General features: G+C 47.7%; 2 protein-coding genes and 2 long non-coding RNA genes across 5 annotated transcripts; 3 read left to right on the forward strand and 1 right to left on the reverse strand.

Annotated features, from left to right (window-relative positions):
- Positions 1-34,900: 34,900 nt before the first annotated feature.
- LOC119293239 (receptor-like serine/threonine-protein kinase SD1-8) lies at positions 34,901-38,783 on the reverse strand. Its single transcript, XM_037571776.1, has 7 exons — positions 37,525-38,783; positions 36,788-36,907; positions 36,558-36,685; positions 36,208-36,421; positions 35,885-36,122; positions 35,617-35,749; positions 34,901-35,422 (listed from the first exon to the last, which is right to left on the reverse strand). Exons 1-4 carry the CDS (start codon positions 38,780-38,782, stop codon positions 36,263-36,265), a joined length of 1,665 nt encoding a protein of 554 aa, XP_037427673.1. The 5' UTR covers position 38,783; the 3' UTR covers positions 34,901-35,422; positions 35,617-35,749; positions 35,885-36,122; positions 36,208-36,262.
- Positions 38,784-44,159: 5,376 nt separating this feature from the next.
- On the forward strand, positions 44,160-49,345 carry LOC119293240 (receptor-like serine/threonine-protein kinase SD1-8). Its single transcript, XM_037571777.1, has 8 exons — positions 44,160-44,589; positions 45,519-46,401; positions 47,366-47,485; positions 47,590-47,717; positions 47,850-48,063; positions 48,149-48,386; positions 48,524-48,656; positions 48,827-49,345. Exons 1-8 carry the CDS (start codon positions 44,200-44,202, stop codon positions 49,136-49,138), a joined length of 2,418 nt encoding a protein of 805 aa, XP_037427674.1. The 5' UTR covers positions 44,160-44,199; the 3' UTR covers positions 49,139-49,345.
- Positions 49,346-51,836: 2,491 nt separating this feature from the next.
- Positions 51,837-55,047, forward strand: LOC119293241. 2 transcript variants are annotated; one of them, XR_005142995.1, is made up of 5 exons: positions 51,837-51,979; positions 52,063-52,633; positions 52,753-52,984; positions 53,841-54,007; positions 54,372-55,047. It is a non-coding gene; the product is annotated as an uncharacterized LOC119293241 (long non-coding RNA). The 2 variants fall into 2 exon arrangements; XR_005142994.1 differs by having other exon boundaries at positions 52,063-52,984.
- An 11,272-nt stretch (positions 55,048-66,319) lies between these two features.
- Positions 66,320-67,960, forward strand: LOC119293242. Its single transcript, XR_005142996.1, has 3 exons — positions 66,320-66,347; positions 67,203-67,369; positions 67,734-67,960. It is a non-coding gene; the product is annotated as an uncharacterized LOC119293242 (long non-coding RNA).
- Positions 67,961-71,268: the final 3,308 nt, after the last annotated feature.

Genomic DNA, 71,268 nt, shown 5'->3' on the forward strand with positions numbered 1-71,268 from the left:
CACCCTCCTGGGCCCCTCGTGGCTCCCCTGACCGACTTCCTTCACCTATATATACTCTTATACCCCAAAAACATCCGAGAGCACCACGAAACCCTATTTCCACCGCCGCAACCTTCTGTACCCGCGAGATCCCATCTTGGGGCCTTTTCCGGCGCTCCGCCGGAGGGGGAATCGATCATGGAGGGCTTCTACATCAACACCATAGCCTCTCCGATGATGTGTGAGTAGTTTACCTCAGACCTTCGGGTCCATAGTTATTAGCTAGATGGCTACTTCTCTCTCTTTGGATCTCAATACAAAGTTCTCCTCGATCTTCTTGGAGATCTATTCGATGTAATTCTTTTTGCAGTGTGTTTGTCGAGATCCGATGAATTGTGGGTTTATGATCAAGATTATCTATGAACAATATTTGAATCTCCTCTGAATTCTTTTATGTACGATTTGTTATCTTTGCAAGTCTCTTCGAATTATTAGTTTGGTTTGGCCTACTAGATTGATCTTTCTTGCAATGTGAGAAGTGCTTAGCTTTGGGTTCAATCTTGCGGTGTTCGATCCCAGTGACAGAAGTTGAACCGATACGTATTATATTGTTGCCATCGAGGATAAAAAGATGGGGTTTATATCATATTGCTTGAGTTTATCCCTCTACATCATGTCATCTTACCTAATGCGTTACTCTGTTCTTATGAACTTAATACTCTAGATGCATGCTGGATAGCAGTCGATGTGTGGAGTAATAGTAGTAGATGCAGAATCGTTTCGGTCTACTTGTCGCGGACGTGATGCCTATATGCATGTTCATCCCTAGATATTCTCATAACTAAGCACTTTTCTATCAATTGCTCGACAGTAATTTGTTCACCCACTGTAATACTTATGCTATCATGAGAGAAGCCACTAGTGAAACCTATGGCCCCCGGGTCTATTTTCCATCATATTAGTCATTCATCAACTCGCCAATTTCTGTTGCCGTTTATTTTGCAATCTTAAGTTTCAATCTATAAAATAAAAATACCAAAAATATTTATCTTATTATCTCTATCAGATCTCACTTTTGCAAGTGACCGTGAAGGGATTGACAACCCCTTTATCGCGTTGGTTGCAAGGTGCTTATTTGTTTGTGTAGGTACGAGGGACTTGCGTGTGGCCTCCTACTGGATTGATACCTTGGTTCTCAAAAACTGAGGGAAATACTTACGCTACTTTGCTGCATCACCATTTCCTTTTCAAGGGAAAACCAACGCAGTGCTCAAGAGGTAGCATGATGTTAGATGAAATGCCAAGGGCAGAGGAGGGTAGGAGGAAGAAGAAGACCAAGTCAATTTTGTCGACGTGGTGGTTTTTTCCCGCCAACTCGGCCCAGCGAGTGGGAGTGGGCCCGATCGATTAGTGACGTCATCAGAGTGGTTAGCATCTACCATTGTTTTTTGCCACCGTCTAAAATTAGGTGTGGTGAAAAATGCCACGAATTGTAAAGTGGTGGTTTTGTGATAATCATGATATGAATGTAGTGGTTCCGTGGATTTAACTCCTCTCTCGAAGACTTGAGTTGCCATCTCTCCATCGATCTGCCACTGTATGCCCCTATAAAATCCTCCCAACCGTGTGCTCCCTAGGCCGCATGCCCACACCCCGTGCTCCCCTCCCCCACTACTGTTGGGCTCTCATCTCACCTCGCTCTAGCCTCTACAGGAGCGGGACGCCATGTAGCTCCCTGGTTTCTACCCCTAGGTGTTCGGCAGTGGCTCGCAGCTGCTACATTTTTTCTCCAGCCAGGCTCCCCACGTGCCCTCTTGCACACAAATCATGCGTCTTTTAGGAGTTGTGCTAACTGTGCCATATCCGATGGTTTGATGGTTTTTTTGAGACAACGGTGGTTTTATTTTTTGAGAGAAACTCGCCATCTTTATTCAACCAAAGTAAAGGTCATAGGTACAAGATTTGGGTCATGAGGATTGCCCAACCAAATATGTCGACCTACACCTAAATTACAAGCGAACTTGGCGAGTTTGTGAGCCTCAAAGTTAAAGTTTCTACATTCATGAATGAAAGCACTAGAAGTAAAACTATTACGACGAGCCGATATTTCCTGTACTATGGCAGCATTAGGACCCCATGTCCCTTTGTTGATGTCGTTCACCGCTTGTCTGAGGCCACCAAAATATTTTCCACAGCGAGATCCTCCGCAAGAGCTAGAGCTTCTCGACAAGCATACGTTTCCAGAATCAGTGGATCATTAATTCCTTGGAAGGCCACAGTCGAAGAACCCAAGTAAAGTCCTGATTGGTTTCTGCACAGGGCCGCCACAGCTCCTCCACGGCGTGATCTAGCGACTACTCCATCAACATTTATTTTCACACAACCTGCGGGTGGAGGTAACCACCGTTCTGGAGGGATTGTTGAAGCAGCTCTTGCTTCATGGCGCACTCGACTGTCAGAAATCTGTCCCAGCTCTGGGATAAAATTCTCCACAAAGTAGATAGTTTGTTGGGGACTTTGGAAGATAGATTCATAAAATGCCTTTCTTCTCACGTACCAAACCGACCAAAGTGTGACAGCCATCCGAGTAAAACTGTCATGATCCATCCCATCACTAAGCTGAAATAGCCATAACCTTGCATTGGGCTCCTCATTAGCTGTCATACGGGAGACAAGCTCGTCATCAGACAATGCCCAAATACACCTGGACATGGTGCATGATACCAGGGCATGCCTACAAGAGTCAAGACAACCGCACAACAGACATATATCCTGGACTGACATATTGCAGCGCTTGAGAACATTAGTCATAGGGAGAGAGTGGTGTGCAAGTCGCCACAAAAATATTCTTATCTTCGATGGTACATTCGTTCTCCACAGCCAGCTCCATGATTTTTCGTCCCTCTGGACATTAGATGATCCTCCTCTCCCCTCTAACCATTCTTCCCACTGCAACTTAGTTTTGATCAAGAATTTATAAGCCGAAGCAACTGAAAACTTGCACTTTCTGTCCGGATACCAGGCCCAGAAGTCCTCCGTGTTGCTAGTGCATGTGGGTAACTTCAAGATCACCTCCGTATCTACTGGTAAGAACACCAACCGCAACAGTTGTTCATTCCATGTCGCCGTGGCTGGCAACAGTAATTCAGAAACCATTACAGGTGGGTTCGCAACAAGGCTGGTGATCGGTCTCAGTGATGTCTCCTTAGGAATCCAGTTGTTGGTCCAAATATTCGTACTCTGGCCATTACCAATCTGCTTGATTAAGCCCTGTTTCAGCAAGTCACGTCCCTCGAGTATCACCCTCCATATCTGGGATGGCCTGGACCTTAGCTCCGCCTCAAGAATGCTACTGTTGGGATAGTAGGACGCCTTCAAGATCCTCGCACTCAGCGTGTCTGGCTCTTGCATCAACCTCCATGATTGTCTTGCCAAGAGGGCCAGATTAAAAACTTCAAGATCTTTAAAGCCGAGTCATCCCATGTTTTTGGGTCATGTCATCACGTCCCATGAGACCCAGGCCGGTTTGCGCTGTCCTTGTTTACAGCCCCACCAAAATTTCTGTATGATGGATTTTATATGATCACATAAACCCCTTGGGAGCTTGAAACAAGACATTGAGTACACCGGAATGGCATGTGATACTGATTTGATGAGGACGTCTTACCCTCCTGCAGACAAGCATTTTCCCATCCAACCCTTCACCTTATCCCAAACTCTGTCACTAAGGTATTTATTTTTGAGTGCCCCACATATGTTGGAAGGCCCAAATACCTGTCACTCAAAGATTCATTAGGAACATGGAGGTAACCCTTAACTGCATTACGCACTATCTCCAGACAGCCCCTGCTGAAAAAATCGAGGACTTTTCTCTGTTTATTCTTTGCCCTGAGGCCATACAATATGAATCCAATAGGCTTGATACCTCCTCCTCTCCGTTAACACTTGCCCTGAAGAACAGCAGGCTGTCGTCCGCGAATAAAAGATGGTTCACCGCCGGGGACGACGGTGCCACCTTAATGCCGCTGAGCTGGGACGACTGAATCTGAGATTTTAAGAGGCACGAAAGGCCCTTCGCTGCTAACAGGAAACGGTAAGGAGAGATAGGATCTCCCTGTCGAATACCTCGTGTTGGCTTGAACACTTCTAGCTTACTTCCATTAAACATCACCGGAAAAGAGACTGAGCTCACCATGTTCATGATTATAGAAATCCACGGTGCTGCAAAACCCAACTTCTCCATAATTGATTTTAGATAAGACCACTCCACCCGATCATATGCCTTCATCATATCTAGCTTTAGGGCTGCAAAACTGTTACTCTTGGCTCTATTCCACTTCATGAAATGCAGGCACTCATATGCAGAAATAATGTTGTCAGTGATGAGTCTCCCTGGTACAAACGTTGATTGCTCCTCAGAGATGATACCCGGAAGAATCAACTTAAGGCGGTTTGAGAGCACCTTCGAAGAAATCTTATAGAAAACGTTACATAAACTGATAGGACGGAATTGAGAGAGCAACATGGGGTTCGATACCTTAGGAATCAGTACCAACAAAGTGTCATTCACGCATGCTGGGCTTTCTTCTCCCTTCACAATGCCTATCACGGCTTTACTGACCGCCTCCCCGCAGACGTCCCAATGCTTCTGAAAAAATGGGCATGGAACCCATCCAGACCTGGAGCTTTAGTTGGGAACATCTGGAAAAGCACTGTTTTGACCTCCTTAGCATCATAAGGGGCCAACAAAATATCGTTCATCGCTGGTGTCACCTTGACAGGTACATGTTCAAGCACATCCGCCACTCCTTGCACCCCCCCCTCGGAGGTATACAAGTTCTTATAGTAATCAAGCGCGAGCTGCTGCATCTCGGTCATGTCATCCGTCAACTGCCCATCCACATGCTGTTGTGCCTTAATCAGATTTTTTCGTTGCCTCATAGATGCCCTTTAGTGAAAAAATGTGAGTTGCGGTCGCCTTCTGATAGCCATTGAAACGGGACCTCTGCCTCCACATTATTTCCTCGCGCAAATAGAGTTCAATGAGACGATCATTAATTTTAACTTCTGCATGGGACGGACCCGCTCGTGATGGATCACTTTGAAGTCACTCAAGCTCCTTCTTCAAGCTTCTAATCTGCCCCTTGACACTTACAAAAGTGGACCTTGACCATTCGCCAAGATTATTAGCAAGAGCCTCAAGATTGGCACGTACCTCGGCTGCTGTTATGCTATTCCCGCCAGGATCCCACGAGTGTTGCACCGTAGCTTTCAGGTCTGAGTGTGTGTCCCACATAACCTCGTATCGAAACAACCTTGCTTGTTTAGCCGGCCGTGCAAGTTGTAATAACAGGGGAGAATGATCTGAGGTAGCCGCTATGAGGTGCTCCACCATAGCAGCAGGGAATTTTTCACACCACTCGGGCGTGCCAAGGACTCTGTCTAGGCGGACGCGCGTGAAAGTGCCTCCTACAACCTTCTTTTCAAATGTCCACCTCGTTAAAGCCAAGGTCAACCAAACCACAAATATCCACTGCATCTCTGAAGCCTTGAATCTAAGCTTGACTTCTGTTGCCAATTCCGTCATGCTCATCATGCATTAAAACTTCATTGAAATCTCCCATGCATACCCAGGGCAGATTGTGTAACATAGACATATTTTTCATAGTATCCCAAGTTTGACGACGAAGGTGGGTTTGCGCATCACCGTAGAAGCAAGACAACCTCCACGGATCACCCCCTAAGTCACTAACTTCTGCATCTATGTGAAATTTCGAATAACCCAAAATCTCAATCTTTATTTCATCATTCCAAAAAATAGCTAAACCTCCGCTTCTACTGGAGGAGTCAACAGCAAAAGAATTATCAAAACCTAAAGAACTCTTTAAACTTTCAGCACTTTCTCCACTAATCTGAGTTTCAACTATTCCGAGAACTTTAGGGGCAAACTTTCTCGCGAGTTCGCGCAACTCTTGAATTGTCGAGGCGTTGCCAATCCCACGACAATTCCAGCAAAAGAGATTCATTATGCCCGGCGGTCCTCCGCCGGGGAGGCCGCCTATCTTGCATCAATGTTTTTGCCCACTGTAGGGGTCTTCTTAGTACCACTGCTGTTGCTTTTCTCGTTTTGCATAACAATCTTAGACCTCTTGGGATCTTGTTTAGGTGGTGGACTCAGAGGAACATCACCACCACTTGTCTTGGGCACAAGGGCGAGCTCCCGTCCAGTTACCGTTTTCTCAGGCACCCCGACCACTTGGTTTGAAGATCGTTTGCGATTAGCATCTCCTGTTTCCATATCAACATCATTCAACTCCTGGCTTCCAAGCTCATCAGACTCCACGCCTTTCTCCGATACCGCATCTCCAGCATGGCCATCTTGCTTCTTGGATTTCTGATTGTTGTTACGGCGTCGGGTGCCCCAAGCTGTGGCCGCCGGTGCACGCAGATTTTTGAAGGTCAAAGCTGATGGCGAATGCACCCCTTCCCCATGCTCCTTGAACTCGTGGCCCATCATACCGCGGAATTGACACCAGTCCAGCAACCGCTCGTATTTGACTGCAAAGATTTCCCTCTCTCCTCCACGGATCAACGAGGTAGCTTTTTCAATGGGTTACGCACATCCAGGCGCACCCTAACTCTGTAGAAGTTACCCTCGAAGTCAAAAGATGACGGCTCCGAGTCCACGAACTCGCCCACCTTTGAGGCTAAAGCTTTCACCTTGCCATGGTAGGCTATGGGGAGGTCGATGATGCGTTCCCATATCTCAAATTTAAAGAGCTCGATAGATGACGGCTTCGAGTATCCATCATAAGGAGCAATGATAACTGGATTTCCCTGGAAGTGCCACGGCCCTCCCTGGGTAACCCTCTCCCAATCTCCAAGACAGTTGAATTGCATCATGAACAGATTTTCCTCCAAAGTTTTGATATTGACCTTCCTGGCTAGATCCCACACCATGCGCATATTGCGGAAGAACCAATAGTTGTTGAATCCTTTGTCCATGTGAACACGAACAAGAATCATCCAACGTATGTTCTCCTTTAGAGCCAGCTCCTTCATGAGTTCCTCCACTTTTCTTTTCCCATTGGACCCTGATGCAGACGAGTTCTCGCGCTGCGCCATGCTTCCGATTGGCAAGTCAGATCTATCTCTCGGTCAGCCCGACAGAAGGATCCCAAAAAACCCTAACCTTACCCTGGAAAACAGCCCCTGCCAAGGCCGGGCAGTAGTCTAGGTCTACCCCTTAGTCATCCCGAGCAAGGACGACGGTAATCCGGGAGGAAAAGGGCACAAACTTTCTCAACGTCACCGGTAGTGACGAGAGGAACCAAAACCCTAGCGAGAGCGAAACCAGGTCGTGCGCCTAGCTAGACGCGGTGTCTAGCACGATAACGGTGGTTTGATATGCATTTCCGATGTTCCACGCGCAGCGACCGAAGCAGGGTGGGCCAGTATAGGTGGGCTGCAAATATGCAACTCTGCTACGTATTTGGAAACACCTGAAGGTGGTATGCATGTTGCATCCCTTGCAAGATTGATGATAAGAAGGTGTTAGTTGTCATAGCTAAAGTGATACTGGTATAAATGCATTGTGACCAATAACATGAGTGTTTTTATTAACTAGCATAAAATTACTTGCTGAAATTCCTAGCCGCATTTTCTTTTGGTGACCGGAACTGAGGAGAAAATTTTTTATGAACTTCTATATAGCCAAAAGTATACCGTTAATCCACTTATGAGCTCAGGCTCAGCTGCACCCGCTCTGATGAAAAAAATCAAAACAAATACTAGAAAAATTCAAAAAATCCCAAACTTTCTTTGTGTGGTAGATAATTGGATGCGTGAGGTCCGCTCCAATTTTTAAATCATTTGACCCGATTTGTCTTTTTTGCTGAGAGCTGTTCAGAAGTCCAAATGATCTAAAATTTGGAGCGGACCTCGCATGATAAATTGTCTACAATACAAAATGGAAATTTTTGAATTGAGTTTGCTTCAAGACTAAAACTAAATGCGTTGTGTTTCCTTTTTCCTTTGCGCTCAAGAACATGGGCCTAGCTTGGTCCAACTGCCTATGAACATTTATCTACAAATAGTTATGAATTACCTATTTGACATCCATATTAATAACACAGTAGCAGCGTGCAGAGCAGAGCAACACGCTGCTACAGGAGGTGACACTAGCAGTGTTCCCTCCATCTGTGTCGGTGTACAAGAGTAGGGGTACCCTAGTATCCCGAACTTGTGCACGGGCAGTTGCAGCACCCCGCGGCAGGGCTTGCCGGGTGACCGCCAAGGTCCTTCGTGGTTCCTTTGGAGCCATTCAAGAACAAAGTATTCAAGCCAAGGAGACAAGCCCCGGCAAGAGGAGCTTGCCGGGAAGGCCAACCAAGGCATCTCAAGGAACTTGCCGTGACGCGCCACGCGTCCCGGCGAGGCCCGGTGAGCGACAAGCATTCCAGACGCGACAAGACAACGACCGCGGCAAGGTGCTTGCCGCGGCAAACTACCACTCTGTACCCGCGCTCCAGCACATCCAACAACGTGTCGCCCTGGGACCTTTCCAGGCGCGCGTGGCAAGAGGCTGTGCGGCCAGCGGTGCGCGGTGGCAAGCGACGCTGACAAGATTGCCATCGTGGCAAGTGGTGGCGTCCCTGACGGTCCCTTTTTGCACTATTTGGGCGACGTAGACGGGCATTTAATGCCTTTGTCCCCTGCCGTCAGGGTTAGGTATGATACACTGTGCAGGTAGTTGTACCAACTGCAATTCCTTTTCCATTTTTACCCTTGTCTACATTGCCACCTGTCGGAGACCCCTTTAGCATATAAAAGGAGGCCCATGCGCAACGTAGAGGGGGGTTCGAAGGCAGAAAAACACTCACGCTCGGTCTCGTTAGCAGCTAGTGTGTACTGTAGCACTCAGCGCCCCCGAGCAAGAACTCAATACACTCAGACATGCAGCAGTAGGAGTGTTATCTCTCCGGAGAGCTCCGAAGCTGGGTAAACTGCTCGTGTGCTTTGCCTCGATCTGCTCTTCGTGCAATCTCCGCCCCCCTGCCGAACCGAAAGGGGCTCGGTCCGCCGGTCCCATAGGTGTTCGTGGATCAGTTTCCCTGACATCTTTGGCGCGCCAGGTAGGGGGTGCGTCGAGGTTGTGTGAACCTGATCCGATGTTCACACGAGCTAGATCTTCATCTTCTTCATCGACATGCCACCGAAGAAGAAGGCTTCGGCGGCAGCTGTTCCGTCCATGTCGATCCCACCATCACCGGAGCAAACGGGTGGTGGGGTAGACGCCGGCGGAAGAACGGGCATCGACGAGGGAGCCCACGGTGCTGCCAGGTCCAAGGACAAGGCTGCGCAGACCTCGGCGTCCGTACATGCACCGCGCCCATCTCAGGAGGCGCGGGACCGACAGCGTCATGGTATTCACAGTGCCATACGTTCGTTGGACCAAGATCGAGCTGGTGGATCTCGGGGTACTCAAGACCAGCATGCATGCCAACATGCTGGCACGAGCGAGGCACGGTCGCCCGGACGGGATACTGCTCCTTCTAACATAGTTAGAAGTCCGAGTATATCCCGCTCCTCGCACCGTTCGCCACTGCCGCCCGCCACTCCAGCAGAAGCTTTGGCGCGAGCTCAACTGCTCCTGGATTACCGTCCAATGGCAGACAAGATCGATGAATGGAGGGCCACCATTCAGAGTCTCATCGGCTTCGCCAACGGCGACACTCCACGGCAGCCGAGTACATCGCTGTCGCGGCAGGACTACCAGGCACGAGCCGATGGCTACGAAACCGGTGGGGGTGCAACCACCATGCACTCACCACCCCGAAGGCCAAGATCGCCGACTCGCCGGATCCACCTCGACAGCGACTCCACCGCATCATCAGATCCACGAGCTCGTCGCGATCAGCGCCAAGTTCTTCACGAACGACAGCAAGAAGACGCTCGAACTCGCATCGAGCGCCGAAGAGAAGTGCGGCGTCAATCGGACCAGCGCGCTGGGCCCTCTGTCGACATGCATGCATCAGGGGAACGAGGCGACTTGCCGTACGCGGTAGGTTGCCCTGCGTTCACTCGTGGGCTGCGGCAAGTCCAGTGGCCCAGCATAAAGAATTTCAAGCCAGACGTACCAGAGAAGTACGACGGCAAGTCGCATCCGTCGGAGTTCCTCAGCATCTACACCATCGCGGTGCAAGCTGCCGGGGGGCGAGACGACAAGATCCTGGCCAACTACTTCCCACTAGTGCTCAAGCCCAATATCAGATCCTGGCTCATGCACTTGCCGGACAACTCCATATCCTCCTGGGCAGACCTATGCCATCAGTTTGTCGGCGCCTTTACAGGCGGTCACAAGCCTCATGGCCAAGAGAGCGACCTTCATCTGCTCGCCCAGAAGGAAGGAGAGCCCCTGCGCAAGTACATTCAGAGATTCAGCAGCATACAGCACAACATCCCAGATGTCCACCCTGCCGCGGTAATCAGCGCGTTCCATCAGAACGTGCGAAACCGCAGGATAAGGGAGGAGATGGCGATGTGCAAGATCAGAGACGTCAATGAGCTATATGCCCTGGCCGACAAGTGTGCACGTGATGAGGAAGGGAGGAAACTCCCCGGAGAGAATACAGAAGCAGGAGGATCTGATAGTGAGGAGGCTGCCCCGGCAAAGAGAAACCGGTGGCGGAACAACAGAAAGAAGAAAGGCAAACATGTGCTAGTCGTTGAGCAGTCCGGCAGCGGAGGTGGCGCCAAGAAAGCCAAAGCTGGTAGCTCCGGCGAGGAGATTGCCGCAGGCACCAACTACCAGGCTGTGGCGGTCGCCGACAAGCAGGACGGCACCAACAAGCAGTACTGCAAGATCCGCCGCACCAAGGGCCATGACCTCCAGAGCTGCAAGAAGGTCGAGCAGCTTGTCGAGCAGCAAAAGGCTGAATACGAGCGACGCGACAAGGAGAAGGCCCAGGAAGGTGCTGGAGGAGCCGGCAAGAAACGCCTTGGACGAGGAGGACGCCGCGGCAAGGCCAAGCAGCGGCAAGAAGACAGACCTCCCCGCGGCCGCGACAAGGATGAAGATGGCGACGACGATGAGGATATGGATGATGACGAGACCGATGAGCAGGAGTTCCAGAAAGCCACAGAGGTCCTGTGCGTTGACGGCGGTGCTTCTCTGCATACTTCACACCGCCAGCTCAAGCAGTGGGTGCGGGAAGTCAATGCGGCAGAACCACCCGTCGAGTCACGTAGGCCTCTAAAATGGTCCAGCACGCCTATCATCTTTGATATTGAGGACCACCCTGATCGCATAACTGCGGTCGGGTGCTTGCCGATGTTGGTTTCACCAACTATCCGCAACCTCAAGGTCACTAAGATGCTAGTTGACGGCGGGGCCGGCTTGAACCTGATCTCCTCCGCGGTACTCCAGAAACTCCAGATCCCCGATGGTGAGCTCGAAGAGACCGGCACATTCCAAGGAATCAATCCGGGAAGTAGCAAGCCGAAGGGAAAGATCACGTTGCCGGTGACATTTGGCAGCGAGTTGAACTTCAGGACTGAGAGGGTCACTTTTGACGTTGCTGACTTTCCATTGCCTTACAATGGGATACTCGGCCATCCAGCACTCGCCAAATTCATGGCAGCCTCTCACTATGCATACAACATGCTGAAGATGCCAGGCCCGATAAGTGTCATCTCTGTCCCTGGCGACAAGAAGGATGGTCTTATCTGCGCCGACAAGATCTACCGGGAAGCAGCAGCCGCAACAGATCGCAAGTCACTTGCCGTTGAAGCTCCTGGGGCGAAGAAGAAGACCAAGTCCGGCAAGAGTTCTGATGCCCACTCCGGCAAGCGCACCTCTTCGGAGTGCTGCGCTACCGTCGAGGACGCACCATCGAGCTACACCGGCAAGTGTAAGAAGACAATGGCAGCTCCACCAGAGACCAAGAAGGTGTCCGCCAAGGAGGATGGCACTGGTGGTACCCTCACCATCAGTGCCACTCTCGACCCTAAATAGGAAAGCGCGCTCGTTGCTTTCCTGCGGGCGAACGTCGACGTATTTGCATGGCAACCGTCTGACATCCCTGGTGTTCCCAGGAAAGTAATCGAGCACCATCTTGCTGTCTGTCCTCATGCGCGGCCCGTCAAGCAGAAAGTCAGGAAGCAGGCAGTGGAGCGCCAAGAATTCATTGCAGAAGAAATCAAGAAATTGGAAGCATCAGGCCTTGTCAGAGGAGTGCTTCATCCTACGTGGTTGGCCAACCCTGTAGTCGTGCGCAAGGCAAACGGGAAATGGAGGCTCTGTATCGACTTTACCGATGTCAATAAAGCTTGTCCCAAAGACCCATTTCCTTTGCCGCGCATCGACCAGATTGTTGACTCCACGGCCGGATGTGACTTGCTTTCATTTCTTGATGCATACTCAGGATATCATCAGATCTTCATGGCAGAAGAGGATGAGGAGAAGACCGCATTCATCACCCCATGTGGCACATACTGTTTCGTACGGATGCCTTTCGGTTTAAAGAATGCTGGTTCAACATTTGCAAGGGTAGTCCATGACGCTTTTGAGCCGCAAATACACAGAAATGTGGAAGCCTACATGGATGACATAGTGGTCAAGAGCAAGGACAAAGCGACTCTGATTCAAGATTTAGACGAAACCTTTGCAAATCTGCGCAAGATCAACCTCAAGCTTAACCCCGAGAAGTGTGTGTTTGGAGTCCCCTCCGGCAAGCTTCTCGGGTTCTTCGTGTCTCAGGGGGGAATTGAAGCCAATCCCGACAAGATCAAGGCCATTAAGCAGATTGAAGCGCCAAAGCGCGTCAAGGATGTACGAAGACTTGCCGGTTGCGTAGCTGCTCTCAGCAGGTTTATCTCTAGGTCTGCTGAGCGCGCCCTGCCATTTTTCAGAATATTGAAAAAGGCAGGTCCAATGAAATGGACTCCGGAAGCGGAGGCTGCACTGCAGGACTTAAAGAGATACCTGTCCTCCACTCCAACACTTGTCGCACCTAAGCCACAAGAGAAGTTGCTGCTATATATAGCGGCAACCAATCAAGTAGTTAGTGCTGCGTTAGTAGCGGAGAGGGAGCCGGATGATGAGCCAGCAACCACGGCAGATGCATCCAGCGACGAGCAGGGGACTTCACCGGCAAGCTCTGGTCCCGACAAAGATGGATCCGCGCAGGCGCGTGAGAAGATGCAGAAAAGGATGGTGCAGCGCCCAGTTTACTTTGTCAGTTCCCTTCTGCAGGGGGCTAGGTCAAGGTACTCTGGTGTGCAGAAATTGCTTTTTGGCCTTCTCATGGCCTCGAGAAAGCTGCGCCATTACTTCCAAGCACATGAGATCACAGTCGTCACTCGTTTTCCGCTGGCGAGGATACTGCAAAATCCAGAAGCAACAGGCAGGATTGTCGAGTGGGCACTGGAACTGTCAAGCTTTGGCCTCAAGTTTGAGAGCACTTCAACTATCCAAAGCAGAGCATTGGCGGAGTTCATAGCAGAATGGACGCCAACACAAGATGAAGAAATTCCAGAAACGAGCATCCCCGTCAAGGAAGCAAGCAAAGAGTGGCTGATGTACTTTGATGGTGCCTTCTCGCTGCAAGGCGCCGGTGCGGGCGTGCTACTTGTTGCACCCACCGGAGAGCACCTCAAGTACGTAGTCCAGATGCACTATCCCAAGGAGAAAGCAACGAACAATACTGCAGAGTATGAAGGTTTGCTTGCCGGTCTCAGGATCGCAGCAGACCTTGGGATCAAGAAGCTCATTGTCAGGGGTGACTCACAGCTTGTCGTCCGCCAAGTGAACAAGAATTATCAGAGTCCGTTGATGGAAGCTTACGTTGATGAAGTGAGAAAGCTAGAAGAGCACTTTGACGGCCTACAGATGGAACATGTTCCAAGAGCTCAGAACGACATTGCTGATGGCCTGTCGAAGTGCGCCGCACTTAAGTTACCTGTGGAACCAGGGATCTTTGTGCTCAAACTGACTCAACCGTCTATAACGCCATCAACTGGACAGAGCAAGAAGAGGAAGTTGATTTCTGGTGACTATTTTCCGGCAGAGCTCCCCGAAGCCGCCGCCAAGAAGGTCCTCAAGATCAACACCAAGGGTGCTGAGGAGCAGTCTGCTCCGGCAAGCCCTAGGGTTTGTTCCGTTGAAGCAGACGCTCCCGACAAGTTTTGCTCCGGCAAGCTTGCCGGGGAACGGCAAGCTCCGGCTGAGCCCCAGATTCTCGCCGTAGAAGCGGATGTTCCCGCAGCAGCAGATGTGCCTTTAGTCCTTGTTGTCGAGCCGCAAGCTCCAGCATGGGCACAGCAGATTGTCCGTTTCCTTCAGACAGGAGAACTTCCTGAAGAGCAAGAAGAAGCGGAAAGAGTAGCCCGGCAGTCAAGTATGTACTAGTTTGTCGACAGCACACTGTACAGAAGAAGACTCAACGGTGTGAAATTGAAATGTATTCACCGGGAAGACGGACAAAAGCTGTTGGCAGAGATACATGGAGGCATATGTCGTCACCACATTGGCGCAAGAGCACTTGCCGGCAAAGCGTTCCGGCAAGGTTTCTTTTGGCCGACAGCCCTCCAGGATGCAACTGCACAAGTAACCAAGTGTGAAGCGTGTCAGTTCCATTCCAAGCAGATACACCAGCCAGCTCAAGCTCTCCAGACGATCCCTTTATCCTGGCCATTTTCGGTCTGGGGGCTCGACATCCTCGGCCCCTTTCCCCGAGCTGTCGGGGGCTTTGAGTACTTGTATGTTGCAATCGACAAGTTCACAAAGTGGCCAGAAGTGGAAGCAGTGAAGAAGGTGACAGCACAGTCAGCAGTCAAGTTCTTCAGGTCGATTGTTTGCCGCTTCGGGATCCCTAACAGGATCATCACCGACAACGGCACGCAATTCACGAGCCGCACCTTCATGCAGTACGTCCAAGATCTTGGCGCCAAGGTCTGCTTCGCTTCTGTTGCTCATCCGAGAAGTAACGGTCAAGCGGAGAGGGCGAATGTTGAAGTGCTGCGCGGGCTCAAGACCAGGACTTTCGACAGGCTGCGCAAGTGCGGAAAGAACTGGATTGAGCAGCTGCCGGTGGTTCTTTGGTCGATCAGGACGACGCCGAATCGAGCCACTGGCCAGACACCTTTCGCTCTAGTCTATGGAGCAAAGGCAGTTCTCCCCACGGAACTCGTATACGGGTCACCTCGAGTGCTCGCTTATGATGAGCTTGAGCAAGAGCAGTTGCGACAAGATGACGCGCTCCTCCTTGAGGAAGACCGTCTTCAGGCCGCTGTACGAGCTGCTCGATACCAGCAAGCTTTGCGCCGCTACCATAGCCGCAAAGTTAATGCCAGAAGTCTCGAGGAAGGCGACCTTGTTCTTCGGCGCGTTCAGTCCGCCAAGAATTCCAACAAGTTGATGCCGAAGTGGGAAGGCCCTCACCGGGTGAAACGAGTCACTAGGCCTGGCGTTGTCCGCCTTGAGACCGAAGATGGCATTCCGGTGAGCAACTCCTAGAACATTGAGCATCTTCGTAAGTTTTACCCGTAGGGCGCGGTTGCCGGAACCTGTTCCGGCAACCACCTTTTGTACAAGTCTTGCCGATGTTGCATGTAATCCTTTGTACGAAGCCGGGCGCAGACCCCGTGCATAAGTAAAGCTCATGTGCTCCGCACATCTTGTCAATTTCATGCTTTCTACTTTTTTTTTGCATGCATTATCTGACACTTTGTGCAGCGCCTACCCCCGGTAAGCAATAACGAGCCATAAGGCTCCATATCTTTATTTTCTCTTCTTTCTCTTTCTCAAAGAAAGGAAGGTTCCCTCGCCCACAAGTTTGCCGGGGGGAAAGGAGAAGATAATGGTGTGGACCAAGCGTCGTTCGAGGAAGTTTCGCCTTACCGGGAAGCAAACGACAGAAAAGCTAAGTTGCTAAAGTTTGAGCAATCAGTTTTAAATTTTTTAAGTTATCTTCCTCGAACGACCGTGCTTTGTATGGAAAACCTGTGCGCGGAGGAACCAACTCGTAGCTAGTTGCGCCCTTACTTTGTTTCGAGTCCGCTCAACAACTTAAGTGAGCTGCGACTAGTTGCGACAAGGTTTCTTGTCGGTAGCGGCACCACCAGCAGGCTGCTGACGTCCCGCACTCAGCGCTCGTGGCTAAGGTGCCTACGCCGACAAGTTCCCTAAAAGCGTAGGGCAAAAACATACAAAGGAAGGAATCAAGTAAAGGAAATAACATAGCAACTGCTACCCAAAATAGAGTCATATTACAAGATAGCTTGTCGCAGCTCTAACAGATTGTTCTCATAACATGACCAGCAGCGACAAGAAAAAGAGAAAACGGGCGGCCTAATCTACGCGATCGCCCTCAACCCTCTTGATCTCGCTCACCTTGTCCACAATGGGTGCGACAAGGGTCTTGAGCGCTTCCAGATCAGCATCCGGCGGCAAGGTCCTGAGGACGTTGGTGAGGTTGAGGCCTGGGTTGCGGAAGGCCACCTTCACCAGCACCTTTTGAAGAGCTCCCGCGCAGATCTGGCGTGACTCGTCGGCCAACTGCTTTGGGATCTTCTCCCGGAGTCGCTGGAGGGCCGTCGCCACGCCTTTGAAGAACAAGCTGAGCTTGGCGCTGGGTTGGAGGTGCTCATCGGAGGAATACCCGAGATCCTCCATCCCCAGCTGCGCCAGCTCCCGGTCGATGGCTGCGGCAACATCCACGAGACCCTCGGTCCAGTGCTCCACATTCTCCCTAAAAGTGTTCTGGGCGGTAGCAGCACTCGCCAGCAGCGCCTCGTCGGCCTTGATCCTCTCCTCCAAGGCCACCGCCTGCTCCCTGGCACCGTCCAGCGTCTTGGTCAAAGTAGTCAGCTTCAACTCAAGATCTGCGTTGGAGTCCTTGGCGGTGCTAAGCTCCTTGCTCCTCTCGACGAGACGACCCTGCAGCTCGCCAAGGGTGTAGGCGTCCTTCTCACGCTCACGCTTGAGCGCAGCAAGCTCCTCGCCGCTCACCTTGAGATCGGCCTCCAGCTACGCCACCTTCGTCTCCAGCTCCTTCTTGGCGACCTCGGCAGCTGCGGCAGCATCCTCTGCTTCCTTGAGAGCCCCGCCGAATGTTTGCTCGCGCGCGGCAAGCTCCTCCTCGTGGCTGTCAAGGTTAACCTTCCGCTGCACCAACTCGCTTTCCTGCGTAGACAGCTTCTCGACAGCAAGCCGTTGTTGCTCTTCAACTTCAGCCTTCTCGAGGAGGAAGGCTTTACGCTCCTCGGCGAGTTGCTCCCGCTCCTCTGCCAGGGACCGGAGAGCTTCCTGGTTGAGGCCCCGGAGCTCCTCCGTGCGCTTCTCGATGTCCACTCCCGCCTTCGCGACAAGCGCTTCTCGAGATACCAGCTTGGCCTGTCGGGCGCGGTAGAGCGACAACAGCTTCCGCAGCAGCTGCTCCTCCTCAGGCTCGCCGCTGCTGCTGCTCGACGCGTCGACCAGCGTCAGCCCGGCGGAGGCGAGCAACTCTTCGTCAAAGGTTTCTCCTTCAATCGGCGCCCTGGAGCTCGATGCCCAGGGGAGCTTGATGAAGACGCCATCGCCGGCCTTCAAATAGGCGCCGGGCTGGGGCTCTTCGGAGCCTGACGCTGCAGTAGCGGCGGAGGGATCGGCGATCGGCGTAGCGCCTGACGCTCCTGCGGCCTCGGGGCCGTCAGTGCGATCGCCGGACCCCTCGCCAGCTTCTGCGGCGGCAGCTTTGGCGGCCTCTCCGCCGGCGGGATCATCAGTGCCAGCTCCTTCTTTGGTGACAGCGGCATCGTCGGTATTGCCGCGCGCGTTCTCCTTGCCGGCGACCTCGGTTTCCATCGGCTCCGTGGCAGATGGACCTGACGACCGGAAAAGGAAGAAAAGTCAAGCAAATATTCAAAAAGAAAATCGGAAGAAGAAGAACCCAAGGGAAGTTTTCAAGCAAGAGGATTACCTGTACTAGGATCTACAGTCGTGGTCTTCGCCACCGAGGGGTCGCTGGTGCTGTCCCTTGCCGGAGAACTGTCCCTTGCCGGAGAATTCTCCCTTGCCGGGGAATCCTCCCTTGGCGGTGTAGTCGAAGCAGATGGCATGTCGGGAGCGGCTTCCGGGCACTCCTGGTGAGACTGCTCTGCTCCTACGCAAACCAATAGTCAGATGTCAGCAAAGAAAGAGCACCCATGCGCGCCTAACAGCAGGAAGTAAACCATACACTTACGCTGGGGGCTGCGCTGGGGGCTGCTTTGGGGAATAGTTGCCGGGTCCGGCAAGGTGGTCTCGGATACACCCCCTGCTGTCGCGGTGGGTTCGTCCTCGATGACAATCACCGGGACCTTGGCTCTCTTCGCCGCTCTCTGGGCCAGAGTCCTGAAAAGGAATGGGTTCGGAGTAAAAGCAAATCAGATACAAGACAAAACAGCAAGAATTGAAGAACTACAAGTACAGCAAAGAATCTTACTCTTCCCCTTCCTCGTCGGAGCTGAGCGCGGAGAGGTCGAAGTCCGGCCCACCTTCGGCGCGACAAGGCGGAGGAGTAGGTTCCCTTGGCCGCTTGGCGGGAGCAGAAGCGGTGGTCCGGGAGGGCCCCGCTCCAGTTGCCGCAGCGGCGTGACGTGCTCCTGCGGCAACAGTGCTTGCCACGGTGGAGCGCGTCGCGCGGCGCGGCGGCTGTTGATCCGTCTGCCGCCCCGCTACGTCCCCGGCCTTGCGGAGACGCCTTCTTGGTGGAGCTGGAGGCTCCGCTTGCGGCGAGCTGTCTGAAGGTGAGAAAGAGGAGGAGTCGATCTTCAACGAATCGCTCGCGCCCTCGGCAGGCTCGCTCGACTCAGCTTCAGGCCCGACAAGCTCTCCCTCACCGGCAAGCTCCTCTTGCTCGACAAGGCTTGCCGCCTCTGCTGCCTCTGCCTCCTCCACGGTGAATCCAAACTCGCCCGCGGCAACGGCTGCCGCCGCCTCTTCCAGCCTAGTGGCGATGCGCTGCATCTCCACATCGGTGGTGTCGCGAGTAAGGCTCTTCTGTTCATCGAAGCGGACCGGCATTTCTACCAAGCCGTCAAAGAACTCCTGCACGACGTCGTCTGCAGGCTCTTGCCAAGTTGGGACAATTCCATGCGAATCGCACAGCGGCATCATTGCACGAATGCGGTCGAGCGAGGAGTTGTTGCACAGCGGAACGACACCCCTCGGCAACCTAAACACTTCGGGATGTTGAGGATCGTGCTTGAACAGTTCCAGGAGCATCGCGTCCAGTTCCAGGACAGTGAAGTTGAAGTTGAGGCCCGGGCGCAACCTCATGATATCCGCCGCATTCTGGAACTCCCAGGCGGGTCTCCTCCTCTCCTGCAAGGGGGCGATGCGGCGGCGAAAAAAATCTGCGCCAACGGCACCTACGGTGAGCCCGGCAAGCCTGAGGCGTAGGATCCGGGTGATGGCAATCTTCAGCCTATCGTCTTCCGGGGCCACGTTGCTCCAATCGTTGCCGCGCACTACTGGGGCTTGGCGCTGGGCGGTAAATGGCTGCGGGTTCTCCTCGACAATCCGGCACCAGTCTGCTCTCCATTCATCCCACTTGCTGCGGAGCTCTCCCTCCAGATAAGCTTCCTTCTTGCCAGTCCTCGAGATCCAGGCGATTCCGCCGGATAAAGTCTCCCCTCTCTCAACTCGGGGCATAAAGAAGTGGCGAAAAAGAGCTACATTTGGATAGACTCCGACAAAGTTTTCGCAGAGATGTGCGAAAACTGCCATGGTCAGAACGGCGTTGGGGGTGAAGTCAAGGAGGCGGAACCCGTAGGTGTTCATAATGTCACAGAAAAACTCAGAGAAAGGCGGGCAGAGCCCGCAGTAGAAGAACAACACGAAGAAGGGATATCCATTCGGAGCCACTTCCGAAGCGGCAGCTGGGAGTACCTTTGTGAGCGGATGTGCTCGCGTCTCCGTCGACCAGAAGAGGTAGTAATACTCCCTCAGCTCCTTTGCAGCGAGCTGAGGGGGGAAGGTTGCCCGCTCCTTTCGCAGCGCCGCAAGCCGCTGCGCCTCGGCCGACTTCACAACCTTCCCGGCTTTCGGAGCCATGACGGAGGTGGTGAGAGAGATCGACGGCGTTGGTGGTGCCGGTGGCGATGAGGGGCGGAGCGCTGCTCTCTTTCAGCTTTGGGAAGAAGGGGGGAGCGGCGGAGGTTTTTGAGATTAGAATAGCAGCCGGCGAGATGGGCGAACTGCCCCTGTTTCCCCTGCTTATAAAGAGGGAGGGGGCAGACGTTCCGTCTTTCCGAATAAAGAAACCACCCACGATCTCTCCCATGACGCCGCATTCGACGCGTGCCATTCGAGGAGGGTGCGGTGGATGCAAAGTGAGATACGGCGTAACCCAGGCCGCGCGTGCCCGTGCCCTGTTTTGGGCCTGGCCCAACAGCGCTCGGCACCGTGTGTGGCCCAGGCCCGGGGGCTCCTGTCGGTGTACAAGAGTAGGGGTACCCTAGTATCCCGAACTTGTGCACGGGCAGTTGCAGCACCCCGCGGCAGGGCTTGCCGGGTGACCGCCAAGGTCCTCCGTGGTTCCTTTGGAGCCATTCAAGAACAAAGTATTCAAGCCAAGGAGACAAGGCCCCGGCAAGAGGAGCTTGCCGGGAAGGCCAACCAAGGCATCTCAAGGAACTTGCCGCGACGCGCCACGCGTCCCGGCGAGGCCCGGTGAGCGACAAGCATTCCGGACGCGACAAGACAACGACCGCGGCAAGGTGCTTGCCCGGCAAACTACCACTCTATACCCGCGCTCCAGCACATCCAACAACGTGTCGCCCTGGGACCTTTCCAGGCGCGCGTGGCAAGAGGCTGTGCGGCCAGCGGTGCGCGGTGGCAAGCGACGCTGAAAAGATTGCCATCGTGGCAAGCGGTGGCGTCCCTGACGGTCCCTTTTTGCACTATTTGGGCGACGTAGACGGGCATTTAATGCCTTTGTCCCCTGCCGTCAGGGTTAGGTATGATCCACTGTGCAGGTAGTTGTACCAACTGCAATTCTTTTTCCATTTTTACCCTTGTCTACGTTGCCACCTGCCGGAGACCCCTTTAGCATATAAAAGGAGGCCCATGCGCAACGTAGAGGGGGGTTCGAAGGCAGAAAAACACTCACGCTCGGTCTCATTAGCAGCTAGTGTGTACTGTAGCACTCAGCGCCCCCAAGCAAGAACTCAATACACTCAGACATGCAGTAGTAGGAGTGTTATCTCTCCGGAGTGCTGGGTAAACTGCTCGTGTGCTTCGCCTCGATCCGCTCTTCGTGCGATCTCCGCCCCCCTGCCGAACCGAAAGGGGCTCGGTCCGCCGGTCCCATAGGTGTTCGTGGATCAGTTTCCCCGACAATCTACATGGCAATCTGTCTACCTTCATGTACGTCACTACCGGCGTTTAGAATGAGTGAACGCCGCTAAGTCCCTCAGTACTGCCATGTTCCGGTTTTTCCTGCAAGCCTGCTGTTTGTCAGTCGAGTTAGCAGGAGCTACAACGGGCATGGCCGGCAAAGTTGCGTCCATGGTCAGAGCTGTGTCCGTGGCCGGTGAAGTTGCTTCCATGGTCAGAGCTGCGTCCATGGCCGGCGACGTGCAATACTACGGTGCTGTGACAGGAGGCCACTCCCCTGGTGGTGGATCTTTTGTTGTTGCTAGAAACAACTATTTTTTTGCTACCATCGGGTTGATTTTTTGTTGGACCTAGTATCCATTCCTGTTACCATCGTCTCTGTTTTTGTTGGAACTAACACATTTGTTGCTACCACCGTATTTGAGTTTTGCTAGAACCAGCGCTTAGTTTTGCTACAACCGGCCTTTTAAGTTTTGCTGGAACCAGCGACCACTCCCCGGCCATGGCCCGGCGATGCCCAAATGTGCTACGACCAGCGATCAACAGTGCTACAACCAGCAAGAAAATTTGCAACATCCATTTTTTCCGACTTAGCTGCCCCCCCCCCCGGCGGTGGTGATGAAGTTTTGCTGCATCTGTCGTCCTTTTTTGCTATGACTGACGTGACGTTTTGCTGCAACCATTCATGATTCATGACGGCGACGACATTTTTGCTACATCCATCGTCATTTTTTGCTATGACTCGCGTTGACGTTTGCTCTGACGTTGGCTTGTCATTGGAGGTGGAGCTGCAAACATATTTTGGAAGGTGGAGCTGCTAGACGATGCTTCAGCGACGGGGATGGATCACGTACAGCCACGCCCTCCACTTTTTTTGCTGCGACACCCCTGGGTGAGGGCACGGCGAGCCGTGGTGCTGCAAGCGGCGGGTGACGAGGTCGTGGGCGATGATAGAGGCAAAGGTGTCCCGTCTTTCGATGAGATGGTGGCTATCGTTTTGGAGGAAGTCGACTTTGACGATCCGACTACAAACGTGCGAGGACGTCGCGCCTTAGCAATCGCTAAACCAACTCTGAGAGGTTATTAACCATGCCAGAGCACGATCAACCTGACCACGAAGGTCTGTCTCCTGCAGGCAAACAAAGAACAAGCAAGAAACTAAGATTGCAATCTGGATATTGCGAATATAAGAGGAAAGCTTTATTGATCAAAGGTGGGGTTCTGTGACGCCTTTGTCTGGTCGTTGAACACAAACGAAGTACGTGAAGTTGCAGCTATGGCGAACTTTAATCTAAACAAAACCCAAAGTATAAACGACACCCTAAGGGTTGTATATATGGAGGAAGAGGAGGGGAATTTCGTCGCCCTTAGAGGAGGGGTCCGAAACCAACCCTAACTCTTGTTTCCCCACACATACGGACTCTGAAAACAGTCTATACTTAAGTATTTTGAAATTACATGGGCCTGGCCCAATAATAAGGTGACGCAACACCTAGAATAGCCTCTGGACGAGATTTATGAAGTGGCATCTTGTATATTTCATCCAAGGCTTCATGCACTCATTATGGTGGCTTCAAAGTCCTCAAATCATCACTTGTAACTCCGTTCTTGTTCCCCTTGCGCATGCCATCATCTCCATGATTGGTCTTACTCCAATGTTCATCCTTCTCCAAGCTAGGCCCTTCATTTGTAAGAAAAACAAATGTATCCAATTTAGGCATCATCATATTCTCATGAACAATTAGAATCATTACCAAGAAACGAAAGTACCTGATAATTTAATTGGCGTGCGCGAGCTCTAGTAATTGGTCCAGTATATGTAATAGTAGGGGCTGTGGGTGTAACAATGGTATTGATGTCCTCATCGTCCTCCCCTTCTTGAAATGAAGTCATCCTCGACGGAAGCTCATCGTCCTCACCCAAATAAGGATTCAAATCTGCAATGTTTAAAGTGGGACTAACCCCAAAATCTGCAGGCAACTCAAGTTTATATGCATTATCATTTATTTTTTCTAACACCTTAAAAGGACCATCGCACGTGGCATTAGCTTTGATTTGCGCAAATTAGGAAACCTATCCTTACGCAAATGTAACCAAACAAGATCTCTAGGTGCAAAGACAACACATTTTCTACCATTATCTCCAACAAGTTTATATTTAGCATTCATGCGCTCAATATTTTCCTCAGTTAACTCATGCATTTTTAAGATCAATTCAGCCTGTTTTTTAGCATCAAAATTAACCTTCTCCGAAGATGGAAGAGGCAACAAATCAATAGGTGCACGAGGTAGGAAACCATACACAATTTCAAAAGGGCACATCTTAGTAGTAGAATGCAGCGACCGATTATAAGAAAATTCAATATGAGGCAAGCATTCTTCCCACATTTTCTTGTTATTCTTCAAAACAGCCCTAAGCATGGTAGACAATGTTCTATTGACTACTTCATTTTGTCCATCAGTTTGGGGATAACATGTAGTACTAAAAAGCAGTTTAGTCCCCAACTTAGCCCATAAATATCTCCAAAAGTGGGTAAGAAATTTAGTATCATGATCTGAAACAATAGTATTTGGCACACCATGCAAGCGAATAATTTCACGAAAGAACAGATCAGCAACATTAACAGCATCATCACTTTTATGACATGGTATAAAGTGTGCCATTTTCGAGAACCTATCTACGACAACAAATATGATATCCCTCCCCTTCTTTGTTTGAGGTAAACCTAAAACAAAGTCCATAGATATATCCTCCCAAGGAACACTAGGTACAGGCAAAGGCATATATTAACCATGAGGATTGAGTCGTGACTTAGCTTTTTGACATGTAGTGCAGCCAGCAACAAAACGCTCAACATCCCGTCTCATCTTTGGCCAAAAGAAATGCGTAGCAAGTATATCCTCCGTCTTCTTCACGCCAAAGTGTCCCATTAGTCCTCCTCCATGCGCCTCCTGCAACAACAAAACACAAACGGAGCTAGCTGGAATGCATAGCTTGTTAGCATGAAACACAAATCCATCGTTAACAATGAACTTGTTCCATGTTCCACCTTCTTTACAATTCTGCAATACATCTTTAAATTCAGCATCATGCACATGTTGATCTTTGATGGTCTCCAAACCAAATATTTTAAATCAAGTTGTGAAAGCATAGTATAACAATGAGACAATGCATCAGCAATAACATTTTCTTTACCCTTGTTGTGTTTAATGACATAACGGAAAGTCTTAATGAATTCAACCCATTTAGCATGTCTACGGTTTAGTTTTGCTTGACTTTTAATATGTTTCAAAGATTCATGATCAGAATGTATAACAAATTCTTTCGGCCATAAATAATGTTGCCATGTTTCTAAGGTCCGAACAAGAGCATATAATTCTTTATCATAAGTAGAATAGTTCAGACTAGGCCCACTCAATTTTTCAGAAAAGTATGCAACAGGTTTGCCACCTTGTAATAACACACCTCCTAATCCAATTCCACTAGCATCACATTCAAGCTCAAAAGTCTTATTAAAATCAGGAAGTTGGAGTAAACGAGCATGTGTCAACTTATCTTTCAACACCGTGAAGGCTTCTTCCTGTGCGGTACCCCAAACAAAAGGCACATCCTTCTTTGTAAGCTCATTGAGAGGTGCGGCAATGGTGCTAAAATCTCTCACAAAACGCCTACAGAAACCAGCTAGTCCAAGAAAACTCCTCACTTGTCTGACTGTTTTGGGCTGCAGCCAACTCTCAATAGCTTCAATCCTGGCTTTATCAACTTCAATTCCCTGTGGAGTAACAACATAGCCAAGAAAGGACACTCGGTCGGTGCAAAAGGTGCACTTCCCTAGGTTACCAAACAAACGTGCATCACGTAGAGCAATAAAAACAGCATGTAAATGTTCCAAATGTTCTTCCAAAGATTTGCTGTAAATCAGTATATCATCAAAATAGACTACCACAAATCGTCCAATGAAAGCACGTAAAACTTCGTTCATTAGTCTCATGAAAGTACTAGGTGCATTAGTTAACCCAAAAGGCATTACTAACCACTCATATAAATCAAAATTAGTTTTAAATGTTGTTTTCCATTCATCTCCCAATTTCATACGAATTTGATGGTATCCACTACGCAAATCAACTTTGAAGAATATTGTAGAGCCACTCAATTCATCAAGCATATCATGTAGCCTAGGAATAGGATGACGATAACGAATAGTAATATTATTAATGCCTCTACAATCAACACACATACGCGACGTACCATCCTTTTTTGGCACTAGTATAATAGGAACAGCACAAGGACTAAGAGATTCGCGTATATAACCTTTGTCGAGCAGCTCATGTACTTGACGCATAATCTCCTTCGTCTCCTCTGGATTGGTACGGTTTGGTGCATGGTTGGGTAGCGATGCACCGGGAATTAAGTCAATCTGATGCTCAATCCCTCGAATAGGTGGTAATCCCGGTGGCACGTCTTGTGGAAAGATGTCAGCGAACTCCTACGAAATGTTAGTGACAGCAGGAGGCAAAGAGGAAGGCACGTCCTCGAATGAAATAATGCCTCTTTGCACACAAAAGCATAGCAAACAGATTTGTTGAAATCTATATCGTTAATATCAAATTTGGTGGCTAGTAAACATGCACTTTTCAATTTAATTTCAGAAGCAACACTAGATGGTTTATTATTAGGCTTCATTTGTTGCTCAAATTCTTTTGCCACAATATGATTTTCACTCTTATTTTGCTCCTGTTTTGCTTTACTAGCTCTATGAATATCATCTTTCAAAATAGAATCAGGAGACATAGGAAGCAAAGTAATATGGTTATCCTTATGAACAAGAGTATACTGATTGTTTCTACCATGGTGTACAGAATTTTTATCAAATTACCATGGTCTACCAAGTAATAAGGAACATGCTTGCATGGGTACCACATCACAATCAACATAATCAGCATATGTAGAGATACTAAAATACACACGAACAGTGCGTGTTACCTTAACCTTGCCGCTGTTGTTGAACCATTGGATGTAGTAAGGATGTGGATGTGGTCTTGTGGTGAGAGATAGCTTCTCCACCATATCCGTGCTAGACAAGTTGTTGCAGCTCCCTCCATCTATGATGATGCGAACGGAACGTTCCTTCACAACTCCCTTTGTATGGAACAAATTATGCCTCTGATTTTGCTTTGCTTGATTGACCTGCACACTCAAAACACGTTGAGCAACTAAACGTTCATACCTGTCAGCGTCTTCTGGAGCCAGGTATTGCGTCTCATTTTCAGAATCATCTCCACCATGTTCTTCACGTGTAATAAGAGCCAAAGTCTCCTCATCATAGTCACTAGCAGACTCATAACCACCATCCTCAGTAGCAATCATCACACGCTGATATTTGCATTCTCTCGCATAATTACCTCGTCCCTTACAACGACGACAAATAATATAACTTGTGTGCCCTGTTGATGCAATGGAAGAAGAAGAACTCTGTGCAGCCCCATAGGTGTCCTCTTAGTAGATAGTGGTGGTTGTGCCTGCTTCCTTGTATCACGGCTGGAGGTGGCAGCCGATGGAGGTGTCGGTGCAGTAGAATGTGTGTAAGTAGAGGATGCATGCGGTGTCCATGATGAAGGTCGACCTGTAGAAAAGTTAGTCCGCGCCAGTGCCTGTCGATCCTGCACTTCACATCCAGCTTTACAAGCAAGATGGAATAAACGAGTGATATTATTATACTCCTTACACTCTAGAATGGTCTGAATCTCTCTATTTAATCTACCCATAAAACGTGCAAGCATAGCTTCATTCTCCTCAACAATACCACATCTAATCATGCCAGTTTGTAATTCCTGATAATATTCTTCTACAGAATTTTTTCCTTGTCTTAAGCACTGCAATTTCTGAAGTAATTCACGTTGACCCAACGAGTACGCATAGCAGTTTTCAAAGCAGCCCAAGTAGCTGGAATGGGATATAATCTACAATGTTCAGACCACCAAACACATGCAAAACTAGTGAAAGCACAAATAGCAGAAGGAACACGTCTCTCCTCAGGATATTGTAAACATGTAAACCGCTATTCAGTTTCTAATTCCCAAGTAAGATATATATCAGGAACATATCTACCCTCAAATGGTGGAATATTCAATTTTAGTTTAGGAAGATGGTCATGATCTCGTACCTCATGTGGTGGTGCAGCCCTACCATTGCGATGATATGCATGAGGGCGACCTGGAGGTGGTAGTGCTGGTGGTTGCACGTAGTTCTGATTTTGATCAACCTCATCCTCGTAATGGTCCTCCACCTCTGCAGTAGCAGCAGGAGCTACAGAAGCATCAACAGTAGGTACACCGGCACTAGAAGTTTGACCAGGCTCAAGGGGAACGCGCTGTGCTCGTCCCACTTGATTTGGAAGGTGATGTTGTTGTTGTTGTTGTTGTTGTTGTTGTTGTTGTAGAGGTGTGACAGGTGCAGCAGGCGATGGTTGTGGAAGACGCGCGAGCAATTCATTAAACTTGTTATCGAGCTTTGTTTCGAACGCCTTCTCAATGCCATCTATCTTCTTCATGGCCTCTTCAAATCTGTTTAGCACATCTTCCACCTGTCCACTCATCATTTGTTGAAAGTTATCATGAAGGTCCTTGTTCGTCAAGTTCTCCCAGTCAATCTCGTCGGCTTGTGATCCTGCCATGGTTAGCAGCAATAGAAACACACAAGAATATGATCCTACAGACTACTAACAAGTGGTGGTGGTGGGTGTCACAAATCCATCAAGCAAATCTCAAATTCTTACCAGTTCTTACCCAGCAGCAGGCGGTGATCGGCAACCGTTGTAGTCAAAACTCTCAAAGCTTAGATAGAGCGATTACCAGGGAGAGTCAAACGCACGACGTAGATGTATGTGGAGCTAGGAAGGCTTATAATATGGTAGCCAAAAAGATCAGCAATAATCAATTCAGAGATGCAAAGTTGAATAAACGCTCAATGACGGTACTGTGCTGGTCCTAGGCTAGACCGTACTAGAGACGCGAGCCTAGAACACGAACAAAATCACGGCGCGGCACGTAAACAAAGGAAAAGCACACTCTGAATTTTTTTTCTTTTTTTTGCGAAAAATCACTATAATGGCGAGTGTCTCAAAACTCTTCCCAAGTCAAACTAACAGGGTAGGCACGAATTTTTTTTGAATTTTTTTTTCTCGGGAATCAGGGCAGCGACGACGAAAAAGTGCGACAAAAAATCACTATGATGCCGAGCATCTCAAAAGACTCGGAAAAGCCTTAAAATAGGATAGGGAAAAAATATTTTCGCCTGCCAAAATTTTGGCCTAAAAACTGCCCGGGGGCCTCCAGACTTTTTTTTCCGAAACCTACTCACGCAAGGAAACACGAATCGGAAATTTGATGGATCTCGAAAACAAACCTAATATGAAAGGAACTCGGATTGGTGGTGGATATATGGTGGTAGGATATGGCAGCGGTGGTGGTATATGGCAGCGGTGGTGGTATATGGATATGGACCGGTGGTGGTATATGGATACGGATCGGTGGTGGTATATGGATATGGAATCTAAAAACAGCCTATACTTAAGTATTTCAAAATTACATGGGCCTGGCCTAATAATAAGGTGACGCAACACCTAGAATAGCCTCGGGACGAGATTTATGAAGTGGCATCTTCTATAACAAATATGTTTCAAAGATTCATGATCAGAATGTATAAAGCTTGACTTTTAATATGTTTCAAAGATTCATGATCAGAATGTATAACAAATTCTGTGGGCCATAAATAATGTTGCCATGTTTCTAAGGTCCGAACAAGAGCATATAATTCTTTATCATAAGTAGAATAGTTCAGACTAGGCCCACTCAATTTTTCAGAAAAGTATGCAACAGGTTTGCCACCTTGTAATAACACACCTCCTAATCCAATTCCACTAGCATCACATTCAAGCTCAAAAGTCTTATTAAAATCAGGAAGTTGGAGTAAACGAGCATGTGTCAACTTATCTTTCAACACCGTGAAGGCTTCTTCCTGTGCGGTACCCCAAACAAAAGGCACATCCTTCTTTGTAAGCTCATTGAGAGGTGCAGCAATGGTGCTAAAATCTCTCACAAAACGCCTACAGAAACCAGCTAGTCCAAGAAAACTCCTCACTTGTGTGACCGTTTTGGGCTGCAGCCAACTCTCAATAGCTTCAATCTTGGCTTTATCAACTTCAATTCCCTGTGGAGTAACAACATAGCCAAGAAAGGACACTCGGTCGGTGCAAAAGGTGCACTTCCCTAGGTTACCAAACAAACGTGCATCACGTAGAGCAATAAAAACAGCACGTAAATGTTCCAAATGTTCTTCCAAAGATTTGCTGTAAATCAGTATATCATCAAAATAGACTACCACAAATCGTCCAATGAAAGCACGTAAAACTTCGTTCATTAGTCTCATGAAAGTACTAGGTGCATTAGTTAACCCAAAAGGCATGACTAACCACTCATATAAACCAAAATTAGTTTTAAATGTTGTTTTCCATTCATCTCCCAATTTCATACGAATTTGATGGTATCCACTACGCAAATCAACTTTGAAGAATATTGTAGAGCCACTCAATTCATCAAGCATATCATGTAGCCTAGGAATAGGATGACGATAACGAATAGTAATATTATTAATGCCTCTACAATCAACACACATACGCGACGTACCATCCTTTTTTGGCACTAGTATAATAGGAACAGCACAAGGACTAAGAGATTCGCGTATATAACCTTTGTCGAGCAGCTCATGTACTTGACGCATAATCTCCTTCGTCTCCTCTGGATTGGTACGGTTTGGTGCACGGTTGGGTAGCGATGCACCGGGAATTAAGTCAATCTGATGCTCAATCCCTCGAATAGGTGGTAATCCCGATGGCACGTCTTGTGGAAAGATGTCAGCGAACTCCTACGAAATGTTAGTGACAGCAGGAGGCAAAGAGGAAGGCACGTCCTCGAATGAAATAATGCCTCTTTGCACACAAAAGCATAGCAAACAGATTTGTTGAAATCTATATCATTAATATCAAATTTGGTGGCTAGTAAACATGCACTTTTCAATTTAATTTCAGAAGCAACACTAGATGGTTTATTATTAGGCTTCATTTGTTGCTCAAATTCTTTGGCCACAATATGATTTTCACTCTTATTTTGCTCCTGTTTTGCTTTACTAGCTCTATGAATATCATCTTTCAAAATAGAATCAGGAGACATAGGAAGTAAAGTAATATGGTTATCCTTATGAACAAGAGTATACTGATTGTTTCTACCATGGTGTACAGAATTTTTATCAAATTACCATGGTCTACCAAGTAATAAGGAACATGCTTGCATGGGTACCACATCACAATCAACATAATCAGCATATGTAGAGATACTAAAATACACACGAACAGTGCGTGTTACCTTAACCTTGCCGCTGTTGTTGAACCATTGGATGTAGTAAGGATGTGGATGTGGTCTTGTGGCGAGAGATAGCTTCTCCACCATATCCATGCTAGCCAAGTTGTTGCAGCTCCCTCCATCTATGATGACGCGAACGGAACGTTCCTTCACAACTCCCTTTGTATGGAACAAATTATGCCTCTGATTTTGCTTTGCTTGATTGACCTGCACACTCAAAACACGTTGAGAAACTAAACATTCATACCTGTCAGCGTCTTCAGGAGCCAGGTATTGCGTCTCATTTTCAGAATCATCTCCACCATGTTCTTCACGTGTAATAAGAGCCAAAGTCTCCTCATCATAGTCACCAGCGGACTCATAACCACCATCCTCAGTAGCAATCATCACACGCTGATATTTGCATTCTCTCGCATAATTACCTCGTCCCTTACAACGACGACAAATAATATAACTTGTGTGCCCTGTTGATGCAATGGAAGAAGAAGAACTCTGTGCAGCCCCATAGGTGTCCTCTTAGCAGATAGTGGTGGTTGTGCCTGCTTCCTTGTATCACGGCTGGAGGTGGCAGCCGATGGAGGTGTCGGTGCAGTAGAATGTGTGTAAGTAGAGGATGCATGCGGTGTCCATGATGAAGGCCGACCTGTAGAAAAGTTAGTCCGCGCCAGTGCCTGTCGATCCTGCACTTCACATCCACCTTTACAAGCAAGATGGAATAAACGAGTGATATTATTATACTCCTTATACTCTAGAATGGTCTGAATCTCTCTATTTAATCTACCCATAAAACGTGCAAGCATAGCTTCATTCTCCTCAACAATACCACATCTAATCATGCCAGTTTGTAATTCCTGATAATATTCTTCTACAGAATTTTTTCCTTGTCTTAAGCGCTGCAATTTCTGAAGTAATTCACGTTGACCCAACAAGTACGCATAGCAGTTTTCAAAGCAGCTCAAGTAGCTGGAATGGGATATAATCTACAATGTTCAGACCACCAAACACATGCAAAACTAGTGAAAGCACAAACAGCAGAAGGAACACGTCTCTCCTCAGGATATTGTAAACATGTAAACCGCTATTCAGTTTCTAATTCCCAAGTAAGATATATATCAGGAACATATCTACCCTCAAATGGTGGAATATTCAATTTTAGTTTAGGAAGATGGTCATGATCTCGTACCTCATGTGGTGGTGCAGCCCTACCATTGCGATGATATGCATGAGGGCGACCTGGAGGTGGTGGTGCTGGTGGTTGCACGTAGTTCTGATTTTGATCAACCTCATCCTCGTAATGGTCCTCCACCTCTGCAGTAGCAGCAGGAGCTACAGAAGCATCAACAGTAGGTACACCGGCACTAGAAGTTTGACCAGGTTCAAGGGGAACGCGCTGTGCTCGTCCCACTTGATTTGGAAGGTGATGTTGTTGTTGTTGTTGTTGTTGTAGAGGTGTGACAGGTGCAGCAGGCGATGGTTGTGGAAGACGCGCGAGCAATTCATTAAACTTGTTATTGAGCTTTGTTTCGAACGCCTTCTCAATGCCATCTATCTTCTTCATGGCCTCTTCAAATCTGTTTAGCACATCTTCCACCTGTCCAGTCATCATTTGTTCAAACTTATCATGAAGGTCCTTGTTCGTCAAGTTCTCCCAGTCAATCTCGTCGGCTTGTGATCCTGTCATGGTTAGCAGCAATAGAAACACACAAGAATATGATCCTACAGACTACTAACAAGTGGTGGTGGTGGGTGTCACAAATCCATCAAGCAAATCTCAAATTCTTACCAGTTCTTACCCAGCAGCAGGCGGTGATCGGCAACCGTTGTAGTCAAAACTCTCAAAGCTTAAATAGAGCGATTACCAGGGAGAGTCAAACGCACGACGTAGATGTATGTGCGAGTTAAGAAGGCTTATAATATGGTAGCCAAAAAGATCAGCAATAATCAATTCAGAGATGCAAAATTGAATAAACGCTCAATGACGGTACTGTGCTGGTCCTAGGCTAGACCGTACTAGAGACGCGAGCCTAGAACACGAACAAAATCACGGCGCGGCACGTAAACAAAGGAAAAGCACACTCTGAATTTTTTCTTTTTTTTTGCAAAAAATCACTATAATGGCGAGTGTCTCAAAACTCTTCCCAAGTCAAACTAACAGGGTAGGCACGAAAATTTTTTTCTCGGGAATCAGGGCAGCGACGATGAAAAAGTGCGACAAAAAATCACTATGATGGCGAGCGTCTCAAAAGACTCAGAAAAGCCTTAAAATAGGATAGGGAAAAAATATTTTCGCCTGCCAAAATTTTGGCCTAAAAACTGCCCGGGGGCCTCCAGACTTTTTTTTCCGAAACCTACTCACGCAGGGAAACACGAATCGGAAATTTGATGGATCTCGAAAACAAACATAATATGAAAGGAACTCGGATTGGTGGTGGATATATGGTGGTAGGATATGGCAGCGGTGGTGGTATATGGCAGCGGTGGTGGTATATGGATATGGACCGGTGGTGGTATATGGATACGGATCGGTGGTGGTATATGGATACGGAATCTAAAAACAGCCTATACTTAAGTATTTCGAAATTACATGGGTCTGGCCTAATAATAAGGTGACGCAACACCTAGAATAACCTCGGGACGAGATTTATGAAGTGGCATCTTCTATATTTCTTCCAAGGCTTCATGCACTCATTATGGTGGCTTCAAAGTCCTCAAATCATCACTTGTAACTCCGTTCTTGTTCCCCTTGCGCATGCCATCATCTCCATGCTTGGTCTTACTCCAATGTTCATCCTTCTCCAAGCTAGGCCCTTCATTTGTAAGCAAAACAAATGTATCCAATTTAGGCAGCATCATATTCTCATGAACATTAAAATCATTACCAAGAAACGAAAGTACCTGATAATTTAATTGGCGCGCACGAGCTCTAGTAATTGGTCCAGTATATGTAACAGTAAGGGCTGTGTGTGTAACAATGGTATTGATGTCCTCATCTGGCGAGCAACGAGGTGCTGCGAGCTGGTAGGCATGATGTGGTTTTCCGGCAGTTGCCTGCTTCCATGCGCGTGGAAAGGGAAGCTTCGTTGGGATGGGGGAAGAAGATAAGGCCTGAACGGTCTTGACCGGGCCCATCCTACGGCTGCTAGGCGGCCGGCCCAAATTTGGGCCCGCGCACCGGCGCCTAGTACTCGTCTTTTTTGAAACATGTGTTTGTAGTACTTTACAACATCCCATGAGATCCACCTGGCCACCTTATAAGTTGATCTCTTCCTCTTTGCCTTAGCAATGTGGGACAGAACCTTGTGTTGGGCATTGTTTTGGAATTCCAGAATTTTTAGAGTGGGATTCATGCACACATGTGCCATTCTGTCACTTCAATGAAACAGGTGGAACTTGTGTGAAGTTCTTTGTTGTTGTACACACGAAGCATGCTTGCTCGAGCTAAACTTCGGCCAGTGCTAGCTGGTTTCGGCTAGGTGTATCCGTGTATGTATGCTCAACCTTAAACATGGTTTACCCGCAAAAAAAAACATGGTTGATCTCTCGAGAAGATCGGTTAGTGGTCCATTTTAACACCAACCTTAAAGAGAGGAAATGTTTAGCCGCCAGTACTTTTATGAGTAGTGTTACAATTGGTTTTCATGTAGTCCCCAAGATAAGAGCATTTGCATTCTTTTTTGTGTCCTCCCTCGGCCAACTTCAGCGTGACCATTTTTAGAGATATAACAAAATTAGGCAAATGCTAGAGCCCCACTACATATAGTGAACACATGAAGTTGTAGTAGTGTCTATCTCGCGAGAGATCAACCACATCATCAGGAGAACAAGCTTAGCTAGAAAATGGACCATGGACCGATATTCTCGAGAGATCAACCATGTTTTAGGTTGAGCATACAACTGGCCGAAATCAGCACTGGCGGAAGTTCAGCTCGAGCACGCTTGCCTTATGCGTCCAACAACAAAGAATATCACAAAAGTTTCATCTGCTTCAATGAAATGATATGATGACCCATGTGTGCATGATAACCACTTTAAAATTTCTGAAATTCCAAAACGATTCCCAACATAAGGTTCAGTCACACATTGCTAAAGCAAGGAGGTAGAGATCAACTTATAAGGTGGCCAGGTGGGTCTCATGTCATGTTGTAAAATACTAAAAACACATGTTTCAAAAAAATAACAGTACAAACCCACATTGCATTGAACCACGTACACATAGTGTGTGTGCTCGCCCGAATTGCAACATGTACAGTCATTATGTTTTTGGCGTGCATGCACGTGTCCTACCCAATAACATTGAGAAAGTCATCAGTAACGTCTCCAATCTTCGGTTCCAGCTTGCCTTGCATCCATCTTACCGTCCTTCAAGGTTTGTGATGGTCAGCTCGACGTTGCCGGATGTGTCCTCCTGCACGTTGAGAAGGTCTGCAAGAGTGCTCACAGGCATGCAGACCACAGGCCGAAGCGGCCGTTCCAACGCCTGTTGGTGCGACATCATGGGTATTACGGCAGCCATTTGTGGACGTTGGCTCGGGCTCTCCTGAACGCACAGTAGACCTACTTGGATGCACGTCGCGGCCTGCTCTAGCTCCGCCAAGCTGCAACCATCACGCACGGCTGGGTCAAGGAGCTCGAGGCTCTTGTTTTCCTCGAATAGCATCCATGCCTGCAAAAAGATTATTGTGATTGTCAATGCCATTGAGGGATGTGATTCTATCATGGTGTACTTCTTGGTTCAAACAAATGGGGTTGGGACTTTGGCCGTCTAGGCACGCTATTTCGAGTTTGTATGAAATTTGTAAAATCACACAAAACTCATTTTGACTGTTTGAATTCAGTTGCAGGAGGTAATTCACTTACGTGAGCTATGAGGTTGAAACCTCGTTGGTTCCTCCTGCCACTGATGATCTCCAGCAAAAGCACACCAAAACTGTACACGTCTTGCATGAACGAAACCATTCCGTCCATGGCATACTCTGGTGACATGTAACCGCTGCCGCCACACATGGGCATCATACAAAATCAGTGAAGAAATCGGGCGAGGATACACTTGAAAAGAAAAGGTAAAGATAAAGGTATCTATAGTCCTTCTCCATTGTATGTGTTATGCAAGGTTTGCAATTCTTACAATGTCCCAACAATCCTTTCTGTGACCTGATGGTCGCCGATGCTGCTGAACAACTTGGCGATCCCAAAATCTGATATCTTAGCCACCATCTCCCGGTCGAGGAGAACGTTGGCCGCCTTGAGATCTCGGTGGATCATCGTGTGCCTCGAGTCCTGGTGAAGGTAGAGAAGCCCTCTTGCAACACCGAAGATGATGTCCATCCTAGTTCTCCAGATCAAGTCAACTCGCCTACTCGGATCTGTTGGCAAATTTACACAATTGAATTTCTCGTCATAAATGGTAGTGACTGGTATATTGCAGTCAGTCAGACACGTCATACGTACCAAAAATGAAGGTGTCCAAGCTCTTGTTGCTCATGTACTCATAGACCAGTATCCTCTAGGAGCAGTGGATGCAGCAACCGAGCAGGCGTACGAGATTGCGGTGCTGCAGCTTGGCGATCAGGTCCACCTCATTTTTGAACTCCTTCAGACCTTGCACACTGTTTCCTGCTGATAGCTTCTTCACCGCAACTTCCTGGCCATTTTCCATTTGACCCTGACAAAGAAAATCCAGGTAATCAATGAGACATTTGTCATACAAGTACAACATGGCGAGTACTATCCGCATGTTGTCTATACAAGCATATGAAATTTTTAGTCTGATTTCACATGGGGTTTACAAGCATTATCACCTTGTAGACAATGCCGAAGCCACCGCGCCCTATTTCATTTTTGGTGCAGAATCCGTCGGTGGCGGCTCTAAGGGTTTCAAGATGGTACGTCGGACACTCGCCTCTCACGATGTCATCAAACTTTGTGACTGAAAAATGGAGAAGGAAGCCACAATACATGAGCAATAGATAGCACAAGTAGTAGTTTCATGTTATTCTACTGAAATAAACTCACCAAGGACGCGACTCACCTTGCTTACTGCGCAGCCAGATCTTTCTCCAGATCATGAGGCCAAGCGATAGTAGAAGCAATGCAAATGATGTTATCACCACGGCGATGATCACGACGAGCTTGCTGGTCTTGGTTGTCTCTGAAATTAAGATGCATGTGCAGTGTAAACGCACGAAAAATGTGTACTCCTTAAGCCATTATACTAGTATAAGGTGCAGCATAGTGTGTGAGCTTGACATCTTTGTCATGGTATAGGATTGACAAGGTCCTTACCTCCAGGCACTCGAAATATCATTCTGTTAATGAACAAAAAGCCTGATTTCTTGACTTCAACCAAAAGTTACATCATGAATTGTTTTTGTCTAACTGGTAACTCAAAAAGTCTGATTTCATGACTTCAATCGAAAGTTACAACATGAATTATTTTTTGTCTAATTGGTAACTGAAGTCAAGCTAAATGAGTCATAATATCTCTACTCCTACCAGTTGGTGATGATTTTTGTAACTCCGTATTTTTCATAAAATCCCTTAGTCTACCCAGACCTGCCCATCCTTCCCCTACCTCATCCAAACAAATAAGATGAATTCATCATGTAAAAAAACAGATGCTGTGAATAAAATTTGGGTGAAACATAAAATAACAATAGTGGCATATACGGAAATTAAGGTGATTTGTTTGAAAAGTTTGTCATGATGTATTAGTCTATTTTGGATTTTGGATCCGAAACAAAGAGAGTCTAATGTGTTTGTAATTACCTAGGTGAAGGTCAGACATTGCCAGCCTGATGAATAGATCCTGGCCATCGTCGACGAAGCGCGTGTCCATGAGCTCGCCGAACCACTGTATGCACCCGGTCCCGCCACCTCGAATGTCCGACGCGGCGTACGCCGTGCAAGAGCAGTTGGACGAGCACCTCCGGCCGCACTCCGCGAGCGATGCGCCGGCGTCCACGCTGCTGCCGTGCGTCTCCGGCAGCTTCACGCCGCGCAGGGTGTAGAACCCGTCGCCGCCCCCGCACTGCAGCGCCGTGCTGCGAGCGCACCCGCCGGACGCGTTCCGCATGCGCCACTCCGCCGGCGAACTCGGCAGGAACCCCCTGATGCAGCCGCACATGACGGCGCCGACCGCGTTGCACACGCCGAACGGGCCACACGCGCCGTAGATGTCGCACTGGTCCCTCGGCCCTGACCAGAAGACCCGCCACAACGCGCCGTCCCAGACCATGCGCTGCATCGCGCCGGACTCGTTCAGGACCAGGCGGGACACCGGCGAGCCAACGCGGTCGCGGTACACGAAGGAGACCTCGTCGGCGGTGTGGGTGAACCGGAACTCGACCAGGTCCTCGAAGGTGGTCATGTCCGGGCAGCCGCTGAACCGCAGCCCGTTCCACGGGCCCGTCCGGTACCTCTTGCGTCCGTTCCACCAGACGTGCAGCTCCGGCGAGCCCCGAGTGTCCATCACGTACCGGAAGTCGCCGGGCGACGGGTCGTCGGCGCTGCGCCACGACGAGGCGGACCACACGGCGCCCGTCCGGAGATCCTGCCCGGCCCGCGACCCGGAGAGGAACGTGTTGGTCGGGTGGTCGAAGCTTTGCCACACCGTGACCCCGGCCGCGTCCGCGAGCATCAGGTTGCCGTCGTCACGGAGCTGCGCCACCACCGCGGCCAAGGAGCTGGACGACGACCAAATGGTTTCGTTACCGCTGGCGGCGTCGAGGAGCACGAGGTCCCCTCGGCCGCTGAGCGCGACTATGCCGGAGGACGAGGCGTGGAGCGGGCGATCGCGGTTGGCGACCCAGACGACGGCGCCCGGGGAGGCGGCGAGCCATATGCCGAGGAACCACCTGGTGCTGTTGGCGAGGGAGAAGAGGCCGAGCTGGAAGACGCCGCCCGGCGAGGCCAGCCTCTGGTCGCCGCCGGTGGCCGTCCGCTGCGTCAAGGTGCTGTCGGCGACGGCCGAGGCCGTGAGAAGCTGCACAGACAAAAAAGCGAGCAGGAGCCGGTGGCGGCTCATGCTCTGGCTCGGCCTCATGATCATTTCACCGAGAGCAGCAAGCAAGAAGTCGCTCAGCACTGAAGCTTGGTGATATCGTGATTTGACCATTTCACGCTGGAAGTCGCGATCAAGAATTCTACGTACTCCTTGCCTTAGCAATGTGCGAGCGTGACTGAAACCTTGTGTCGAGCATTGCTTTGGAATTTCAGAAAATTTTGAGTGGGCCGTCATATCACTTCATGCCCGCTTGAAATGGGTCTAAGTATCTAACGAGATTCACGGCTCATTTGAATGCACCTAGATATCTTTGTATGGTTCGTCTCTAAGAGGGCACCATCTCCCAAACTATCGAAATCTCAAACAAAAAAAAAATCTCCAAAACTACAGAGCAACATACAGGGCCGGTTCGCAAAATCCGAGGCCATGTGCCAAACTCTAAATAAGGTCTGCCTTTCAGTGGTGGAGCTATAAGGAAAAAGTGCACGAGCAAAATTAAAGGAGAGAAAATTTATGATCAAATCACGAACCATACGCACTAGTATTTCAGTAGAAAATGTTCCCATTGATTACAAGATCAATAGATAAATAGTTTTGCTGGGGTTATAATCCAAAAATATCGATTGAATAATTCATGGTACAACCATTACCTGCAAATTGCTGTAGATTATAGGAAAATAAAATTGCTATTTTGAACTTGACATGATGCCATCAAGTAAAACTAGGGAAAACGAAGGAAATTACATGTGTTGCGCCACAACGGTTGGTTGTGTCGTCGCCAACTTCGTTGGCAACAGGCGAAACGACTTCGCTTGCAGGAAAAATGGAGAGGAGCGAGCCTAGGTCTCCAAACCAAATATTTTAAATCAAGTTGTGAAAGCATCGTATAACGACGAGACAATGCATCAGCAATAACATTTTCTTTACCCTTGTTGTGTTTAATGACATAACGGAAAGTCTCAATGAATTCAACCCATTTAGCATGTCTACAGTTCAGTTTTGCTTGACTTTTAATATGTTTCAAAGATTCAGGATCAGAATGTATAACAAATTCTTTGGGCCATAAATAATGTTGCAATGTTTCTAAGGTCCGAACAAGAGCATATAATTCTTTATCATAAGTAGAATAGTTCAGACTAGGCCCACTCAATTTTTCAGAAAAGTATGCAACAGGTTTGTCACCTTGTAGTAACACACCTCCTAATCCAATTCCACTAGCATCACATTCAAGCTCAAAAGTCTTATTAAAATCAGGAAGTTGGAGTAAAAGAGCATGTGTCAACTTATCTTTCAACACCGTGAAGGCTTCTTCCTGTGCGGTACCCCAAACAAAAGGCACATCCTTCTTTGTAAGCTCATTGAGAGGTGCAGCAATGGTGCTAAAATCTCTCACAAAACGCCTACAGAAACCAGCTGGTCCAAGAAAACTCCTCACTTGTGTGACCATTTTGGGCTGCAGCCAACTCTCAATAGCTTCAATCTTGGCTTTATCAACTTCAATTCCCTGTGGAGTAACAACATAGCCAAGAAAAGACACTTGGTCGGTGCAAAAGGTGCACTTCCCTAGGTTCTAATGATTTTACTGGAAACTTTTATCGTGTGTGGGTTCGTATCAATGTTCTCAAACCTCTGAAGAATGCTGTTTCGATGGTAAGAGATGGACAGAGGCAAATCTACAGGGTAAAGTACGAGCAGCTTCCTGACTGGTGTGCCGTGTGTGGTATGTTAGGGCATCTTTACAAAGAGCATGGTAATGGGATACACCCACCCTCGGCTTTGGTTTTCAAGGATCTACATGCCTCCTGGTTCATGCGAGCAGGGAGAGGACCGGGTGAGGGCAATGGACGTCGTGGTGGCCGTCGGGGTGGCCGCACTGGTGGCCGCTCGGGAGGACAGATGAGGGGTGATCGAGGAGCAACCCAAGAGGATTTTCGCCAGGACAGTGGGTATGGATTAGCACCTTTGGTTGATGTGGACATGACCGATCAGAATAGGAAGAGATCCAACCCATCTAGTGCAAACCCCATGCCGACTCAGCAGATGGTGAAAGGGGGCCAAAGTGACCAGAACAGCACACAGATAGCACCCAACCAATTGGCGATTGTCCCCCACCTCCCTTCGCCGATCAGCCCTCCTCCAAAGAGGGATCCCAAGAGAAACAAACATGCTGCAGAAGAGAAAGAAATTGCTCCGAAAAGCAATTTGGCGGGCTCCCAGGTGGGGCGCTGCCAGGCCCAATGAGTGTCTTCTGTTGGAACTGCCGTGGCGCGGGCAAACCTGCGGCAGTTCGCGAACTGCGCGATTTCGCGTTGAAGTTTGCCCCTACCGTACTATGTATTGTTGAGACACAAATTAGTGGACTACGTGTAGAAGCTTTTGCTAGCACTCTAGGGTATGATAACTCCTATGCAATAAACAGTCAGGGTAGAAGCGGTGGAATTGGCATGTTTTGGAATAATACAATCGATGTTGAGATTTTGGGCGACTCTGTTTACCACATTGATGCGAAAATACAGGAGGCGGGGCAGGACCCATGGAGATTGACATGCTTTTATGGGGAGGCCCAAACTAGTCTGAGGCACCAAACGTGGGATCTAATGAAAAACTTGGCAGCTTTAAATGACTTGCCTTGGGTCTGTGTGGGGGATTTTAACGAGGTGCTACGTCAGGAAGAACAGCAGGGTGTAGCTAATAGAAGTAATGCACAAATCCAAGCTTTTCGAGATGCAGTGGATGTTTGCATGTTGATGGACATTGGATATCAGGGGAGATTCTGAACCTTTGAGAAGAAGGTGACGGGGGGATCTTATACCAGGGTGCGACTGGACAGGGCTCTGGCATCCACTGGCTGGATGGACATGTTCCCTACAACGACGCTGAAACACCTCACGTCAGCTAGCTCGGATCACGGTCCAATTCTTCTTAACTTTGATCAAGAGCCGCAACAGTTGGGAGGAGCGAAGGCCTTCAAATATGAGGTCATGTGGGAGTCACACAAGGACTGGAGGCGAACTATTGAGTCGAGATGGAATGATGGAACAGTTCAAACCTACAAGAGGTATTCGACAGGGAGATGCCATCTCCCCTACCTATTCTTGCTAGCAGCGGAGGGCCTTTCGTGCCTTTTAAAATCTAATTCTCAGTCATCAGTGCTCAGTGGCGTCAAGGTGGCACCGACAGCTCCGGCTGTTAACCACCTGTTATTTGCAGATGACAGCCTGCTGCTTTTTAAGTCTAGTGTGGAGGGTGCAACTAGGGTTTCAAACCTATTGGATATTTATTGTGGAGCATCGGGACAGAAGGTTAACAATGAAAAATCTTCTATCTTTTTCAGCAAGGGATGCCCTGTCTCTCAAAGACAGGAGGTAAAGGATGTCCTTAATGTGCAAAACGAGACCTTGAGTGAAAGGTATTTAGGGATGCCGGCGGAGGTTGGTCAGTCAAAGAATGACACTTTCAAATACCTTCGTGATAGGGTATGGGAAAGGATCAAGGGATGGATGGAGAAGCTCTTGTTTGCCGCTGGGAAGGAGGTTTTGATTAAATCAGTAGCACAAGCTATTCCGGTGTTTTCAATGTCTTGCTTTAGATTGCCAAGGGGTCTCTGTGAGAGCATAACTTCCCTCATTCGTCAATTCTGGTGGGGCAACAAACATGAAAAAAGGAAACCGTGTTGGGTATCTTGGGATATTATGACTAATCCTAAAAACTTGGGTGGTCTAGGCTTTCGAGACATGGAACTTTTCAACCTAGCTCTGTTGTCTCGGCAAGCTTGGCGACTACTTCAAAACCCAGAGTCCTTGAGTGCGCGTATACTGAAGGCAACCTACTTCCCGAACACCACTATTGTTGAGGCTGAACTTGGATCATCACCATCGCAGATTTGGCGCTCTATTTTGGATGGGCGAGACACCATGTTGAACGGGATTATTCGGAGGATAGGAGACGGAACCACAACACATATTTGGGAGCATAATTGGCTGCCTAGGGACGGGCTGATGAGGCCTCTTTCTTCAAGGGTTGCTAACCCTCCTCAACTTGTTTCAGAACTTATCAATGCCACCTCAGCTTCATGGAGAGAGGATTTAGTGCGGGAGGTGTTCGTGCCATTGGATGCCGACGCCGTCCTCAAGATCCCTCTATGCACGAGACAGGTTGGTGACTTTTGGGCATGGTCAGAGGATCCTCGAGGCCGGTTCTCTGTTTCTTCAGCATACAGGATGATCTCACGCATCAAGGCAAGCAGAGAGGCATGGTTGGAGGAGGGGCATAATGTTTCCAATAGTGCCATCGAGAAGAAGGGATGGTCCTCAATCTGGTCTATGCAAGTTCCATCAAAACTTAAGGTTTTCACATGGAGGCTGGCTCAACACTCGTTGCCGACGGGTGACGTTCTACATCACCGTAATATGTCGTCATCTCATGTGTGTGCACTGTGCGGTGTTGAAGATAGTTGGAGACATTCGTTGATTGAGTGCACCATGGCGAGAAGTGTGTGGGCTTTGAGCAAAGAAGAACTGGTTCAACACATGTGCGAGAATAGAGATGATAACGCAAAGGGTTGGCTTTTTACTATGAGTGAATCACTACCAGCTGAAGATTTCACAGAACTAATAGTCACCATGTGGGCGATTTGGCATGCACGCCGCAAGGTTATCCACGAGGGAATTTTCCAAACACCTTTTGCGACTCACAGTTTCATCACAACTTACCTCTCTGAACTACAAGTGTTGAAGAAGCCGGTACTGAGATGGGCGCCTCGGGAGGCGCAACCTAATTCCTGGATCCCACCGACGGACGGACATGTGAAGATCAATGTCGACGCAGCTACTCCTAGAGCAGGAGGTTTTGGTGCTGTGAGCGCTGTTGCGCGTAACTCAGAAGGCATCTACCAGGGAGCTTCTGTAGTTATTTTCAGAAATATTGATGATCCTGAAGTTCTGGAAACTCTAGCGATTAGAGAGGCGTTAGCACTGGCTAATGACCTGTACATTCAGCAAGTTCATGTGGCATCCGATTGCAAGCAGGCTGTCGACGCGATCAAGGGAGGAACTGCCTCATCCTACGCGGCAATTGTGTTAGAAACTAAGGCACAAGCTACTTCTTTAGTTTCCTGTTTTTTTAGCCATGAATTTAGAACCTTGAATGTCGAGGCTCATAAACTAGCAAAGCATGCGTTAACGCTTGGGGTTGGCCGCCATGTCTGGTTAAGTCACCCTGGGGATCTTTACGGGTGAATAAAGTTTTGTTGGTTTGCCTAAAAAAAAAGTGAAGGGTGAAGGAGACGGCCGGTGCAAGAGCGATCCTAATCCGCCATAAGCCCGGCCCATAACTGCTCTTTGTATAAAACGGGGGCATAGATCCACTCCGCCATTGCTGCACTCACCCTACTCTCGTCGAAGCTGCGGTATTCACGGAGCGCGCGCGCAAGATCGATCATGAGCCGGAGCCTCGGTCACCACCCACTCTTGCTCGCTTTTCTGTCCGTGCTGCTTCTCGTCGCCTCGGCCGTGGCCAACAGCACGTTGACGCAGCGGAGGACCATCGGCGGCCACCAGAGGCTGGCCTCGCCCGGCGGCGCCTTCCAGCTCGGCCTCTTCTCCCTCGCCAACAACACCAAGTGGTTTCTCGGCATATGGTTCGCTGCCTCCCCGGACGCCGTTGTCTGGGTCGCCAACCGCGATCGCCCGCTCGACACCTCGTCTTCCGGCGTAGTCATGCTCAGCAGCCGAGGGGCCCTCGTGCTCCTCGACGCCGCCAGCGACAACGAAACCATCTGGTCGTCGTCCAAGTCCAACTCATCGACCGCGGCGGTGGCGCGGCTCCAAGACGACGGTCAGGGACGGATTCAAGGGGGGACGAGGGGGGGCGAGACCCCCCCTGACGATAGCGTTTCCTGTTAATAGCGACTAGATTTTCCTTGATTTTGGCTAACTGCACGTAGTGTCTGTCTCGTTTCGCCCCCCCTGTGGCCCTGTCCCTCTTTCTATAATGCAACGTGAAGGCCCAGCCCATATACGTCAGACAAAAAAGTAGGCTATTGTAGAAGGGGAAGCCCATTGTAGAAGGCAATGGGGCCAGGCCTGGAACGCACGCACGCCTAGGTCAGATTGTGGCTACGTTGGTGGCAGCTACGGGATCGACGCCTGATCCCCGGTCGCCCGCAACCTCCTCTGCTGCTATTGGGGAACCGTCTAGAGTAGTTCATGATCCATCGACATGGAGCTTCCAATCTTTAGTCCAGAATTGCTGAAGGGGAAATTAAGACCATGCACGGGCCGGCCGGCCGGCCGGCCGTAGAGCCGGGCAACTAGGCATGGAAACATGGTTAGATTACTTTCTCTTCTTCTCAGTTACTTAGTCGATGGCTGATGTTTTGAGATTAGATTAACTTGTGCCTTTAGAAGTAGAAACGAAGTAGGAGTACAAGATTTGATCTGTATAAACTACAAAAAAATATATTAACCGTGAGACATGGTTTTGCATTGGTTATCCGTTCCTGTAGTTGAATGATTTAGTTACATCCGAATTGCTTTCAGAATTTACTTTATGAAAACTTTTGATTGAAATTGAATTTATTCATATCTCGCGCCAATTTTCTTTGCTTGATTATTAGGATGGACATATGGTTCATCAAAATAGGCTATTGTCTCACTAAAATAAATAGGCTACTGTGTCTGTCCATGATCTTATTATAAGTTTACGCACTGAAGGCGAACTCTCGCCCCCCCTATGTCAAAATCCTGGCTCCGTCCCTGACGACGGTAACCTGGTGCTCGCGGACTCGACCGGCGCCGTCCAGTGGCAAAGCTTCGACCACCCGACCAACACGTTCCTCTCAGGGTCGTGGGCCGGGCAGGACCTCCGGACCGGCGCCGTGTGGTCCGCCTCGTCGTGGCGTGGCGCCGATGACCCGTCGGCCGGCGACTTCCGTTACGTGATGGACACGCGGGGCTCGCCGGAGCTGCACGTCTGGAGGAAGGGGCGAAAGACGTACCGCACGGGCCCGTGGAACGGGGTGCGGTTCAGCGGCTGCCCGGGCATGACCACCTTCGAGGACCTTGTCGAATTCCAGTTCACCCACACCGCCGACGAGGTGTCGTACGTGTACCGTGACCGCGTCGGCTCACCGGTGTCCCGCATGGTCCTGACCGAGTCCGGCGAGGTGCAGCGCATGGTCTGGAACCCCGCGACGCTCGCGTGGAGCGTTTTCTGGTCGGTGCCGAGGGACCAGTGCGACGTCTACGGCGTGTGCGGCCCGTTCGGCGTGTGCAACGCGGTCGGCGCCGTGGTGTGCGGATGCATCAGGGGGTTCCTGCCGAGGTCGCCGGCGGAGTGGCGCATGCGGAACTCGTCCGGAGGGTGCGCCCGCAGCACGCCGCTTCAGTGCGGCGACGACGGTTTCTACGTTCTGCGCGGTGTGAAGCTGCCGGAGACGCACAACAGCAGCGTGGACGCCGGCGCCTCGCTCGCAGAGTGCGGCCGGAGGTGCCTGTCCAACTGCTACTGCACGGCGTACGCCGCGTCGGACATCCGTGGTGGCGGGACTGGGTGCATACAGTGGTTCGGCGAGCTCATGGACACGCGCTTAGGCGACGACGGCCAGGATCTGTTCGTCAAGCTGGCAATGTCTGAACTTGGCCTAGGTAATTAAACCCTCTGCACTCTCCTCAGCATGGATCGCTAGAACCAGATCAGTTTCATCCAAATTTTATTCAGCTTGTCTGTATTTTTTTTCATCAATTCATCTTATCTATTCTGATGAGGTAGGGGAGTGGTTGGGGGCCTTTTTACAAAAATAAATAAATGCAATAGCTTATTTCACATGATCAGAATGATGGATGACAGACACACTATCATCACAAACTGCTAGGATTAGAGATAACTTCTTTACCTTGACTTGAGTTACCAATTAGACAAAATAAAACATGTTGTATCTTTCGGTTGCAGTCATAGAATCAGACTTTTTGAGCTACCAGTTAAACAAAAAACAATTCATCTTGTAATTGAAATCATGAAATCAGACTTTTTTGTTCATGAACAAAATGTTATTCCGCAAGTGTTGATTTTGAGCTCCAGAATCATGGCATTCGCATTATCTATTTTTTTACATCAATTTATATTATCTATCGGGATGAGGTAGAGTTAGACTTAGGGGTTTTCTACAAATGTGGAGTGGAGTGGAGTGGGGTCTTCCTATAAAGATGGCACAACTTATTTCACATACATTTGGTCAGAAACGATGGATAATACCATCATCACGAACTGGTCGGAGTAGGGATATTCTAACTCCTTTGGCGCGACTTCAGATACCAATTAGACAAAAATAATTCATGTTGTAACTTTCAATTGAAGTCATGAAATCAGACTTTTTGAGTCACCAGTTAAAAAAAATCATGTTGTAATTTTTGGTTGAAGTCAAGAAATCAGACTTTTTGTTCATTAACATATTGATATTTCAGTCCCTGGAGGTAAGGACCTTGTCAAGCCTATACCAAGACAAACATGTCAAGCTCACACATTATGATGCACCATATACTAGTACAATGGCTTAAGGAGTACACAATTTTCGCGCGTTTACACTACGTCTGCATCTTAATTCAGAGACAACCAAGACCAACAAGCTCGTCGTGGTCATCGCCGCGGTGATAACAACATTTGCATTGCTTCTGTTATCACTTGGCCTCCTGATCTGGAGAAAGATCCGGCAGCGCAATAAGCAAGGTGAGTCAAGAGTCCTTGGTGAATTCGTTTCAGGAGGATAACCTGAGATTACTACTTGCTTCTATCTACTGCTCGTGTATTATGTTTTCCTACTCCATTGCCAGTCACCGAGTTTGATGACATCGTGAGAGGCGAGTGTCCAGCGTACCATCTCGAAACCATTAAAGCCGCCACCAACGGATTCTGCCCCAAAAATGAAATAGGATGTGGTGGCTTCGGCACTGTTTACAAGGTGATAATGCTTGTAAAACCCATGTGAAATCAGACTGAAAATTTCCTATGCTCGTATAGACAACATGTGGATAGTACTAGTCTTGTCGTACTTGCATGACAAATGTATTGATTAACTGGATTTCTTTGTTAGGGTCAGATGATAGATGGCCAGGAAATTGCAGTGAAGAAGCTGTCAGCAGGGAATAGAGTGCAAGGTCTGAAGGAGTTCAAGAACGAGGTGGACTTGATCGCCAAGCTACAACACCGCAACCTCGTACGCTTGCTCGGCTACTGCATCCACCACTCCGAGAGGATACTAGTCTACGAGTACATGAGCAACAAGAGCTTGGACACCTTCATTTTTGGTATGTATGACATGTCTGAGTGACTGCGGTATACCAGTTACTACCATTTATGATGAGAAATTCAATTGTGTGAATTCGCTAACAGATCCGAAGAGACGCGCCACCTTGAGCTGGAAGACTAGGATGGACATCATCTTCGGCATTGCCAGAGGGCTTCTCTACCTTCACCAGGACTCGAGGCACACGATGATCCACCGAGATCTCAAGGCGGCCAACGTTCTCCTCAATCGGGAGATGGTGGCCAAGATATCGGATTTCGGAATCGCCAAGCTGTTCAGCAGCATCGGCGACCATCAGGTCACGGAAAGAATTGTTGGGACATAGTAAGAACTGCAAACCTTATATAACACAAACAGTAGAAAAGTATTATAGTTACGTCGACTCTTTGTTTCTTTTCAAGTGTGCCCATGATGGATTCCCTAACTGATTTTTATGCTGCCCGTGTGTTGTGTGGCTGCAGTGGTTACATGTCACCCGAATATGCGATGGACGGCATGGTATCGTTCATGCAGGACGTGTACAGCTTCGGTGTGCTGTTGCTGGAGATCATTAGTGGCAGGAGGAACCAACGAAGTTTTAACCTCATTGCTCATGTAAGAAGTCAATTGCCTCTTGCAACTGATTTCATAATAGTCAAAATGAGTTTTGTGTGATTTTATAAATTTCATCCGAAGTCAAAATACCATGCCAAGACGGCCAAAGTCCCAACCCCGTTTGTGTGAATCCCACAACGGCATTGACAAGCATAATAATCTTTTTGCAGGCATGGGGGCTATTTGAAGAAAACAAGAGCATCGAGCTCCTTGACCCAGCCGTGCGGGACGGCCGTAGCCCGACGGAGCTAGAGCAGGCCGCGACATGCATCCAGGTAGGGCTACTGTGCGTTCAAGAGAGCCCGAGCCAACGACCACAAATGGCTTCCGTAATACCCATGTTGTCGCACCAACAGGTGCCGGGACGGCCGCTTCGGCCGGTGGTCTGCATGCCTGTGAGCTCTCTGGGGGATCTTCTGGACGTGCAGGAGGACACGTCCGGCAATGCCGAGCTGACCATCACAAACCTTGAAGGGCGGTAGGATGGCTCTAGGGCAAGCTAGAACCAAAGATGGAGACGTTACTTACGTTTTCTCAGTGTCATTGGGCAGGACACGTGCATGCACACCAAAAACATAATGATTGTATAAGTCGCAATTCACGCGAGCATACACACTACTATGTGGCTTTGTAGTTTTTTTTTTTTTTTTGAAACATGTGTTTGTACTATTTTACGACATCACATGAGACCGACCTAGCCACCTTATAAGTTGATATCTACCTCTTTGCCTTAGCAATGTGGGACTGAACCTTGTGTTGGGCATTGTTTTGGAATTTCAGATATTTTAGATTGGGATTCATCCACACATGGGCCATCCTGTCACTTCAATGAAACAAGTGGAACTTGTGTGAAGTCCTTTGTTGTTGGACACAGGACGCAAAAGCTTGCTCGAGCTGAACTTCTGCTAGTGCTGGTTTCGGCCAGGTGTATGCTCAACCTTTAACAAAGGCAACGCTTAGCCGCCCGTACTTTTGTGAGTACCGTTACTACTAGTACAAATGCCCGTGCGTTGCACCGGGTGAATATTAAATATAACTTGCACCACGTGCCATTATGCAACACCTTTTTAAATCCAAATTTTGCAAACGCCAGAGATAAGGTTACACCGAGTATTTCTTTTTTGGATGTATTTTTTTAAAACAAGAATATTTTTAAAATTGGATTCATTTTTATGGTGACGAACATTTTTGGGAATATTATATTTCATCTGTAATTTATAGCAAAAGTGTTCATGCGTTGCACTGGATGCAAAATAAATATATATATGCTTAAACAGTTGAAAAAATACCACTCAAACAACTACAACCATAACAGAACAACATTGTTCGAACAATTCATATTTTCAGTTTGTAAATCTCATAGCTTTCTCAAAGGATATAATAAGTAAACATGGATATGCTCTTACTTGATGTTCCAAGTTGCATGGTCTCGGTACTGTTGGTGAACTGACGCACGGCAAGTTGAAAAAAAATTGTTGTCGAAATAGAAATACAGTAGTGGTCCAAAATATTGGGATGAACTTTCTGAATAAAATGGATAAATGATTTCAGTTTAAATGCCTCACAAAACAGTGCAATGCTTCATGCCTAAGGCTCAAACCCAAGAATAGCCATGCACCGAGAATGAAGAATAACCATGCAAATCATCAACAAATTCATTCAGAAAGATTGGCTGCTTGTACTTCATTCAGAATTCACAAGCACCAAGAGTCAAATCACGGGCGTTGTTTAAGGTTCAAAGCTTCAGACAAATTTTACTTAGCTAGAACTAACAAAAGAAAAAGCAAACTAAATCGATAGATGGATGATCAGTTAGTGCTCGGTGTTGGAGAACAGTGATACAACTTCTTCTTCTTCTTCTTCTTCTTCTTCTTCTTCTTCTTCTTCTTCTTCTAAGCCTTTTGTCCCAAACAAGTTGGGGTAGGCTAGATATGAAACCTTTTCACGAGGATTTCCTAGGAGGTCACCCATCCTAGTACTACTCTCGACCAAATGAGTTGCTTATCCAAATGACTGGCTAGTTTTTACGTTGGCTCGTCAAGCCTATCACAACCCTTATGTATGAAACCCTTTCACGAGGACTTCCCAGGAGGCCACCCATCCTAGTACTACTCTCGCTCAAATGGGTTTCATACTCATGAGACTGGCTAGTTTTTACGTTGGCTCGTCAAACCTATCACAACCCTCCTCCTTTACCCGGGCCTGGGACCGGCTATGCCTAAAAGACATAGACGGAGTTAGAACAGTGATACATCTAACCAACAAAAAATGGACTTGATACTTAAATTGGTTCATGGTTAAAAGAATAGACCCCTTAGTTCTCAGATATAAATGGACATCAACATAAGGTCATGAGCCAATCCAAACCACCGCCGGTAGCATTAATTAATAAACTGGAATATCTGTATATACAAAGGCCGCCTAGTAGAAATCTAAAAGGATCTTCAAGGCAACACTCTTTGTTATCATCCTAAACATAACAATTTATATACTAAAATTTTTGGTTGCTTAATACCTTGATACATCAGAAGAAGAAAAGTTTCGTTTTGACACCTTCAGTTCTGTTGTGGACCATGAAATAATATTGCAGCCACTAATTAAAATCATGCAGTCAAATTAGTATGAAGGCATAATTATGAATCTGCCCGTATAAGATCAAAATGCGATATAATTCTAGGCTGACAACAACGAAAGATGCAGTACAGCTCGACCAAAATGCGAAATTCAACAGAAGAGTACAAGTTTTCACGAACCTAGAAAGAGATTATGTAGTACAATATTTTAGGATCCTCTCAACACTACATACCAACTCAAATTTGTATAGAACTGAAGAAACTTAGGACCTCCTGCAGGTATGCTAGTACTAATATGCTAAAACACACACACACACACACACTATGTACCAATATCTTTGGTGAATGTGTGATGCGTGCCTGAGGACGAGGAGAGCAGCGATATAGCTCACGAGCTCGCGCGCTCCTGTCACGTCGGAGTTGGCAGTTATGGCGGATGGAAATACTTCGTTCATATATGCAGAAGGAATAGTGCATATATGGTAGTGGGCCCGTACGATCAGCTCAGCGGAGTTAAGGCATTGCCGTGACGGAAGGCCATTAGTACAGGATGCGTGCGCCCCTGGTACCGGCGTGACCAAACGGCGTCGCAACAGGAAAAAGGAAATCTGCCTACCCGGCTCGACCTCTCGGGCACCATACCCTCAGGAAGTCAGGGTGTTTTGTTTTGCGCGGCGGAGAGATAGAACCAGTGGCGGCGGCACAGGCGCTGGGAGATGGATTCGAGTTCCTACCAGATCTGGTCAACGGGTATGGTTTTTGCCCCCGCCTTAGATTCTACTGTAGTGATTTTGCGGCATGCACCTCAGTAGTGTTTTCCGGTTGGAAGACAGATTCCCTCTTCCGTCGTTGGGGTGGTGAGGTGAATACACGCCGCCGGTGCAGCCGGTTGCAGGTCCGATGGACGCAGTAGCCGAGTTCAGCGTTGCTGATGTTGGTGATGCCTCGCCGGCGGGGCAGCCAGACCTGAACGACGCTTGCGCGTCAAGCAGCTTGTTCGCACCTGATTCAGAACAGTCAATGTGCAGAGACGACCCGCAGGCACCATGGTGGACGAAGAGGTAAATCATGCCTAAATTATCCGCTGACTGTATTACTGGAATCCTTGTGGTGCAGACGCTCCTGTGATAATGCCACTGCTTGGAAGTAGATATTACTGGAAAAAAAAGTGAAACTGTAATGCGTGCTGGTGTGTTGGGAGGATGCGGTCTCCAGAGTTAAAACAAATGTGGTATATGTGACAGCAACAATCTAATTGATGCTGGGTTCGTGTTGGGCGGGCACTTGTTGAACGGCCACCATGCGCCGGTAGAGTGTGCACTCTCGAAAAAACAATCAGGGGAAATGCAAAGAAGACTGGAAGTGTTGTAACGCCTGAACTCGGCAGGAGCTTCGGTTCATTAGGTGAAGCGTATAACTACTACAATATGTACTTCTAGGAAATTGGATTTGGAATCAAGTAGTGATGTGACCTATGATTTACGGATCAGTTGCTGAAGATAATTAATATCTTACTTTTTCAGGAGTTTTATCATAATTGCCACATGAATGTCAAGTCATATACCCGTGACAGCGGTTTGTGTTCGCAGGGGAGAACATCACTACCGAGTCTGTCACTGTGAGGCCTACTTCAATTCAACTGCAAAAGGCGCCCAACGATGAGTGCCCTTCAGTCTCGCTTCCGTCCTCGACGGTGTGTGTTTGGAATTTTTTCTCAAAGGAAAAGTGCTTTCAAGGGATGAGGGCATACCACAGGTTGGTTTGTAGGAGGCGCATTTGGTTCTGTTTGGCTGTGACATGGTCTTTCTTTTGTGTTCCTTGATCTAGTGACTATTGTTGTGTCGTATATAGCAAGAGCATTAACATCGTGTTTAGTTTCTGCACGGTGGTTAATTAAGACTGTAACAAAGGCAAAGTGATTAACTGATCTTGCCATGTATGCCTGCACATCGCTGTAGCTTCTATTGCCACAAGCATGTGGAATAAAAGGAAAGGAACTCCTTGGGAATTGAAATGCTCTGTTGTACTTCTGCATCACCTTCCAAGCCCAGTTAGGGAATTTATGGGAATGAAAATCAGTGCACAGAAATCAACTTGTTATGTCTTTGCAAGGGTATCTGTTTTCAGTAGGTTAGTTTAGAGTTTTAAGACTCTTACAAGAAGTCAAAGTGGCTGAACTTTTGTCTATATACTACTTGTGCATCATTGTAGGGCTGCAACTATGTGTGTGTTGCTGCCAGCATGTGGAATGGAAGCAGTGAGGTACCACGAGAGAAAAAAACATCTTTGCCCTTCCTATTTCTTCTTAGGACCCCGTTAGCAGCAGAGCAGTTTGAATGATTGACTTTGTTGCCATTGGACATTAAAAGGCTTTTTTTTTCCTGTTTTGATTACGTGAGTCGCTTTAAGTTGTTGCCCTGAAATCGGTATAAAACTGGCTAAAATCTGGCTGATCGCCATGAGTAAAACTGTAAAGCTTATTGTGTCCATAGGGAAGGGTGCACTGCTAGAAAATGTGTGTTGTGTGAATGAGTGTGGGCCGGGGGTAGTGCTGAGATTCATCTTTTAGATGTTAATTGGCATGTCTGACATATTTGTAATTTCACTGCAGTGTTTGGATTGGAGGGAACATCCTTGCATCTCTTGAGTCGTTCCAGCAAGTTGCTAGATGGGTGTAGAGTCATATACTAGAAACCGCCGCGTGGTGTGCGTGGGGGAGAACTTTGCCAGGTGGTCCTTCGGTGTGTGGCCTACTTCAACTGCAAAATGCACCCACCGGTGAGTGCCCTTCGGTCTCAATTGCGGTCCTTGACAGTGTGTTTGTTTCAGTTGTGAATTTCCAGTGCTAGTATGTTAAGAAACCTCAGACCGAATGTGTTTTTATTCAATCTTCTATACACGGAAGCTCTTTCAGGTTGTTTGTATCCACCGGAGATCTGTTTGTACCAAACCTGGCCTAGCAAAGAAAATTGATTAGGTTGGCGAGAAATACTTTGTTCGGGTTATGAGGGCTTTATAATTATACTTGTGAAACTGCATTTCGTGGGATTTCCTTTATGACATGCTTAGTGCATGTATGCTTTAAAATTTGTTCTAAGTAGTTATACTTCTTTAACGATGACTTCTTTTGATGTATGAGCAGGTTGGTCCTAGCATCTACCCTCGTGTGCACGTGGATCTGCTGCTCTTGTCGGCATCCCCAGCGGTTGTCGTCATGGTCACCCCGATGAAGGTTTCTGGGTGCCAACCGTAGCCTCCCAGTGTGTGCGCAGTTGAAGGCTTTGGTTCGGTGCCCATGGCATCATGCGCATCCGCCTCCCGTCATGCAATAGCAGAGATAAGCCTCCATATGATGATCACAGGGCAAGAAATGTAATGGTGTGCCTAGAGCAGCAGCTCCAGTTGCGGTACAAGCAAGCATATACAGTTTTGCGGTATATGTCGGCTACAAGGGCACAAGAACACCACTTGACCCCAGATCCTAGTCAGGCGGTCATCGAAAGAACACATGCAACAATCCTAAGGTCGTCTTGCATGTTGTGGATAATGGTAACCTTGACGGTCTCTGCCTGGGCGCTTAGCGAAGTTCACCGGTGGGCTCAATCGTTCTGCGCATCAAGTTCAACTTTTTCCCTGTAGGGTGAGCGTTCAGTAGCCGTAACAGCACATCATAAGCATGTAATCTGGGTATAGTAAGGCAAGTTATGTGTTTGTGTAAATGTAGCTGCCTGTGTAACAACCGCATCAACCCTGGTGTTGCTTTGCATTTGGTCGATGAACTGTGTTATTATTGGATCTGACTTAGGATTTGTTTTTCATATATTTGCATGTTGACTATCCCAAAAAAATCCATGAAATGCAGAAGGGTGAGGTTAGGTGTTGCGTGTAAATCTCTGTATCAGAAGTACATATTAAGTGTTGTTCGCTGCATGATAATAATGTTTTTTTTGGCAGAGAATGACAGTAATATTTCATTGGGCTATGCAGAAAGTTAAAAACAGAGCCCCCTCGATGATTCAGGTGTGTAGAACCGCTCACTGGCGTTCTGTCCACGGCTTACATGACTACGTTCATGCCGCAGTCTGGGCATGGGACAACGGGTAGAGCGACAGGATCTTGGGCCTGGTTTGCTTTCTACGACTAGAAGTGGTCGTTCCAAGAATTCAAGTTTGTGATGTCAATTTAAACTTGTGATGTCAAACACATATATATTTACAAACTTTATACTACCATCTTTTTTAAGGTACTTTATACTATCATTTTTTGCAAAGTTTTGCCCAAATATTATGTGAGAACTGGTTTATGATGGATATGCGAGCGCGATAGGGCTGGCTAAATGAGTAGTCAGTTCCAAAAAAAGGTCACGTGTGTGCCTCATCCACAGCTGCCGGCATGCACAGGTCGGCCGTAACGTACCGGCTTGCGTGCAATGTGTTGGAAATATGCCCTAGAGGCAATAATAAATTGATTATTATTATATTTCCTTGTTCATGATAATCGTTTATTATCCATGCTAGAATTGTAGTGATAGGAAACTCAGATACATGTGTGGATACATAGACAACACCATGTCCCTAGTAAGTCTCTAGTTGACTAGCTCGTTAATCAATAGATGGTTACGGTTTCCTGACCATGGACATTGGATGTCGTTGATAACGGGATCACATCATTAGGAGAATGATGTGATGGACAAGACCCAATCCTAAGCCTAGCACAAGATCATGTAGTTCGTATGCTAAAGCTTTTCTAATGTCAAGTATCATTTCCTTAGACCATGAGATTGTGCAACTCCCGGATACCGTAGGAGTGCTTTGGGTGTGCCAAACGTCACAACGTAACTGGGTGGCTATAAAGGTACACTACGGGTATCTCTGAAAATGTCTGTTGGGTTGGCACGAATCGAGATTGGGATTTTGTCACTCCGTGTAAACGAAGAGGTATCTCTAGGCCCACTCGGTAGGACATCATCATAATGTGCACAATGTGACCAAGGGGTTGATCACGGGATGATGTGTTACGGAACGAGTAAAGAGACTTGCCGGTAACGAGATTGAACAAGGTATCGGTATACCGACGATCAAATCTCGGGCAAGTACCATACCGCTAGACAAAGGGAATTGTATACGTGATTGATTGAGTCCTTGACATCGTGGTTCATCCGATGAGATCATCGTGGAACATGTGGGAGCCAACATGGGTATCCAGATCCCGCTGTTGGTTATTGACCGGAGAACATCTCGGTCATGACTACATGTCTCCCGAACCCGTAGGGTCTACACACTTAAGGTTCGATGACGCTAGGGTTATAAAGGAAGTTTGTATGTGGTTACCGAATGTTGTTCGGAGTCCCGGATGAGATCTCGGACGTCACGAGGAGTTCCGGAATGGTCCGGAGGTAAAGATTTATATATAGGAAGTCCTGTTTCGGCCATCGGGACAAGTTTCGGGGTCATCGGTATTGTACCGGGACCACCGGAAGGGTCCCGGGGGCCCACCGGGTGGGGCCACCTGCCCCGGGGGCCACATGGGCTGTAGGGGGTGCGCCTTGGCCTACATGGGCCAAGGGCACCAGCCCCTAGAGGCCCATGCGCCAAGATATAGGAAAAAGGGGAGAGTCCTAAAAGGGGAAGGCACCTCCGAGGTGCCTTGGGGAGGATGGACTCCTTCCCCCTCTTAGCCGCACCCCTTCCTTGGAGGAAGGGGCAAGGCTGCGCCTCCCCCCTCTCCCCTGCCCCTATATATAGTGGAGGGGAGGGAGGGCATCCATACCTGAGCCCTTGGCGCCTCCCTCCCTCCCGTGACACCTCCTCCTCTCCCGTAGGTGCTTGGCGAAGCCCTGCAGGATTGCCACGCTCCTCCATCACCACCACGCCGTTGTGCTGCTGCTGGATGGAGTCTTCCTCAACCTCTCCCTCTCTCCTTGCTGGATCAAGGCGTGGGAGACATCGTCGAGCTGTACGTGTGTTGAACGCGGAGGTGCCGTCCGTTCGGCACTAGGATCATCGGTGATCTGAATCACGACGAGTACGACTCCATCAACCCCGTTCACTTGAATGCTTCCGCTTAGCAATCTACAAGGGTATGTAGATGCACTCTCCTTCCCCTCGTTGCTAGTCTCTCCATAGATAGATCTTGGTGACACGTAGGAAAATTTTGAATTTCTGCTACGTTCCCCAACAGTGGCATCATGAGCTAGGTCTATTGCGTAGATTCTTTGCACGAGTAGAACACAAAGTAGTTGTGGGCGTCGATATTGTTCAATATGCTTGCCGTTACTAGTCTTATCTTGATTCGGCGGCATCGTGGGATGAAGCGGCTCGGACCAACCTTACACGTACGCTTACATGAGACCGGTTCCACCGACAAACATGCACTAGTTGCATAAGGTGGCTGGCGGGTGTCTGTCTCTCCCACTTTAGTCGGATCGGATTCGATGAAAAGGGTCCTTATGAAGGGTAAATAACAATTGGCATATCACGTTGTGGTTCATGCGTAGGTAAGAAACGTTCTTGCTAGAAACCCATAGCAGCCACGTAAAACATGCAAACAACAATTAGAGGACGTCTAACTTGTTTTTGCAGGGTATGCTTTGTGATGTGATATGGCCAACAAGAATGTGATGAATGATATGCGATGTATGAGATTGATCATGTTCTTGTAATAGGATTCACGACTTGCATGTCGATGAGTATGACAACCGGCAGGAGCCATAGGAGTTGTCTTTATTTATTGTATGACCTGCGTGTCATTGAACAACGCCATGTAATTACTTTACTTTATTGCTAACCGGTAGCCATAGTAGTAGAAGTAGTCGTTGGCGTGACAACTTCATGAAGACACGATGATGGAGATCATGATGATGGAGATCATGGTGTCATGCTGGTGATGATGATGATCATGGAGCCCCGAAGATGAAGATCAGAAGGAGCAAAATGATATTGGCCATATCATGTCACTATTTGATTGCATGTGATGTTTATCATGTTTATGCATCTTGTTTACTTAGGACGACGGTAGTAAATAAGATGATCCCTTACAACAATTTCAAGAAGTGTTCTCCCCTAACTGTGCACCGTTGCGACAGTTCGTGTTTCGAAGCACCACGTGATGATCGGGTGTTAGATTCTAACGTTCACATACAACGGGTGTAAGACAGATTTACACACGCGAAACACTTAGGGTTAACTTGACGAGCCTAGCATGTACAGACATGGCCTCGGAACACGGAGACCGAAAGGTCGAGCATGAGTCGTATAGAAGATACGATCAACATGAAGATGTTCACCGATGATGACTAGTCCGTCTCACGTGATGATCGGACACGGCCTAGTTTGACTCGGATCATGTAATCACTTAGATGACTAGAGGGATGTCTATCTGAGTGGGAGTTCATAAGATGAACTTAATTATCCTGAACATAGTCAAAAGGATTTTGCAAATTATGTCGTAGCTCACGCTATAGTTCTACTCTTTAGATATGTTCCTAGAGAAAAATTAGTTGAAAGTTGATAGTAGCAATTATGCGGACTAGGTCCGTAAACTGAGGATTGTCCTCATTGCTTCATAGAAGGCTTATGTCCTTAATGCACCGCTCAGTGTGCTGAACCTCGAACGTTGTCTGTGGTTGTTGCGAACATCTGACATACACGTTTTGATAACTACGTGATAGTTCAGTTAAACGGTTTAGAGTTGAGGCACCAAAGACATTTTTGAAACGTCACGAAACATATGAGATGTTTTGAGGGCTGAAATTGGGATTTCAGGCTCGTGCCTATGTCAAGAGGTATAAGACCTCCGATGACTTTCTTAACCTGCAAACTAAGGAGAAAAGCTCAATTGTTGAGCTTGTGCTCAGATTGTCTGAGTACAACAATCATTTGAATCGAGTGGGAGTTGATCTTCCAGATAAGACAGTGATGGTTCTCCAAAGTCATTGCCACCAAGCTGTTAGAGCTTCGTGATGAACTATAACATATCAGGGATAGATATGATGATCCTTGAGGTATTCGCGATGTTTGACACCGCGAAAGTAGAAATCAAGAAGGAGCATCAATTGTTGATGGTTGGTGAAACCACTAGTTTCAAGAAGGGCAAGGGCAAGAAGGGATACTTCATGAAACGGCAAATCAGTTGCTGCTCTAGTGAAGAAACCCAAGGTAAAACCCAAACCCGAGACTAAGTGCTTCTGTAATAAGGGGAACAACCACTAGAGCAGAATTACCCTAGATACTTGGTAGATAAGAAGGCTGGCAAGGTCGATAGAAGTATATTGGATATACATTATGTTAATGTGTACTTTGCTAGTACTCCTAGTAGCACCAGGGTATTAGATACCGGTTCGGTTGCTAAGTGTTAGTAACTCGAAACAAAAGGCTACGGAATAAACGGAGACTAGCTAAAGGTGAGCTGACGATATGTGTTGGAAGTTTTTCCAAGCTTGATATGATCAAGCATCGCACGCTCCCTCTACCAAAGAGATTGGTGTTAAACCTAAATAATTGTTATTTGGTGTTTGCGTTGAGCATAGACATGATTGGATTACGTCTATCGCAATACGGTTATTCATTTAAAGAGAATAATGGTTACTCTGTTTATTTGAATAATACCTTCAATGGTCTTACACCTAAAATGAATGGTTCATTGAAATCTCGATCGTAGTGATACACATGTTCATACCAAAAGATAGTAATGATAGTACCACCTACTTGTGGCACTGCCACGTAAGTCATATCGGTATAAAACGCATGAAGAAGCTCCATATTGATGGATCTTTGGGCTCACTCGTTTTTGAAAAGTTTGAGACATGCGAACCATGTCTATTGGTGTATATGCATGAAGAAACTCCATGCAAATGGACCGTTTTGACTCACTTGATTTTGAATCACTTGGGACATGCAAATCATACCACATGGGCAAGATGACTGAAAAGCCTCGGTTTCAGTAAGATGGAACAAGATAGCAACTTGTTGGAAGTAACACATTTTGATGTGTGCAGTCCAATGAGTGCTGAGGCATGCAGTGAATATCGTTATGTTCTTACTTCATAGAGATTCGAGTAGATGTTGAGTATATTTACTTGATGAATCACGAGTCTGAATTATTGAAAGGTTCAAGTAATTTCAGTGTGAAGTTGAAAGATCGTCGTGACAAGAGGATAAAAGATCTATGATATGATCATAGAGATGAATATCTGAATCACGAGTTTGGCACAGAATTAAGACATTGTGGAAATTGTTTCACAACTGATACAGCCTGGAACATCATAGTGTGATGGTGTGTCCAAACGTCATAGTTGCACCCTATTGGATATGGTGCATACCATGATGTCTCTTATCGAGTTACCACTATCGTTCATGGGTTAGGCATTAGAGACAACCACATTCACTTTAAATAGGGCACCACATAATTTCGTTGAGACGACACCGTATGAACTATGGTTTGGAGAAACCTAAGTTGCCGTTTCTTGAAAGTTTGGGGCTGCGATGCTTATGTGAAAAGGTTTCAGGTTGATAAGCTCGAACCCAAAGCAGATAAAATGCATCTTCATAGGACACCCAAAAACAGTTGAGTATACCTCCTAATTCAGATCCGAAAGCAATAGGGATTGTTTCTTGAATCGGGTCCTTTTCGAGGAAAGGTTTCTCTCGAAAGAATTGAGTGGGAGGATGGTGGAGACTTGATGAGGTTATTGAACCGTCACTTCAACAAGCGTGTAGCAGGGCACAGGAAGTTGCTCCTGTGGCACGTACACCAACTGAAGTGGAAGCTTATGATAGTGATCATGAAACTTCGGATCGAGTCACTACCAAACCTCGTGGGATGACAAGGATGCGTACTACTTCAGAGTGGTACGTAATCCTGTCTTGGAAGTCATGTTGCTAGACAACAATGAACCTACGAGCTATGGAGAAGCGATGGTGGGCCCGGATTCCGATAAATGGCTCAAGGCCATAAAACCCGAGAGAGGATCCATGTATGAAAACAAAGTGTAGACTTTGGAAGAACTACTTGATGGTCGTAAGGCTGTTAGGTACATATGGATTTTGAAAGGAAGACAGACAATGATGGTAAGTGTCACCATTGAGAAAGCTCGACTTGTCGTTGAGATGTTTTTCGACAAGTTCAAGGAGTTGACTACGATGAGACTTTCTCACTCGTAGCGATGCTAAGAGTCTGTTGGAATTATATTAGCAATTACTGCATTATTTATGAAATCTTGCAGATAGGATGTCAAAACATTGTTTCCTCGACGATTTTTGAGGAAAGGTTGTATGTGATACAACCGGAAGGTTTTGTCTATCCTGAAATATGCTAATAAGTATGCAAAGCTCCAGCAATCCTTCTGAGGACTAGAGTGAGCATCTCGGAGTTGGAATGTATGCTTTGATGATGATCAAAGATTTTGGGTGTATACAAAGTTTATGAGAAACTTGTATTTCCAAAGAAGTGAGTGGGAGCACTATAGAATTTCTGATGAGTATATGTTGTTGACATATTAATGATCAGAAATGACGTAGAATTTCTGGAAAGCATATAGGGTTATTTGGAAAGTGTTTTCAATGGAAAACCTGGATTAAGCTACTTGAACATTGAGCATCAAGATCTATAAGGATAGATCAAAACGCTTAATAGTACTTTCAAATGAGAACATGCCTTGACGTGATCTTGAAGGTGTTCAAGATGGATCAGTCAAAGAAGGAGTTCTTTCCTAAGTTGTAAGGTATGAAGTTAAGACTTAAAGCTCGACCATGGCAGAATAGAGAGAAAGGAATGAAGGTCATCCCCTATGCTTAAGACATAGGCTCTACAGTATGCTATGCTGTGTACTGCACCTGAAGTGTGCTTTACCATGAGTCAGTCAAGGGGTACAAGAGTGATCCAAGAATGGATCACAGGACAACGGTCAAAGTTATCCTTAGTAACTAGTGGACTAAGGAATTTTCTCAATTATGGAGGTGGTAAAAGAGTTCGTCGTAAAGGGTTACGTCGATGCAAGCTTAACACCTATCCGGATAGCTCTGAGTAGAGATACCGGATACGTATAATGGAGCAACAATTTAGAATAGCTCCAAGTAGAACAGTTATTTGGAATAGCTCCAAATAGAACGTGGTAGCTGCATCTAGGAGATGACATAAAGATTTGTAAAGCACACACGGATCTGAAAGGTTCAGACCCGTTGACTATAACCTCTCTCACAAGCATAACATGAACAAACCCAGAACTCATCGAGTGTTAATCACATGGTAAATGTGAACTAGATTATTGAGTCTAGTAAACTCTTTGGGTGTTAGTCACATGGGGATGTGACCTTGAGTGTTAATCACATATCGATGTGAACTAGATTATTGACTCTAGTGCAAGTGGGAGACTGTTGGAAATATGCCCTAGAGGCAATAATAAATTGATTATTATTATATTTCCTTGTTCATGATAATCGTTTATTATCCATGCTAGAATTGTATTGATAGGAAATTCAGATACATGTGTGGATACATAGACAACACCATGTCCCTAGTAAGCCTCTAGTTGACTAGCTCGTTAATCAATAGATGGTTACGGTTTCCTGACCATGGACATTGGATGTCGTTGATAACGGGATCACATCATTAGGAGAATGATGTGATGGACAAGACCCAATCCTAAGCCTAGCACAAGATCATGTAGTTCGTATGCTAAAGCTTTTCTAATGTCAAGTATCATTTCCTTAGACCATGAGATTGTGCAACTCCCGGATACCGTAGGAGTGCTTTGGGTGTGCCAAACGTCACAACGTAACTGGGTGGCTATAAAGGTACACTACGGGTATCTCTGAAAATGTCTGTTGGGTTGGCACGAATCGAGATTGGGATTTTGTCACTCCGTGTAAACGAAGAGGTATCTCTAGGCCCACTCGGTAGGACATCATCATAATGTGCACAATGTGACCAAGGGGTTGATCACGGGATGATGTGTTACGGAACGAGTAAAGAGACTTGCCGGTAACGAGATTGAACAAGGTATCGGTATACCGACGATCAAATCTCGGGCAAGTACCATACCGCTAGACAAAGGGAATTGTATACGGGATTGATTGAGTCCTTGACATCGTGGTTCATCCGATGAGATCATCGTGGAACATGTGGGAGCCAACATGGGTATCCAGATCCCGCTGTTGGTTATTGACCGGAGAACATCTCGGTCATGACTACATGTCTCCCGAACCCGTAGGGTCTACACACTTAAGGTTCGATGACGCTAGGGTTATAAAGGAAGTTTGTATGTGGTTACCGAATGTTGTTCGGAGTCCCGGATGAGATCTCGGACGTCACGAGGAGTTCCGGAATGGTCCGGAGGTAAAGATTTATATATAGGAAGTCCTGTTTCGGCCATCGGGACAAGTTTCGGGGTCATCGGTATTGTACCGGGACCACCGGAAGGGTCCCGGGGGCCCACCGGGTGGGGCCACCTGCCCCGGGGGCCACATGGGCTGTAGGGGGTGCGCCTTGGCCTACATGGGCCAAGGGCACCAGCCCCTAGAGGCCCATGCGCCAAGATATAGGAAAAAGGGGAGAGTCCTAAAGGGGGAAGGCACCTCCGAGGTGCCTTGGGGAGGATGGACTCCTCCCCCCCTCTTAGCCGCACCCCTTTCTTGGAGGAAGGGGCAAGGCTGCGCCTCCCCCCTCTCCCCTGCCCCTATATATAGTGGAGGGGAGGGAGGACATCCATACCTGAGCCCTTGGCGCCTCCCTCCCTCCCGTGACACCTCCTCCTCTCCCGTAGGTGCTTGGCGAAGCCCTGCAGGATTGCCACGCTCCTCCATCACCACCACGCCGTTGTGCTGCTGCTGGATGGAGTCTTCCTCAACCTCTCCCTCTCTCCTTGCTGGATCAAGGCGTGGGAGACATCGTCGAGCTGTACGTGTGTTGAACGCGGAGGTGCCGTCCGTTCGGCACTAGGATCATCGGTGATCTGAATCACGACGAGTACGACTCCATCAACCCCGTTCACTTGAACGCTTCCGCTTAGCGATCTACAAGGGTATGTAGATGCACTCTCCTTCCCCTCGTTGCTAGTCTCTCCATAGATAGATCTTGGTGACACGTAGGAAAATTTTGAATTTCTGCTACGTTCCCCAACACAATGCGTGCCATTGGAACAGATGAGTCCAGGACATCCACGCTGCCTCTGGAAACGGCGTCCGCTATTCACGTGGGTCCGACCGACTCTTATACGGGATTTTCAAACAAACTATACACCGACAATACCTGACGCAGCCCATATCCCGCTGAGAACGAGCGCCTAGCGATTCCGGGAGCAGGCGAGCTCGTCCGCTCCTGTCAATTTCCGGCCTGAGGACCTCCTAATGTCCTAAAGGTATGCCCATGTCTTGTAGGTATGCCCTTGGTCAGAAAGTTCTTGTTTCAGTCATGGAGGTAGAACTGCCATCTGCATCTACTATCTCTACTAAAAATGAAGCTCGTGTGTCAGCAGTTGTCACTGAATTTTTAGATGACCGGCAATAAAGTTTGCTGCTTAATTTTGGACTGCTAATTTTAAGTTCTCCACGTGTGTAGTGTAGGTGTAGCAGGTGACAGTTCTGAACCCTGAAAAAAAGAATCAAAATTAAATCCTTTCTCCATGCCCTCACAATGCCTATGAATTTCACATAGTGATCGTCTAAACACCACACACATTGTCCATGCAAAAAGAGGCGGAGTAAAATTAAATCTGAACTGAACTTGACAAAGTCTTAAAATCAGAACCTTTGTATAGCTAACAATGGATCATTGTATACAACAAGATCTAGTAAGTAATGCAAGAGCACATGCGTACATAAGAGTCAAAAAATTGATTAGAAGGCATACTGAGGTCCCTGCAGTGCAAGGATTAGAAAAATGGCAGCAACACGCCAAAGACAACGATTGTTAAGGATGGCATCTCCTTCTTCCATACGGTGGTCCATGCTCTCTGCAATCCCGAAAGAAGAAGGAAATCTGCCTACCCGGCTCGACCTCTCGGGCACCATACCCTCAGGAAGTCAGGGTGTTTTGTTTTGCGCGGCGGAGAGATAGAACCAGTGGGGGCGGCACAGGCGCTGGGAGATGGATTCGAGTTCCTACCAGATCTGGTCAACGGGTATGGTTTTTGCCCCCGCCTTAGATTCTACTGTAGTGATTTTGCGGCATGCACCTCAGTAGCGTTTTCCGGTTGGAAGACAGATTCCCTCTTCCGTCGTTGGGGTGGTGAGGTGAATACACGTCGCCGGCGCAGCCGGTTGCAGGTCCGATGGACGCAGTAGCCGAGTTCAGCGTTGCTGATGTTGGTGATGCCTCGCCGGCGGGGCAGCCAGACCTGAACGACGCTTGCGTGTCAAGCAGCTTGTTCGCACCTGATTCAGAACAGTCAATGTGCAGGGACGACCCGCAGGCACCATGGTGGACGAAGAGGTAAATCATGCCTAAATTATCCGCTGACTGTATTACTGGAATCCTTGTGGTGCAGACGCTCCTGTGATAATGCCACTGCTTGGAAGTAGATATTACTGGAAAAAAAAGTGAAACTGTAATGCGTGCTGGTGTGTTGGGAGGATGCGGTCTCCAGAGTTAAAACAAATGTGGTATATGTGACAGCAACAATCTAATTGATGCTGGGTTCGTGTTGGGCGGGCACTTGTTGAACGGCCACCATGCGCCGGTAGAGTGTGCACTCTCGAAAAAACAATCAGGGGAAATGCAAAGAAGACTGGAAGTGTTGTAACGCCTGAACTCGGCAGGAGCTTCGGTTCATTAGGTGAAGCGTATAACTACTACAATATGTACTTCTAGGAAATTGGATTTGGAATCAAGTAGTGATGTGACCTATGATTCACGGATCAGCTGTTGAAGATAATTAATATCTTACTTTTTCAGGAGTTTTATCATAATTGCCACATGAATGTCAAGTCATATACCCGTGACAGCGGTTTGTGTTCGCAGGGGAGAACATCACTACCGAGTCTGTCACTGTGAGGCCTACAATTCAACTGCAAAAGGCGCCCAACGATGAGTGCCCTTCAGTCTCGCTTCCGTCCTCGACGGTGTGTGTTTGGAATTTTTTCTTAAAGGAAAAATGCTTTCAAGGGATGAGGGCATACCACAGGTTGGTTTGTAGGAGGCGCATTTGGTTCTGTTTGGCTGTGACATGGTCTTTCTTTTGTGTTCCTTGATCTAGTGACTATTGTTGTGTCGTATATAGCAAGAGCATTAACATCGTGTTTAGTTTCTGCACGGTGGTTAATTAAGACTGTAACAAAGGCAAAGTGATTAACTGATCTTGCCATGTATGCCTGCACATCGCTGTAGCTTCTATTGCCACAAGCATGTGGAATAAAAGGAAAGGAACTCCTTGGGAATTGAAATGCTCTGTTGTACTTCTGCATCACCTTCCAAAGCCAGTTAGGGAATTTATGGGAATGAAAATCAGTGCACAGAAATCAACTTGTTATGTCTTTGCAAGGGTATCTGTTTTCAGTAGGTTAGTTTAGAGTTTTAAGACTCTTACAAGAAGTCAAAGTGGCTGAACTTTTGTCTATATACTACTTGTGCATCATTGTAGGGCTGCAACTGTGTGTGTGTTGCTGCCAGCATGTGGAATGGAAGCAGTGAGGTACCACGAGAGAAAAAAACATCTTTGCCCTTCCTATTTCTTCTTAGGACCCCGTTAGCAGCAGAGCAGTTTGAATGGTTGACTTTGTTGCCATTGGACATTAAAAGGCTTTTTATTCCTGTTTTGATTACGTGAGTCGCTTTATGTTGTTGCCCTGAAATCGGTATAAAACTGGCTGAAATCTGGCTGATCGCCATGAGTAAAACTGTAAAGCTTATTGTGTCCATAGGGAAGGGTGCACTGCTAGAAAATGTGTGTTGTGTGAATGAGTGTGGGCAGGGGGTAGTGCTGAGATTCATCTTTTAGATGTTAATTGGCATGTCTGACATATTTGTAATTTGACTGCAGTGTTTGGATTGGAGGGAACATCCTTGCATCTCTTGAGTCGTTCCAGCAAGTTGCTAGATGGGTGTAGAGTCATATACTAGAAACCGCCGCGTGGTGTGCGTGGGGGAGAACTTTGCCAGGTGGTCCTTCGGTGTGTGGCCTACTTCAACTGCAAAATGCACCCACCGGTGAGTGCCCTTCGGTCTCAATTGCGGTCCTTGACAGTGTGTTTGTTTCAGTTGTGAATTTCCAGTGCTAGTATGTTAAGAAACCTCAGACCGAATGTGTTTTTATTCAATTTGCTATAAACGGAAGCTCTTTCAGGTTGTTTGTATCCACCGGAGATCTGTTTGTACCAAACCTGGCCTAGCAAAGAAAATTGATTAGGTTGGCGAGAAATACTTTGTTCGGGTTATGAGGGCTTTATAATTATACTTGTGAAATTGCATTTCGTGGGATTTCCTTTATGACATGCTTAGTGCATGTATGCTTTAAAATTTGTTCTAAGTAGTTATACTTCTTTAACGATGACTTCTCTTGATGTATGAGCAGGTTGGTCCTAGCATCTACCCTCGTGTGCACGTGGATCTGCTACTCTTGTCGGCATCCCCGGCGGTTGTCGTCATGGTCACCCCGATGAAGGTTTCTGGGTGCCAACCGTAGCCTCCCAGTGTGTGCGCAGTTGAAGGCTTTGGTTCGGTGCCCATGGCATCATGCGCATCCGCCTCCCGTCATGCAATAGCAGAGATAAGCCTCCATATGATTATCACAGGGCAAGAAATGTAATGGTGTGCCTAGAGCAGCAGCTCCAGTTGCGGTACAAGCAAGCGTATACAGTTCTTCGGTATATGCCGGCTACAAGGGCACAAGAACACCACTTGACCCCAGATCCTAAGGAGTCTTAATGCTCAAACTGCTGAGTCAGGCGGTCATCGAAAGAACACATGCAACAATCCTAAGGTCGTCTTGCATGTTGTGGATAATGGTAACCTTGACGGTCTCTGCCTGGGCGCTTAGCGAAGTTCACCGGTGGGCTCAATCGTTCTGCGCATCAAGTTCAATTTTTTCCCTGTAGGGTGAGCGTTCAGTAGCCGTAACAGCATATCATAAGCATGTAATCTGCGTATAGTAAGGCAAGTTATGTGTTTGTGTACCAAAAAATGTAGCTGCCTGTGTAACAGCCGCATCAACCCTGGTGTTGCTTTGCATTTGGTGGATGAACTGTGTTATTATTGGATCTGACTTAGGATTTGTTTTTCATATATTTGCATGTTGACTATCCCAAAAAAATCCATGAAATGCAGAAGGGTGAGGTTAGGTGTTGCGTGTAAATCTCTGTATCAGAAGTACATATTAAGTGTTGTTCGCTGCATGATAATAATGTTTTTTTTCAGAGAATGACAGTAATATTTCATTGGGCCATGCAGAAAGTTAAAAACAGAGCCCCTCGATGATTCAGGTGTGTAGAACCGCTCACTAGCGTTCTGTCCACGGCTTACATGACTACGTTCATGCCGTAGTCTGGGCATGGGACAACGGGTAGAGCGACAGGATCTTGGGCCTGGTTTGCTTTCTACGACTAGAAGTGGCCGTTCCAAGAATTCAAGTTTGTGATGTCAATTTAAACTTGTGATGTCAAACACATATATATTTACAAACTTTATACTACCATCTTTTTTAAGGTACTTTATACTATCATTTTTTGCAAAGTTTTGCCCAAATATTACGTGAGAACTGGTTTATGATGGATATGCGAGCGCGATAGGGCTGGCTAAATGAGTAGTCAGTTCCAAAAAAAGGTCACGTGTGTGCCTCATCCATAGCTGCCGGCATGCACAGGTCGGCCGTAACGTACCGGCTTGCGTGCAATGCGTGCCATTGGAACAGATGAGTCCAGGATATCCACGCTGCCTCTGGAAACGGCGTCCGCTATTCACGTGGGTCCGACCGACTCTTATACGGGATTTTCAAACAAACTATACACCGACAATACCTGACGCAGCCCATATCCCGCTGAGAACGAGCGCCTAGCGATTCCGGGAGCAGGCGAGCTCGTCCGCTTCCGTCAATTTCCGGCCTAAGGACCTCCTAATGTCCTAAAGGTATGCCCCTGTCTTGTAGGTATGCCCTTGGTCAGAAAGTTCTTGTTTCAGTCATAGAGGTAGAACTGCCATCTGCATCTACTATCTCTACTAAAAATGAAGCTCGTGTGTCAGCAGTTGTCACTGAATTTTTAGATGACCGGCAATAAAGTTTGCTGCTTAATTTTGGACTGCTAATTTTAAGTTCTCCACGTGTGTAGTGTAGGTGTAGCAGGTGACAGTTCTGAACCCTGAAAAAAAGAATCAAAATTAAATCCTTTCTCCATGCCCTCACAATGCCTATGAATTTCACATAGTGATCGTCTAAACACCACACACATTGTCCATGCAAAAAGAGGCGGAGTAAAATTAAATCTGAACTGAACTTGACAAAGTCTTAAAATCAGAACCTTTGTATAGCTGACAATGGATCATTGTATACAACAAGATCTAGTAAGTAATGCAAGAGCACATGCGTACATAAGAGTCAAAAAAATTGATTAGAAGGCATACTGAGGTCCCTGCAGTGCAAGGATTAGAAAAATGGCAGCAACACGCCAAAGACAACGATTGTCAAGGATGGCATCTCCTTCTTCCATACGGTGGTCCATGCTCTCTGCAATCCCGAAAGAAGAAGGAAATCTGCCTACCCGGCTCGACCTCTCGGGAACCATACCCTCAGGAAGTCAGGGTGTTTTGTTTTGCGCGGCGGAGAGATAGAACCAGTGGGGGCGGCACAGGCGCTGGGAGATGGATTCGAGTTCCTACCAGATCTGGTCAACGGGTATGGTTTTTGCCCCCGCCTTAGATTCTACTGTAGTGATTTTGCGGCATGCACCTCAGTAGCGTTTTCCGGTTGGAAGACAGATTCCCTCTTCCGTCGTTGGGGTGGTGAAGTGAATACACGCCGCCGGCGCAGCCGGTTGCAGGTCCGATGGACGCAGTAGCCGAGTTCAGTGTTGCTGATGTTGGTGATGCCTCGCCGGCGGGGCAGCCAGACCTGAACGACGCTTGCGCGTCAAGCAGCTTGTTCGCACCTGATTCAGAACAGTCAATGTGCAGGGACGACCCGCAGGCACCATGGTGGACGAAGAGGTAAATCATGCCTAAATTATCCACTGACTGTATTACTGGAATCCTTGTGGTGCAGACGCTCCTGTGATAATGCCACTGCTTGGAAGTAGATATTACTGGAAAAAAAAGTGAAACTGTAATGCGTGCTGGTGTGTTGGGAGGATGCGGTCTCCAGAGTTAAAACAAATGTGGTATATGTGACAGCAACAATCTAATTGATGTTGGGTTCGTGTTGGGTGGGCACTTGTTGAACGGCCACCATGCGCCGGTAGAGTGTGCACTCTCGAAAAAACAATCAGGGGAAATGCAAAGAAGACTGGAACTGTTGTAATGCCTGAACTCGGCAGGAGCTTCGGTTCATTAGGTGAAGCGTATAACTACTACAATATGTACTTCTAGGAAATTGGATTTGGAATCAAGTAGTGATGTGACCTATGATTTACGGATCAGCTGCTGAAGATAATTAATATCTTACTTTTTCAGGAGTTTTATCATAATTGCCACATGAATGTCAAGTCATATACCCGTGACAGCGGTTTGTGTTCGCATGGGAGAACATCACTACCGAGTCTGTCACTGTGAGGCCTACTTCAATTCAACTGCAAAAGGAGCCCAACGATGAGTGCCCTTCAGTCTCGCTTCCGTCCTCGACGGTGTGTGTTTGGAATTTTTTCTTAAAGGAAAAATGCTTTCAAGGGATGAGGGCATACCACAGGTTGGTTTGTAGGACGCGCATTTGGTTCTGTTTGGCCGTGACATGGTCTTTCTTTTGTGTTCCTTGATCTAGTGACTATTGTTGTGTCGTATATAGCAAGAGCATTAACATCGTGTTTAGTTTCTGCACGGTGGTTAATTAAGACTGTAACAAAGGCAAAGTGATTAACTGATCTTGCCATGTATGCCTGCACATCGCTGTAGCTTCTATTGCCACA

The sequence above is a fragment of the Triticum dicoccoides genome, chromosome 4B (genome assembly GCF_002162155.2).
Source record: "Triticum dicoccoides isolate Atlit2015 ecotype Zavitan chromosome 4B, WEW_v2.0, whole genome shotgun sequence".
Lineage (NCBI taxonomy): Eukaryota > Viridiplantae > Streptophyta > Magnoliopsida > Poales > Poaceae > Triticum > Triticum dicoccoides.

What these genes read in the sequence shown, in the direction of transcription:
- LOC119293240 (XM_037571777.1), top strand. Translation starts at nt 44,200, where the DNA reads ATGAGCCGGAGCCTCGGTCACCACCCACTCTTGCTCGCTTTTCTGTCC. An exon ending in CGGCGGTGGCGCGGCTCCAA is followed by an intron (nt 44,590 to 45,518) that starts GACGACGGTCAG and finishes GGCTCCGTCCCT; the next exon opens with GACGACGGTAACCTGGTGCT. An exon ending in GAAAGAATTGTTGGGACATA is followed by an intron (nt 48,387 to 48,523) that starts GTAAGAACTGCA and finishes GTGTGGCTGCAG; the next exon opens with TGGTTACATGTCACCCGAAT.
- LOC119293239 (XM_037571776.1), bottom strand. Translation starts at nt 38,782, where the DNA reads ATGAGCCGCCACCGGCTCCTGCTCGCTTTTTTGTCTGTGCAGCTTCTC. An exon ending in AATGTCTGACCTTCACCTAG is followed by an intron (nt 36,908 to 37,524) that starts GTAATTACAAAC and finishes TCTTAATTTCAG; the next exon opens with AGACAACCAAGACCAGCAAG. An exon ending in CTGGCTGCGCAGTAAGCAAG is followed by an intron (nt 36,686 to 36,787) that starts GTGAGTCGCGTC and finishes TCCATTTTTCAG; the next exon opens with TCACAAAGTTTGATGACATC.